At 36.8% G+C, this 72,089-nt stretch overlaps 2 protein-coding genes and 1 non-coding gene across 5 annotated transcripts; 2 read left to right on the top strand and 1 right to left on the bottom strand.

Annotated features, from left to right (window-relative positions):
* Positions 1-20,731: 20,731 nt before the first annotated feature.
* On the top strand, positions 20,732-36,437 carry LOC133834727 (uncharacterized). Of its 3 annotated transcripts, none has more exons than XM_062264432.1 (8): positions 20,732-20,920; positions 21,179-21,224; positions 23,185-23,333; positions 33,758-34,311; positions 34,414-34,606; positions 35,027-35,091; positions 35,206-35,416; positions 35,600-36,437. In XM_062264432.1, the coding sequence occupies exons 3-8, from the start codon at positions 23,229-23,231 to the stop codon at positions 35,960-35,962; spliced, it is 1,491 nt and encodes a 496-aa protein (XP_062120416.1). In that variant the 5' UTR covers positions 20,732-20,920; positions 21,179-21,224; positions 23,185-23,228; the 3' UTR covers positions 35,963-36,437. The 3 variants fall into 3 exon arrangements, with proteins under 3 accessions (XP_062120416.1, XP_062120415.1, XP_062120417.1); XM_062264431.1 differs by having other exon boundaries at positions 20,732-20,948; XM_062264433.1 differs by lacking the exons at positions 20,732-20,920; positions 21,179-21,224 and adding an exon at positions 21,699-21,838.
* Positions 36,438-36,658: 221 nt separating this feature from the next.
* Positions 36,659-39,772, bottom strand: LOC133779026 (uncharacterized). The gene is made up of 2 exons (XM_062219031.1): positions 39,347-39,772; positions 36,659-36,901 (listed from the first exon to the last, which is right to left on the bottom strand). The coding sequence occupies exons 1-2, from the start codon at positions 39,770-39,772 to the stop codon at positions 36,659-36,661; spliced, it is 669 nt and encodes a 222-aa protein (XP_062075015.1).
* Positions 39,773-63,270: 23,498 nt separating this feature from the next.
* LOC133780715 (small nucleolar RNA R71) lies at positions 63,271-63,377 on the top strand. The gene has a single exon (XR_009869534.1). It is a non-coding gene; the product is annotated as a small nucleolar RNA R71 (small nucleolar RNA).
* The last annotated feature ends 8,712 nt before the right edge of the window (positions 63,378-72,089 follow it).

Raw genomic sequence — 72,089 nt, 5'->3', positions numbered from 1 at the left:
CACCTAGGATCGGGATATTTTATTACTCATATTATATTTAAATTACACAAAATATTCAAAATACAACAGATTCCTCAGTTCGAGTGAGGAATGAGAGATTCCCGCGATGCCCAGACCGATTCTTGCTGAAGCCGTTTTTGGGAATTTGACGTAGTCTGGTCCATTTGTTTGATGAATATCTTCTTCTGGTTGAACACACACATGCTGGACACACACAAGTGCTGGTCGGACATATGCATGCTGGACACATGCATATGGACCATACTCCTTGGACTGCTCCTCGGACCAAGGTCCGACCAGTCACTTCTTGGGCTCACCTCGGACTACAGCCTTGGGGTCTCCTCGGACCAAGGTCCGAGCACACCTCTAGTCTCTCCTCAGACCAAGGTCCGAACACCTCTCTTGGCTCTCCTCGGACTAAGGTCCGAGCCACACTTCATGGGGCTTCTCCTCGGACCATGGTCCGAACCATCCTCCTTGGCTCTCCTCGGATCAAGGTCCGAACACATGCATGGGGCTTCTCCTCGGACATGGTCCAACCGGACCTCTTGGAGTGCCTTCCTCAGACCAAGGTCCGAGCACATCACTTGTGGCCCTCCTCAGATCAAGGTTCGACCGGACCTCTTAGAGCCTCTCATCGGACTAGGGTCCGAGCCCATCTCTTAGGGCATTCCTCATACTAGGGACCGAGCCCATCACTTGGACTCCTCGGACTAAGGTCCGACCGGACCTCTTGGAATGCTATCCTTGGACCAAGGTCCGACCGGGCACACCTTAGCCCAAGTATTCTCCTCGAGTGCACTTGGCTTGGTTATGACATCTCAAAGCAGTCCAAACTCTTCACTGATGTAATGGGCTTCTGCTAAGCCAGATCACCCAACTATTCTATGCCACTTGTCAATTCTATTGCCACATCATCATTTCCAATTTTTGGGGATAACACTCCCCATGATATCTCCCACCATCGCTAGCAACCTTGCTGCTAGGGGGGAAACCTTATCCCCAAGGTCCCAGAGGTACTATTTAAAATCGGCAAAGGCTGACGCTTTCGAGTCGTCTTGTCTTTGCTCGGCAATGATTCTGCTCACAGTCCTCATCGGAGGAGGGTGGCATGACTTAGCTCTGCCGCATTGCGCAACCCGATTGAAGTCATCTTGGGCTGCAGGAAGCTTCCCCACATCCGCCAGACATAGTGGGGGAGGATTGACCGTGTCCTTGTGGGAGTCCATCGTCGAGACCGAGCTTATTGTTGAGGGCAGGACCTTGCTGATGGAGAAAGCTAGTACAGTCGCTTGAGCAGCTGCGGGGGCATCAAAGGTGCTGACTCTTGTTTTCTTCTTCACCCCCGAGGACTCGCCAGCCTATTTTCTTTTCTGAGTCTCCAGAGCTGCCTTTTTCTTGTCGACAATCAATCGCACGGAGTCCATTTTACTTGAAATTCCATAAAATACGAGTTAATCATCAAAGGATAAGGAAAAAGGAAGAAAAAATACAATAACAATCCAACTTTACAAGCATCATCACACCATCGAGGATCTCCTCGGCAACAGGGAACCTCTCATGGGGGGGGGGGTGGATCTTCTTGTATTTCTCCCAACTTCTCTTCACTTCCCGAAATACCCAAGTCTAAGCCTGAGTTGGTGTTATATTCTTCGAATCCCCGAGTCATAATTTCCATAAGTTGATCCACCACTGTTGTCCCTGCCTGATCCCCATGATGGTGGTGATGAACCACCTCGTCGACACAGTTGAGGTAGTCGGCATACTGCCACCTCGACCAACGTCGATTGGCATGCCCGCACCAATGTAAAAAAGGTGTAAAAGATGAGTGTCGTGGATAGTGACCCTCATCAACAGTCTGAGGAACAAAGAAATAAATCTCCTCACCTTGGTTCTCAGCTTCAAGTTGCCTCAAGGTACGAAGATGACGGGTGGTGCATTGGAAGCGTACGACTTTGAAGGCTTCATCGACCTCGTCCTCCAACTCGATTTGGAGCTTGGGAGCATTCCCCTTGGGTTCTTGAGTGACAAGAATGGCCATCCCCAAATTGAATGCCTCTTCCTTGGCGTTCATCAAAGGAAACTGCCAAGAGATCTCAGCTGCCTCATGAATTTCCTCTTCTAGAGCTCAAGGCCTAGTGCATCTAGGTCAGTGAGCACATTGACTACCACCACTGAGAAGATACGCCTCTCCCTTCGAGGCGATCGAATCTTTGTCCAAGCCCAACGAGCCCTACCTCTTTGTAGTCAAGTAGTCATGTTCAAAAGTACAATGTCCTTCTCCTAATGGGAGACGGCGTGAATGGTTTGGGCCCTAGCTAGGTACTCGTCGATTTCTTTGGGCCTCGAATATTGACCTATGAAAGACAAGTCGGGGGGGGGGGGAGTAAGACAAAGGAATTGAGTAGTCAACTATAGAAAAGAAACCTATATCAATACAACCACTTACTGAATTGGTTGAAGGCCAAGCAGAGTTAGTGATAGTTGCGAGTGTCGAAGCTCGTTGAGAAGAAGAGCTTATATTTGGATTCTCGGGGTTTGTTCTCATTGTGATGGAAGTTTTGGTAGGGCGACGCTCACTTCATCCGCTGGTAGAAGTCATCCTCTTCCTGACTACCTTTTTTAGGGGCTACCTTTAGTTGAAAATGATAATGCAGTTCCTCGGGGCTCGGGAGGACCCCAATCCTTCTCCTTGCATAAGACATAGAATGCCGCCAGTAGTCAGTAGGCATTTGGAATGAACTGAAAGAGGGAGATCCTCATCCACATCATGAAGTCAATAAAATATTGGTGGAGTGGATGGGTCTCCCTCACTTCTAGGTGGGTTTGGCTCCACGTCAAGAACCCATTGTAGGCATCATGCCCTCTCTGTCCTATCAAGGCCCCTATTAATGAAGTGAGTGAAGGAGATTCCGTAATGCTCCTCGATAGCTCCAAGTACGTCCACTGACATTGTAACGACCCAAAATAACTTTTAAGGCTTAAGGGCCTTGATTAGTGTGCCGGGAGGGCATAATTGGAAGTTATGTGAATTAATGGTGAGAATGCATGTTTATGAGTATTGGATAAGCATGTGGGCCCTGTTTGGTTGGTAAGGGCATAAACATGATTATTTGTGATAAACTGTTGAGACCACATTATTATGTGGATATATGTGTTTGCAGCTTTCGGCACGAGGCGATCCTAGGGAGCAAGTAGCGGGAAAGTCACAACGGGACCCGATACTCGACTCGGGGGTGAGTCAAGGGGTATTTGGGGTATTAGATAGTAATTTGGGTTATTGAGTTATGGAAATAAATAATTGGAGATATATTTGAGGTTAGGAAGCTTAGGTGGGAATACTGAGGAATTTTACCATTTTTCCCTCGGGGACGTTTTTGGCACCCCGAGCTTTGAGATTAACTTAAGTGAAATAAATAAGGCAAAACAAAACAAAGGAAGGAAGCAGAAACACCTAGAACCAACCCTCATCTCTCTTCTCTTACTCTCTCAAGGGAAACTACAGAAAAGCTAAGGGAACTTGGCTGGAACTCAGTGAATTGAGTAGAGGTTTTGGAAGATTAACTCAGTAGAAGCTAGGGAACCAAACCAGGAACTGAGGTAAGAATTGAATTATACTTTTGATCATTTGATTATGTAGTTTTGGGGTTGAGTTCTAAGAGTTCTTAGGTTCTTAACTTCAAGGTTGAATTAAGGCAGAAAGCTTGGGTATTAGCTCGGTAATTGCTTGGAGGATTGAGTCTTCAGTGAAGGTAAGATTCAATTAATGATATAGTGTTTGAATTATGGGTTTTTCGTATTGGTTTTTGTGTTCTTGAGCTTGTGGGTTTCAAAGATTGAAATGTTGTTTTGATGAGTTTCTAGACTAGGTTTCTGTGGGTTATGCTGTTGAAGTCATGTTAGAATGTTGGGATAATTGGATTATGTTATTGGGATGGTTATGGGTGGTTTTGAGTGAGGTTTAAGTGTAAAAAATGGTGGTTTTTCTAGGTTCAAAGGGGTCGGGCCGTGACATAATTCTTGGTGCACTGCGGCCCTCTGAGGCAATTGGGTGCTGGAAAAGGAGGGCGGGCCGTGGCATGGGGAAGGCTGAGCCGCGACCCGTGTCTATTTCTGGGCAAGGTTGAGCCTTTGTTTGGGGCCATGCCACGGCATGGGGAGGCTTGAGCCGCCACCCTTAAGGATAATTGTGTTTTTGGGTTTTTAAGCATGGGAGCTAACCTAGGGTGCTCGGGATCGATCCCACTTTCGTGTTTAGTGGAATTCGATGTCCTGGAGACTAGAACTCTATCTGGAAACCCTTATACAATTATTGATGGAATCATTTATCATGGTTGTGAATAGGAATACACTTAGGCTCGGGGCAAGGTTGTGCTCGGGGGGGGGGGGGGGGGTCGTCCTTCTTCATCAAAGCACTTGGAATTAAAGGTAAGAAAACTGCACCTGTATATGTGGATAGGATGGGACTAAGTGTCCCTTATGTTTGTATGCTCTATTATATGATTGTGATAAAAAATGTGAACATGTTGGGACTAAGAGTTCCCTATAATTGTATGAATGTCATGAGGTGGTATTATGCCACGGGGACATGTGATAAACGGCCTAAGAGTGCCAAAATCAATACTTGTGCACAGGGCGCGGCTCAGCCACTGGTAGCTAAGGACAACTTAATAATCACTAAGCTCGGCTTAAGCGGGCCAGAGTTAGTGAGGTGAGCACTGGGCTTGGCCTAAGCGAGCCAAAGATAGTGGGTTAAATAGAAGGTGCGGCCTGCGGGCGTTGACCCTAGTTGTTGCTTGACATGCATACTTTTATTAATTGTTGTGTATGATATGTTGAATATCTGGTACTAGAACATTGGTTATTAACTGATGTCTTGGATTGAATGAATGCTATGGCTTAATGGGTAATTGATTAATGTCTTATGAATCATTTGGTTATGCTCTGTGAACTACTTAGTTGTTGATATTGATTGTACTATGTTGTTATGTTTTCTTGCTGGGCCTCAGCTCACGGGTGCTACGTGGTGCAGGTAAAGGCAAGGGTAAGATGGGTTGACCATGAGTTAGAGAGCTCTGGGAGCGAGGTGTACATTATCGACTGCTCGGCCGCCACGGTCAAAGGTTTGTATAGGGACGAAAACCTAAAACGTGTATTTTGCCATTAGAGTGGCTTGATTATTTATAAGATTTGGAAATTATGTAATTACATTATTTAAACCTTGATTTGGGATCCCATGTACCAAACATTTATTTTCATGAAAATTATTCGTTTATAACCAAAATCTTCTAAACCTAACCTGTTCGTGTCGTTAGATTGACATTTTTGTCTAAATGACTTGATTAGCAAGTCTCGCACTATTTCAAACACACAGTGTAACGGTCTTGGCTATCCAGGGCGTTACAACTTGGTATCAGAGCGTCCTAGGTTTAAGGGTTCCTAAAGATAGGCTGGACGTGTACACTCGCCGCTAAAGACAAGCTCGACTCAGGGTTCTGTAATTGAATATATGAGACTTTATGCTTAAGTTCTTGATTAAGATATGAATGTATTATGTTGTATGACTGTAGGCAGCATGAGAAACTGATAGGGCATGGCCCTTACTATTGTGTGATGAGATTGAGGCATGCTGATTAGCATGGCCATTGCATGTGAATAAACATTTGGATAATGGTTTTCATACTGAGTGTATGTGGTTAATTGCTTGAATTGAATTTATATGTTATACTTGTTTATTGGCTTGTAGGAAGCATGATAGAGTGTGCATATACATGGTAGCAATAAATTTGGTAGCTAAATGCATAGAATAGTGGATTATGCTTTATGTGTGCATGAATATTGTGGTTATTTGGACCTGGATGTGGTTTGGTTTGGAGTTTGAACCTCATGGCTGAGGATTTTAGTCACCAGTGGCGGATGAATTCAAATTGTTTGCGTCCAGAATGGTTAAGAAGACTTGGCATTGTATTACAGGGGGTTGGAGATGATAGTCGGGGTTGGAAACCTCCATCTGCCCCTGAACGTCGCAGCAGATGTTCGCTAATATGTGAGTAAGCTGTGGGGTTTAATGGTTGAGACTAGATGGGAGAGCAGCAGACTTTTCTGGAGAAGGGGCTGCTTTGTATATTTTGACAATAAGGTTATCGGTGTTGGATTAATATAAGGACATAGATAGATAAAGAGTACTAAATGGAAGGCTTAAAAGGCGTTATCCTCTGGTTTCGAGGAAAGTTCGGGTTTGCCTAAGAATTGTTCAGTGGATGGGCAAAGCTAATTCCATCCTTGGTTATATGAAGATGAGAGGTCATAAATAAGGAGTTGCGCTAAGTATTTGTGGCAGAAGGATGCCAGAAAATGGTATTCAGGCTGAGATATTGGCATGATGGGTTGGAAAGAACTCAGATGGTGATTTGATAAAAGAGGTTATAAATACATAGTTTGAGCTGCGGAGACTAATAGGTTTACGAGCTTGATTTGAAATGATATAGGAACGACAGTGTATGTCAATGAGTTTTGTGAGTTGGGTAATTCATTTTGGGAAATTGGTACTAGAGGGTGTGGTTGGAAGAACGACCCACTTAGGGATCAAACCCTGGGATGGGCCAGAGCGTCAGGGTCGCTCCAATGTATAGGATCTTCATCTGCGTTTAGGCAGCAGTGAGGGCCATGTTATATGAGATCTGTGGAATGAGGTATAGAGCATGAATGTCGTGGGGCAAGAGAGGGAAATGATAGTATTCTTATTGGTAGAATTTAGTAAGGACAGATTCTCGGTAATCGAGGTGGAAGAAGCTCGGATGGTCCTATGGCTCCTGGTTTTGACATGAAGGGGTCTGATTTACAAGATAGTAGTCGAGACAGTGATGGGAACCAGTAAGGTTATTTAGTGTGCACCAGAGGCAGGGGACGCCACCTGGGAAGATGTTAGGTGGGGGCACGACTTCTACATGGAATGATTTGCTATGTTAGAATGGATTTCCCATGGTTAGGGAATAGAAAGCTAGAATGCCTTATTACATTTGAGCCCGAGGCTAGTTCCTCGAAGATGACTAGTTGACTGGATAGTTCATGTTTTTTGTTATATAACGAACTGGAAGAGTTCGAAGTTGAGAATGTTCCAAGAGAGGTTCAGACATAGAGAATGTGCCTCAGGGGTACTGTGTGAGAGGCTGAGGATGTTAGTATTTGCTGAGGAGGAGTTAGAAACTTCTGGAAGAGGAATTGGAATACAAGTAATAGAGAGGTTTATGGAGAGAACAATAGAGCTCGTCATATGGAAGCCTTGACATGAATCAGAATGAGAGTTAATCCGTTAAGAGACAACCATGGATTATAGGGGATATCATTGGGAGGACTTTAATTGGACTGAATGAAAACTAAGCTGACTTATAGGGATTCAGATGGATATACAGGAAAGATTGGGTATGCTTCAGGGTCGGGCTACAGGTGGGTTCGGTATCACGGACATTGTGGAAGATGGTAACGGTTTGATAGAAAGAATTATTGAAGTAGTCGAAGAGGTTTGACCTCGGGGTGAATCAGACAAAGCATCGTATTGTGGGAATTTTTGGCATCGTCGGTTAAGGATGAAGAGTTTAATGCCCGGTTACAAGGTGGGACAATGTCTTCAGGAATTGATCTACGATCTGGTTATTACCAGCTGGAGATCAAGGAAATAGACATTTCAGGAGTTACTACTTGTGTCAAGCAGGGTGTGATAAATTGGTAACAGAGGTTCTTAACTGGTTCAAGCTTCAGCAACACAGGAAGGTTCTTCAATTAGAAGATATAAGAACAGTATGGACAAGTCTCCTTCAGGTTTATTAGCGGTATGTTGGACTACTCTTCAGTTAGAAGTGGAAAGCGAACGACTACTACGATGATGATGTTAGTACTAAGGAAGCAGGGTCACTGGTAAGGCTCCATGAAGTGTCAGTTTGGTCTCGTGAGGGGTATTTAGAATAGTGCTACAAGAAGAAAAGGGGATAGGTATGAAGAGATTTGATCTGAAGCCACAGAGAAGCTACTGAAGAACGTCTGAAGGATAGGGAGCACAACAAGACTGGCAAACGCGTCATCTACTACATAGGTATCTTCGCTGACAGCTACACCATAGATTAAAGGGGCAGTAAAACTTGAAGTTAGACTGAATGGATAGTGTCAGATCAGAAGTTCAGAAGGCATAATAAGAATTGATTAGCGCTTGGTGATGTGGGAATATGCGTGTTATGGTTGGATGGAGAACGGACCTAACTTTTGATAAATATATGAAATTGTGAGGGGTGCATCACAGGTTGGGGCACGCCCAGTGCAGATTGGTGAGAGGATGGATCGAGCCTTGCAAGAGGTAAAGAATGGGAACCTGGCTGATATACACATGGAACGATAAGTAGGCAGTATATGCATAGCGTAAGGTATTGAGCGTTTGGTTATTTGTAAGAAAGATAACCTTGAGATCGAGATTTGGTAAAATGTAATGGATGGATGGTTGATGTTAGAAATCCTCGACTGTACGAGGGAAAGATTTAATTGGAAGCGGATCTCTTACTTAGGAGATGTGTGTTAGTTAAAAAGAACGTCACAAATTACAACGGACTGGACAAGGTAACGATTGAGATTGGTATAGCCATAGTGTGTGGTGATGAACAGGTACGTATTCCTTTGGACAATGGAATCCAAAGTGATGGTTTTGGGGGAAACAAGGAAGAACCCAGTCAAAGTATTACGAGTTAGGGCACAAGGATCGGATGAGAGGTCTGATGGGAATTTAGCGTGGAGATGGGGATTCTAAATGAATATCGTTCCACCCGTAGGGTATGTTGTACAGGGAAGTTTAAGCGGGTGATAGAATCAAGTATACTTGGATATTGGAAGGTAAAGTGATATGGTGGTGGATTATAGGAATGGACCATGCTAGACTATAAGTAAGATGATTGGACAGGGAAAGTTTCAACTCGGCCGAATGAGTTAATGTAATTTGATTCATATGAACTGGTAAAGGGACAAAGCATTGATAATGCTAAGTTGAGACCCTGTAATTTTTCCAAGCTTTGGAAAGAAACTAGAGAACGAAGAGAATAGAGTGGGAACTTGTAATTATTGATTGATGGCAGATGGAATACCAATCTGAGGGCTTAACAGTTATGTTAAAGGATTAAACGTTAAATTTGCGAATACTTGAGATATTAAGGAAGGTGTAATCCTTGATGAGGTAGTCACAGTAGTGAATGCTGAGGTACAATTAAGGTGACATGGCATAAGACTTGGTAAAATAAAGAGCCAGGAGTACTATACAAAGTAAAAAAGTGAAAGATAATGGATACTACGGTTCAGTACTGGTTCAGGAGGAAAACCAAAGAGGTTGTTGGAATTCTTAAGGCAGGAGTGACTGCCTATCTGAAAAGACATAGGAACTGGTAAATTGTTAACTTTGGAATACAAAGTTCCAGGATGAGAGATTTGTATCTCTCCGAGTAAGTGCAGACAAGAAAAAGTATGTTATCCAGGGAAAGAAATGGGAGTTCTGACTCCCGATTCAACAGGAATTCTGAGGTTGTACCAAGGGTTAGGTCAAGGGCCCATAAGTTGATCTCACCCTGCTAGGGGAGATGACTCATAAGTATTTTTTATATCAGATAATGAAACGATCGTTGTGAGCTAAACAAACTCTGGAATTTCTGCAGATCTGATGTGCAAGCAAAAGTTGAAGAAAGTATAGCTATCAAACAAGATCTTGTGGAACAAGATTGTTACTCACATTTGGGTGTTATCGAAGATTAAGAGTAAAGGCGTTAGACCTTGGGAATTATAGTCAGAGGTATGAGATATACTATCTGATGTGTTCGAGTAAATTTCGAGGACGAAATTATTATAAGGAGGGGATAGTTGTAACGGCCCAAAATTACTATTAAGGCTTAAGGGCCTTGATTAGTATGCCGGGAGGGCATAACTGGAAGTTATGTGAATTAATGGTGAGAATGCATGTGTTATGAGTATTGAATAAGCATGCGGGCCCTGTTTGATTGGTAAGGGCATAAACGTGATTATTTGTGATAAACTATTGAGACCACATTATTATGTGGATATATGTGTTTGCAGCTTTCAGCACGAGGCGATCCTTGGGAGCAAGTAGCAGGAAAGTCACAACGGGACCCGATACTCGACTCAGGGTGAGTAAAGGGGTATTTGGGGTATTAGATAGTTACGTTTTTGGCACCTCGAGCTTTGAGACTAACTTAAGTGAAGTAAATAAGGTAAAACAAAACAAAGGAAGGCAGCAGAAACACCAAGAACTGACCCTCATCTCTCTTCTCTTACTCTCTCAAGGGAAACTATAGAAAAGCTAAGGGAACTTGGCTGGAACTCAGTGAATTGAGTAGGGGTTTTGGAAGATTAACTCAGTAGAAGCTAGGGAATCAAACCAGGAACTGAGGTAAGCATTGAATTATACTTTTGATCATTTGATTATGTAGTTTTGGGGTTGAATTCTAAGAGTTCTTAGGTTCTTAACTTCAAGGTTGAATTAAGGCAGAAAGCTTGGGTATTTGCTCAATAATTGCTTGGAGGATTGAGTCTTTAGTGAAGGTAAGCTTCAATTAATGATATTGTGTTTGAATTATGGGTTTTTTGTACTGGTTTTGGTGTTCTTTAGCTTGTGGGTTTCAAAGATTGAAATGTTGTTTTGATGAGTTTCTAGACTAGGTTTCTATTGGGTTATGCTGTTGAAATCATGTTAGAATGTTGGGATAATTGGATTATGTTATTGGGATGGTTATGGGTGGTTTTGAGTGTAAAAAATGGTGGCTTTTCTGGGTTCGAAGGGGTCGGGCCGCGACATAATTCTTGGTGCGCAGCGGCCCTCTGAGGCAGTTGGGTGCTGGAGAAGGAGAGCAGGCCGCGGCATGGGGAAGGCTGAGCCGCGGCCCGTGTCTATTTCTGGGCGAGGTTGAGCCTCTGTTTGGGGCCATGCTGCGGCATGGGGAGGCTTGAGCTGCGACCCTTAAGGATATTTGTGTTTTTGGGTTTTTAAGCATGGGAAGTTAACTTAGGGTGCTCAGGATCGATCCCACTACCGTGTTTAGTGGAATTCGATGTCCCGAAGACTATAACTCTATTCAGAAACCCTTATACAATTATTGATGAAATCCTTTATCATGGTTGTGACTAGGTATACGCTTGGGCTTGGGGGGGGGGGGGGGTCGTCTTTCTTCATCAAAGCACTTGGAATTAAAGGTAAGAAAACTGCACCTGTATATGTGGATAGGATGGGACCAAGTGTTCCTTATGTTTGTATGCACTGTTATATGATTGTGATAAACCATGCGAACATGTTGGGACTAAGAGTTCCCTATAATTTTATGAATGTCATGAGGTGGTTTTATGCCACGGGGACATGTGATAAATGGCCTAAGAGTTCCAAAATCAATACTTGCGCACAGGGCGCGGCTCAGCCACTGGTAGCTGAGGAGAACTTAATAATCACTAGGCTCGGCTTAAGGGGCCAGAGTAAGTGGGGGTGAGCACTGGGCTTGGCCTATGTGGGCCAAAGACAGTGGGTTAAATAGAGGGTGCGGCCTACGGGCGTTGACCCTAGTTGTTGCTTGGCATGCATACTTTTGTTAATTGTTGTGTATGATAGGTTGAATTTCTGGTACTAGATCATTAGTTATTAACTGATGTCCTAGATTGAATGAATGATATGGCTTGCTGGGTAATTGATTAATGTCTTATGAATCATTTGGTTATTCTCTATGAACTACTTAGTTGTTGATATTGATTGTACTATGTTGTTATGTTTTCTTGCTGGGCCTCGGCTCATGGGTGCTACGTGGTGCAGGTAAAGGCAAGGGTAAGATGGGTTGACCATGAGTTGGAGAGCTTTGTGGGCGAGGTGTACATTGTCAGCTGCTCGGCCGCCACGGTCGAAGGCTTGTACAGGGACGGAAACCTAAAACGTGTATTTTTCCATTAGAGTGGCTTGATTATTTATAAGATTTGGAAATTATGTTATTACGTTATTTAAACTTTGATTTGGGATCCCATGTACCAAACATTTATTTTAATGAAAATTATTCATTTATAACCAAAATCTTCTAAACCTAACCTGTTTGTGTCGTTAGATTCACATTTTTGTCTAAATGACTTGATTAGCAAGTCTCACACTATTTGAAACACACAGTGTAACAGTCTTGGCTATCCAGGGAGTTACAGACATTACTTTGGAAACGATGCTCTATAAGTCAAAGTGCGTGGCCCTGGGAGAAGGTGTCTGAAGGTCTAATACGGGGCCAAAACGTCGTGGGGCAAGTGAGGGTCCTGCTTGAGCTGGTGGAGGTTGAGCCATCAGACCAGGTAGCGCCACAGTAATTCTGGCTAAAGAAGTTGGTGCACCAGGGGTAACGATAGTGCAAGTTCGTTTGATGAACCCTCGATGTCTTCCTTCATGAAGTTCTCTAAACGCACGAGCTGTGGTTGCTCTAGATACAACTAAGTCCTCACATTCTCGACTCTCCCTCTATAAGCGTAGATTCCTTGACAAAGGAGACTCCTTGACAACTTGTTCTTCTGGCTCGTCGCGAAGTAGGGAGAAGAACCCAATATCGAAAGAATGATATACGTGCACATGTGACTCTTCGAGTTTGGAGTCACGAGACATCTGGAAAAAAATGAGGAGTTAAACACTTGGTCAAATAAGAACATCAAGGTACTCTAGTTAACATGCAAAAACGAAGGATACTACTTGTGGAAGATCAAGAAAGAATGAAGGAAAGACCTAGAAGGAATAAGTGAACCCTAGAAATCCCTAACCTCAGAAATAACAAACAAATATCGTGCGTAGACTAAAACTAAGGTAAATCAATAAGTTGTAGACCATATACAGAACCTTGAAAGAGGTAACTCAAGGAAAAGAGACTTAAGTGATTTGAAGCGTCGGTAGGTCTGATATGTAGTCCTCACGTGAATAAATCGACGCCCTTCGGCATTGAATATCCCTGCTGAACTATTGGGATGGTTAATTGGCTCCAGGTCCAAGCTAAGGGTGAGAGTTGGGAAATTTTCTAGTAAAACAGAGCAAGTCTGCAACTCGAAGAAACGCAAGAATGGTAGAAGGAGTTCTAGTGAAGAGGGAAAGAAAACGATTCTCAGGTTTAAATAGACCCCTCCAAAATTTGAATCAACGGAAAAATCGTTATCACAGGTACTCGAGTCCCATCAGATGACTCACCATGGAAAGTGCCATCTTAAGACACCCGTTGTGTTGACAACCTACTCCTTGAGACAGGCTAGAAGAGGAATTCACAGAGTCTTGACCAGTCGGCATGCGACATGTGTCATTTGCATTTAATGCACTCGCATAGGTTCGACCACTCGACTCATGCCATGTGTCTTGGCAATTAAGGTGATCGCAAAGGTCCCACCATTAGAAAATCAACATGTGTCCTACTATCAGGCCTCGACCCATTCTGAAGCATCCTTCGTGTTCGACACGTGTCCAACGAAACAAAGAGTTGCCAACCATGAGCCCGAATATTTTTTGCCACGTGTTGATTGACGAGAAGTCTCCACTGCACAAAGTACGCTAGAGACTCGGGGGCAAATGTTTCAGGCCTTTTTTGCCCCACCATCCACATCAGCAATAAGCGACATGTGGGGACATATATGGCATATCTCTCGAGAAGCCCTCGGAGGTGGACTACTATGCTGAAGAGTTATCAGTATGCGAGCTACTTGACTCTCGAGGAACGGTCTCGGGACCCTTTGTGATTTCCTAAATCGTAACTCCTCGAGAGAACGCTTTCATGTCGAGTTCTCAGAGAGCCCGAGAAACCCCAATAACAGCTTCGTGAAATTTTCAGAGATTTGGGGACCACAAAGCATGAACCCTGCACAGACTTGATTGAAGGAGTGGTCCAAAGCTCCATTTCGTTAGGGTTTAGGGGACCACACCCTTTTTAGGCTAGGGACCCACCCAATTAGGTCTATATCCAGGTGACATGTGTTGGATGCCAAATATGTAATGAATAATTCCCACAGAATGTGGGGAGGAATAAAATCGTATTTTTCATTAAAGGCTAAGGGCCCTTTGAGCTGCCCTCTTGCCACCTATAAATAGAGCATGAGGGGATCATTTGTAAGGATAAGAAACCTTATATTTTGGCTCCCATTTTATCTTGGAGCAAGGCTATCATCTGCCCATGTTGTGAACCCTAAAAGGCTTGTAATTCCAAGAAGCCTACTCAATACAAATGACTCATGGACTAGACCCTGTTAACAATCGAACAACGTAAAAAAATGTGTCCTTTTAATTTTTTCCTTTCTTAGTAGCTCTCTTCTTATTTTATTAGTTGACGGAAAATCAGGCCAACACAAGGGATATGAATAAAGTTCTTCTTTCAGGCTGGAGTTGGCAATTAGTGGTGAACAATAACTCTCTCTATTGAAGGGTTCTTAGAGCCAAGTATCTTAGAGCCAAGTATCTGAAAAGGAACAATTTCTTATCAACCACTTTCAAAGCTTCAAATTCTTGGTTTTGGGAATCAATAGTTAAGACCATCCCTATTCTTAAGTTGGAGGTTGTTAAAATTCATGGGTATTGAGAATTTATGGCTTACACACTATAATCAACAATGAATAATAGGAATTAACTCAATAACACAAACCCTAAAGACTAATAATTATATGCATAGTATGAAGGAAAATCTTAAAAATTCAAAGATTAAAGCAAGATCTAGAAAATGATGCAAAATGGAGAGTAAAATTACACCTCCTAGATAAATTGAATCCTCACATAAAATATAATAGAACTAGGGGTGTTCGTGGTGCGGTTGGTGCGGTTTTTCTCTAATTTTTTGGACCGCACCACATATGTGGTTTGAACAATTTTCTAAACCGCAACCCGCACCGCATAGACCTCAAACTGCATAAACTGCACCGCAAAAATGCGGTGTGGTGCGGTGCGGTTTTGATGGTTTATACCTATCGCCAAATAATTTAACAATTAAATATTATAATTAAGAAAGATTCATAATAAATCTCATAACCATAGAGTGTTTAACAAAATAATTAAATGTACAACAAGCTAATAAACTTTAAGCAATACAATAAAAATATAACAAACTAATAACAAATAAAAAATGTAATATAAAAATAAATATTATTTTAATTAAGGAGGAATATCTTTAGATTAAAGTATAACATGTGTTAGCATCCTATGAAACATTATATTTATTTCTAGATATTGTGTATATTATATTATACTATATAAATATTTATGCATTAACTTTAAATGTAGTAAAATTGAAAAAAATAATATAAAAAAGTTAATATATATAATGATGCGGTACGGTGTAGTTCGAACAACATTTATAAAATTTAAAACAGCAAACCGCACCGCACCGCATGGTTTGGCAAAAATACAAACCACAACCGCACCGCGAAGGGTTCTAAACCGCAAATTGCGGTGCGGTGTGGGCGGTTTGTGCGGTGTGGACGATTTTATGAACACCCCTAAATAGAACTATCAAAGTTAAAATTATAAAATATAATGGGAAACTAAAAAACGAAATCAAAATAGTCTATCTCAGATAGTTAGGGTTTTGGAGAAATAAAACATTTGAATTGAATAACTAAGTCTTCAAATTTGGGGAACATCAAAAAGCTTATACACGAGGAGTATTGTTGTTCAAAATCTCTATTCTAAGCCTTTCCAATGTTTCTTGAAGCTTCGCCGAAATGGAATGAGAGGTGAGATTAAACAAGCAAAAAACTCACACAAGTCAAGTAGTGTGATCAAGACTATACAACTAAAGAACCTCTTTTATAGGGTAGGCACTATCATTACGCTTGACCAATAGGATTAGAGCCTTTAAACATGTCATTTAGAGCTAAAATGAAACTTTCAGTACTTTGAAAAAGTTGTAGTGTTTTAGCCTAGGCAACATGTCACCACATAGGTTGCGACACGTTGCCTTTCTATTGCCTAGATTGCCTAAAATCACCTTAAGACACCTTCAAATGACTCAAAAATTTTGGGGTAAGCTTATATACCTCATTGTTTTACTTTAGACCCATAAAAATCAATTATAGATGCCTACAACAACAACTTATATTTTCACTTCAACTTAAGTGAAACCATGAAGTGTTTTGCACCACATTGTGTAAACAACTTAACTATTATATTTAACCAATCTCAACACTGGGCATGGTAATTATGTTAATGTTTGGGAAGACCCTTGGGTGGCTTATGTTACATATTTTCGACCGATTCTAAAAGGTACTCCAAGAGTTGGGTTCTATTTTGTATCAGAGTTCATTACTACACTAGGATTTTGGAACAAAGATAAACTTTTGGAGGCTTTTAATCCAAATGATGTGGATGCTATTTGTAAAATACCGTTGGGGAATGGAGTGACTGAGGACAAATAGACTTGGATACTCATGGTAATGTTAGGTTTTCAACAAAATCTGCCTACTTAAGCCAAGTTCTAAGTAGGATTCCAACTCCTTTTACCATGGAGTCTAAAGATTGGAAGATATTGTGGAATGAAAAGCTTCATGAAAGTCATAAGATGTTGTGGTGGTGCATTGTTTCAGATGCTCTTCCTGGGAGAAAGCGGCTAAGTAGAGTGATTTGCATTGAAGATACCTCTTGTCCCCTCTACGGGAGAGAAGAGACAATTGAGCATTTGTTCTTATTCTATGATTTGGCTAGAAGCCTTTGGTTTACCTCTCCATGGAGTTTAGTCCCAAACTCCTCAACCCTTACTTGCAAAGACTGGCTCCAGTTTATTTGGGATACAAAAAGGTTTGAGCTAAACTCTAACAAATTCCCTCTTTATGCCTCTCTAATTCTTGATAAAATTTGGATGTGCAGGAATGACATGGTTCATAATAGAATAATACCAGTTGCTTGGAAATGTGTTTATGAAATCAGATGGAACTTTGAAGAGTATTGAGAGGTCCTCCTTCCTAACACATATAGTTCTACTAATATGGACTTTGTGTGTTGGATGCCTCCATTCCAAGTGTGGATCAAGGTTAACTTTGATGTGGATTGTGGGGACAACTTAATGATGCAAAGTGTTGTAGCTCGGGATCACAGGGGGGATTCTTTGGGCTGCCACAATTCAATCTTTGATGTCAACTGTGATTGTTGGTGAAGCAAGAGCAGTTCTTCTAGCTGTCTCCACTACTACCAAGGAATTTTTTGAGTATGTTTGCATAGAAGGTGATGCTTCGGAAGTGATAAATGCCTTCAATGGTTCCACCCACAGATGGGAAGTTAACTCTATTACAAATGATGTTTCTCTGTTATTGCCTAAGCTTTTTGGTTGCCTTTTTTCTTATGTATCTAGACAATTTCATTTTATTGCTCAGAATGTGGCTAAGTGGGTTCTTTTCCACAATGTTAGAGGTGAACTTGATGTAAGTTATATTCCTGAACCTGTTTTTTGTAACGACCAAAAATGGTATTTTGGTTGAATCAATGAAGTTCTCTTGATGTTTTAAAAAAAGTATTTTTTATTTTAAAAAGATTAAACAAATGTTGTCCTAACGTTAGTCATTTCTTTTCTTTTGCGATGAGATGAATTAAAGTTCGTTTAGATAAAACAGTTTTATTTTTAAAATAAATTTATTTTAATATTTATTATAACTAATAACTAATAAAATGACATTTTAAATGATTTCAATAAGGGCATTTAAGTCTTTTTCAAAAAATTGGCCAAAAATTATGTGAAGGGTCTTTTCTATACATTTTTGTAAAATAATGTGTATTATAGTATTTTTTAAAACATAAAGGTGTAAGTGAGTATTTAGACAAAATACAAACGGTAAATTGGTATATACCCTATTAAAAATAATAGAGATAGATGTCTTGGTCATATGTATAGTTTAGTAATATTATAATTCTTCTTACAAAGATGAGGAGGTGCTAAGTTCGAATTCTTTTTTTTTTTAATATTAAATATATTATGTAACCATGGTGGTTATATATTTAGTGACCTTCTTCTATATTTTAACAGGTTAGCATTGGAAAACTTTCTATTTTAAAAATTAAATTAATTATTTCTTAATATACTAGTTGTGTAATTAATAAATTATATAATTAATTAATTTAATTATTTTACAAGTAAGATCCATCAACTATTTTATATTTTATTCTTAATTAATTTTTTAATATTTAAATTTAAATAATTAATTTTTTTTATGAAAAACTTTAAATAATTAACTCTTACACCATAAGATATATACTAATTTTATCAAAAAAATTATATTCTTGGCCGAAATCGAGTTTATTAGTTCTGAATATATAAATATTAGCTCTAAGAATGTATATACAAATTCATGGACTTTGTTATTAGACTATTATCTATGCATGTACTTTTGCCTGAACTCTTGATTTGCGCTAGATTAATGTCATATCAGTGTTTCATGAGCAAATTGTTTTAAAAAAAAATTAACGAAATGCAACTAAATATACACAATTGCAATGATTACTATATAGTTCAGAGGTTACTTTAAACTAGGGGTGAGCATCTAAACCAGCAAACCGCGGCGACCGACCACACCACACCACACTACACCGCAAACTGCAGTGTCAAAAGTGTAATGGTTCGGTATGGTTTGTATCTTAGCTAAATCGCGCGGTTTGGTGCGGTGCGCGGTTTGACGGTGTGAAATTTTGGTTTGTACCATACCGCACCGCATACTTATAAATATGTTAAAAAAATTTAAACTTTACACATATATCATTTTTTAGTAACCCAATAATCTGAATCTAGGAGCCCACTTAAATTAGGAGCATACTTAAATTATGGTATAACTTTATTCTTTAACACATCATACACGACAACAATTCATTTCTCTCTCATCTCATTTGCGCCTTCTTCCTATCACCATCTCTATCTCACACATATTTTTTAACACACTTATACCGTGGAAAACCACCCAAACCACACCGCAAAAAATGGTCTGGTTTGGTGCAACCAAATCATACCGCACGGTGTGTTCTAGTTATTACACCGCACTTGTGGCGTGGTGTCTTAAAAAGTGTTCAAATTGCCCAAACCACACCATGCACACCCCCACTTTAAATCATAACTCAAGGAAAAAAAAAACTATTTGTGAAAAAAAAGGTAGATTTTGGTGAAATATATTCTAAAGAATAGGATAAAAAAAACCATTGGGAGTATTCTAAAATGCACTTTACATTTTGTATTTTATAAATTTTTTACATTTAATATAGTACAATCTATACATTTAGGGGTGATAATTTGGGTCACGACACGATGACACGACACGATACAAAAATAAATAAATTAGGGTAACACGTTTAATAATCGTGGTCATATTTGAGAATATACGTATAATAATGCATAATACGTTTATAAAATGCTATTCATCACTTTAAACTATTTAATATTAATTTTTCACTCATCATTTTTTTTTCTCTTTCACACTTGTATTTGAAATAAATAAAAAAATATATATATAACAGGTAAAATACTGTACATATCTTGTATTAGAAATGAATAAAATGAAATAGATACATAATGTTTAAAAGATAAGATTCTAAAATTTATCAAGAGTGGAATTCATTAGTTTTATTTAGTTATTTTTGTTCAGTCTCATTTTTGTTTTTTTTTATTTGCTCACATGCTGTGCTTATTTTTTATAAATTAATTTTTTCACCATTACTAGAGCGGCAGGGCATGGTGATCATGGTCCATGGCCATGGACGATCAGGTGTGGACGCGTTAGTAGTCGAAATCTTGAGAAAATAAAAAAAAATTGTTTTTTTTTTGTTTTTTGTGAAGATAGCATTTGTAGACTTTTTCATTGGATGACATGACAGATGTATTAATTAATTAATTTTAAATTAAAAAAATAAAAATTATTATAAAAAATTAATAACAACTTATTTTTAAATATATTAAATTATATAAAATAAAAATCAATAAATATAAAGAATTTTTAATTCAAATATAATTTTTTTTAAAAATAAACTCAATATTTTTAAATTAAATTATACTTTGAACTAAACTAAATTAAAATGTTTAATTTTTTACTTAATTGTTTGTTTAATTATCTATATTTAAAATATAGATTGGTTGAATTTTTAATTTTACTTAGTTTAGAAATATAGATTTGATTGAGTTTTTAATTTAATTTAGTTTAGAGATATAGATTTTAGTTTTTTTTTTATTATATTTGGATTAAAAAAATTATGTTTATTAATTTTTTATTAATTTTATTTTATATAATATAATAAATTTAAAAATAAGTTGTTATTAATTTTTTATTATTTAAAATGATTTTTATAATTTAAAATCAATTAACTAATAAAAATAATTTTTTAATATCTTTTTAACTACCACAACATGAAACCCGAAAAGTACAAAAGTTTACAAGTAATTTGGTGTGGAAAAAATTATTTTGTCCTAAAAAAAGCCAATCTAATTAGTAATAAAATAAACAAAGTTGTGTTTAATAAATTGAATCAAGACTAGTAAGAGTCAGGCCAGGCCTCAGGTGTACCCATTTTTATTTTCTAAGTATAATTAAACAAGCAATAAACAAATATTAAAAAATTCCAAGTTGAACAAGCAACTAGCTACCCTCGACTTTTATTAAATTATTTATTTAATTAATTATGTTTCTCCCTTACGAGGGTCAAGATCGACATATATCTAAAGCAAACAATTGTTATATCATTATTTAATCCTTAAATATCATGATCTGCAGTTCTACACAGATAAACTCACTGAGCACAAATTAATAAGAAGAAAAAAAAATTAAAAGAATAAAAGCCCATGTTCTCCTTCAAAAATAAAAAGAAAAGAAATAAATAAAAAAAAACGCGACCCACTTCCCAGCCCCAGATTTGAGTACTTCTGTAAAAGTACTTCTCTCTCCCAGAGTACGTTCTAGTACCCTTTTGCGTATAGGTTGGAAACCCAGCTATTCTTCGATCTGTTTCTTCTTTTTTATTTACATTTTTTTAGATATCCAAACCAGAGCCATAGTTCTGTTAAAATAGTTTCTATTTTCAAAACAGGTCATTATAGATAGGCTTCTGCTCAGGTCTTACAAATAGTAGTATAATATTGTTTGAATGGTATAGGTGACTTTTTTCTTACTCAACCAAAACCATAATATTTCTTTCTCCACTCTGCAGAGCTTCAATAATCGGCCAAACGAACCATACCCAGCTGAGGAAAACGGTATGTATCATTTCACATCATCATATATATATATATACATATATATACTACTTCTTGATAACTCAAAAGATTTCTTTTTTGTTATGTATATATTTTCCAATCTATGTCGACACTTGACAACGAATCTCAAGTGATTTGGATTAGGAATAAGCTCTTTAAAAATCAAACTAAAAATTTGTATTATTGGTTCGGTTGAAATCCAAATTAGTTTAGAATATGTATATGCTTGAGCTGTATATATTTTTCTTGTTATTTTATTTTATAAAATTTGGTTTAACTAAGTTTGTGATATACGGGCTAATTGTCCTGTAAACTTGTTCTGGTCGTTTTTGACCGGCCAAATTTGGTGTACTTGTTTTGTCTCTTTCTACTGTGCATTACGCGAAAAAAAAGATTGAATATTACAAATTTATGCGGTGCGACAAATTTTTTAACTGTTGAAGAGATGGTTTTTGTCCATAATAATGTATGGTAGGAGGGAGGAAGATGAATGGCTTTTAGGCATAATCGATTAGCAGGGACGTTTGGACACCACACATTTGATATAACCAATTGAATTGAGATGAACAGAGCATAACATGATCAGTTTGATCATGAAAATAGCAGCATTTGATGTAAGCATGATCTCATAATTGCTTGCTTAGGTAGTAATGTGTTATTTGTTAACATTGGGTTGATATAATTGAGCCATAACACGGCGTTTGAATAGGTAGATAATGTATAAATTGTTGTTGATTCCAACTCCAAACCGCTCATGTCCTGGGATGAATTAGTGTCTATAACAGTAGAACTAGCTATATATATTGCACTGGTGTATGAGAGCGAAGCTATTAATTGGTCTAGACAGTATTGTTGATACTGTTTCTGTTGGTCTAACATATCCTTTAGTGATTTATGCTTGGAAAGGTCTAGTAAATGACTTGAAGGAATGAGTCTTAATTTTTTTCTATAGAATAAACAGCCACTGGCTTTAGTTATACCACTACTAAAAACTTATGAGGGGTTATTTCAGAATCAAACTGGACTTTTTTCCCCTTTCGTGATGTAAAGTGTGTATATATGTGATTAGAGGATTAGCACAATTTCTTAATGTAGTTCAATTGTTTATTAATTCATTTTATGTCCTTGATGTAGCAAGAGACAATTGTGAATTTCACCTACGGTCCTACATGAACATAAGGAATTGTGTAATTTCTAACAAGCGTTATAGAGTTTACTCTTGAAATGTTCATGAGAGGAAGGTGAGGGCAATGACCATAATACCGCTTAAATATGTTATGAACATTTTATATTAGATAGCTCTTATATATGTGATGTACGGTATTGACCCAGGGAAACTTGGTTCATTGAATGTTTGAACACATTCTAGTATGTAATGGTCTATCTTTCGTGTAGATTTTAAAAAAGAATATACATATATCAAAATGTTCTATGAAATGATATAAGCTTATGGTAGCTGGAAGAAGAGTACAAATTTAGAAAAACTCTAAAGAGCATCTTAATGTCTCCAATATTCTATAGTGTTATTGGCGCATATAAATATCTAGTTCACTCGTTGCTAAAATTAAAATACATGGATGAGCGCCCTAGAGTGCAATGTTCAAAAGCAACTGGTTACTTGTGAAAATGAACACACCTATTGAATTTGAAAAAAATGCAACTGGTGGTTGTTCCTTTACGAAGAAGGGACGGCAATAAAGAAATGTGTACTTTGATCGATAGAAATGAGTGGCTATAAATTAACTTTTCCGAGAATGTTCTTGGAATTACCAAAAAGAAAATTAATAACAATGCTTTAGATATTCTTAAGGAATTCAAAAAGATTTGTTATTATCTTAGAATAAATTTTCAGCTCGTTATTTACTATGAGTTCAGCAACTTCCATTAATAATGTGGGTCCTACTATGATTTGAATGTTTTAATAAAGTTCTCATTGTGATAATTGGTCAAATTTTGTCAGAAAACAGAAGGGGAAAGGGCAGCAAAAAAGAAAGGATTGAGACAATGAGAAGGCTATGGCAGCCCTTTACTAGATCATGGCTCTTCGTTTTCATGTTCTTCCTTTTCACTGGCGCGTTAATTTTTTCCACGCGCTTCTTCGACACCACTGTAAGTAATTTAGTATTATATATTGTTATTGCTTCTTCCTTTTTCATAATTAGCTTTATAAAATAAATTACTGGCTTGGAATGGATCTCAATCATGTTGCCTTGATACATTGCAACATTGCACAACCAATTGGGAGCTAGGAACATGTATATATTTATACGGGAATTCTTTTATAGGATTTCACTTTAAGCCCTATCGGTGGGGTTCTTAGTATTCTTAATTTGTGAATAGTTTTTTGCATAATTTTTTTTATTACTGTGTATATTGTAGCTATTTAGGACATCCTGCAAATTTTCAGAAAATTCTGAATAGTTTACAGTACTGAAAACTAGGTTCAAACATGTTGTTGCAGGCGTGATTAATTTTTTTTATGCGCATGGAAAGCAACATGTTTGAACCTAGTTTTCGGTACTGTAAACTATTCGGAATTTTTTGAAAATTTACAGAATGCTCTAAATAGCTACAATATACATGGTCATAAAAAAAAACCGCACAAAAAACTGTTCAAGGATCTAGAAATAGTGAAAGCCCTACCAATAGAACTTAGAGTGAAACCTGTAAAAAAAAATTATCTTATATTTATATAATGTTTATGTGATGCTTTTATTCTCTTTCCAGATCTGTTAGATTTCAAATTTAATATTTTTTAAAGTCACATGACGAAGCCATAACAAATAAATATAACCACATTTTTGAAGATATTTTGCATCATATCATCTAGTTTTAATAATTTTTTTTAAAAGTAGTTTCGGTTTAAAATTTTAACTGATTATCTAAATATTTTGATGACTTATTTGAATTTTTTGACCAGCTGTCTGGAGTGTCAGATGTCATTTTACAAAAAATTATTAAAATTAGGCCAGGCTATAAAATGACTTTAAAAAAATAAGTCGTTTTGCAAAAAAAAAAAAAACCCTCATTTATTATTGATTTTTCCATATTATTATATTTTCTTTTTTTAAAAAATCTTATATTTGTTAATTTTGAACCTTAAAATTGTAACCGTATTTATTTTACTAATAATATTTAAGACTTTTGCTTTATTTTAACTCAATTAGATAATTATTTTAAATTTGTTCAAATTACTAAAAATGCCTTAAATTTCAGTTCATAAACAAATGAGAGGTGGTTAAATTTAAACCATCAGTAAATGAGTTATTTATATATAGGTATCAATGATTATTTTTAATAATTACCTTTACAAATATTTAGTATTTATGGTACATAAATAAGTTGTAATTCTATTTTTTTATATGACGGTTACAGTGAACTTCTAACAAATTGTCAAGAAATTTCAAATAATTTAGGATGTCAAAATCAATATTCAAACAACTTATTTTCACGCGTGTTTGTTTCAATATTTATATATGTGTGCAATATACTATTTAAGTCTTTATTTTGACATCCTAAATTATCTGAAATTTTCTAAAAATTTGTGAGAGGTCTCTTGTAACTACATCATACATCGTCATAAAAAAAAAAAAAGAGTTATAATTTATCCATACACTGAAAATACTAAAAATACCTATTAGTAGTGATTAAAAACAATCACTACCAAAATAATTTCCAAATAAGATAAAACTAACATTTGGGGTTAGCTTAAGTGATTAGGCCTGTGAGTATGTGTGGAATAGATAAAAAGTTCAAATTTCATTGTATAAATTAAAATTTGTGTCGAAATCTTCCCAAAACAATAACTTTCTTAATTTGGAAAGATATTCATTTTTATCTTATCTCATGATGCAGTACCATAGATCTTTACACATTTTATTACCTAAACTAATAGCATAAATGTGCTCTTTTGCTTAATGGAAAAAGTGAACCGAATGGGGAGTGATACTCTGATGCTTAAATCAATCAATGATTCTCTCTCCTCAACAATCAAGCAAATAACAATCAATCTAAGGTCTCCAAAATGAGTCTCTTCTCTACTATTTATTGTAAAATTTAATGAGATAAGAGAATTAGAAAGATTTCCTCTTCACGTGTCAATCAATATAATTCATTTTCCACACATCCTTTTCCTTCATTCAGATCAATCTTTAAAAATATGGGTGCAATTGTTCTGCCTTCGCACTTTTTTCGTTTTCGATCATCTCGTGGAACTCAGAGTTCCTTTAATTATGCAAAGATTTAAGCTCTCCATTCTTCAAGAGTGTGATGCTCTTCATTCAATCATAGCTCAGAGCTCTTTATTCATTCGTTCATTTAGGGCTGTGAGCTCTTCGTTCATTCTTACAAAGCTTTGAGCTCTTCATTCATTTGTATAAAGCTTTGAGCTCTTTGTTCATTCATACAGATTTATGAGCTCTTCGTTCATTCATTCAAACATATGAGCTCTGTTTTTAATTATGTATTAATAACCAATACAGTTAGGTTGGCTAGTTGTTGTAGCTCATGTTAGTTTCTAACTGAATTTTGTAATTCTGTTACCAACATTCTTGTTAGTTTTCTTGCTGTAACAACTTCATTTCTTTGTAATTTCTCCTCTATAAATAAATCACTTAATCTCATCTTGAGGTTAAGCTTTTCCGTTCTAATACTCTGTTCAAGATTTGTTATACAATCTAGTTCAAAGTACAAAGCTCTTTATGGTATCACAGCCTTCTGACTAACGTCCATGGATTCTTCTTCATCCGATCCTCCATCAGTTCCTACTGTCAATACGCCTCTGGCCAACTCTGATCCTCCGGCTGTTGCTCAAGCTCTTGCTTCTCCGGCCAGCACCTCTTCCATGACTTCTTTGCCATGGAATCCCTTCTCTAATTCTCTTACTTCTTCTTTAACTCTTAAACTTGATAGAGTTAACTTTCTTGCTTGGAAATCTCAGGTGGTACCCACTGTTATAGGACATGATCTTGATGCACTCCTCTTCAGCAATGTTTCTCCTCCAGAGAAGCTGGTCAATGGTGATGCAAATCCTGAATACCGCCAGTGGAAGAGACGTGACCAGTTACTTCTTTCTTGGCTCAGGTCTTCTATGTCTGAAGGCATTCTTGGAACCGTCGCAGCTTACTCCACCTCCTATGATGTTTGGCGTGCTCTGGAGCAAAAGTTTTCAGGCCAATCTAAAGCTCGCTTACTCCAATTGAAGGGTCAATTGTCCAATATTCAGAAAGGTAGTTTGTCCATCTCTGACTATGTTGACAAAATCAAATCACTCTGTGATAGTCTTGCCATTGCTGGGTGTACCATTAGTGATCAAGATCTTGAGCTCCAATTGCTCAATGGTCTTGGACCCGAATATGACCCTGTGGTTTCTGGAATTACTTCCAGTAGTGAGACAAAGACTCTTGAAGAAATCCAGGCTCTTCTCATGGCTCATGAATGTCGTCTTGAGCGTCATCACTCTGTTGCTGATCTCTCCTCCAAGATGGCTGCCAATCTTACATTTGGTACTTCCAGAAACATGTCTTCTCATGGTTACAGGCCTCCTTCTACCTTCACAAGGCCATCTGCTCGACCATTTCACCGGCCTCCTCTGCAATCTACACGGCCTGTTTGTCAACTTTGTCTCAAGATTGGCCACACTGCACCCGTCTGTCACTACAGATTTGATCGTGGATTCATCACTCCGAAAAACACTACTTCTCAGGCCAAAGCTTATCTCACTGAATGTGATGATGAAGGAGTTGAAATAACTGATCCTGAAGCCTATGTCTCTACATCAGTACCTGATTTTGGAGTTGATCAAATGTGGTATGCTGACACAGGGGCCACAAATCATGTTGCTTTTGGTATGGACACTCTTGAATCGGCTACCCCTTACAATGGTTCTGAAACACTTGCTGTAGGTAATGGTAAGAAATTGTTAATTTCTCACATAGGCAAGGCTACTATTCCATCTACTTCTGCTTCATCTTTACACTTAAATTCCATTTTACATGTTCCATCTATTACAAAGAATCTTGTGAATGTTTCTAAGCTTACCAAAGACAATAATGTCTTCCTTGAATTTCACAAAAACTGTTGTTTTGTTAAGGACAAGGACTCGGGGACTGTCTTACTCAAGGGAAGAGTTAGAAATGGTCTGTACATGCTTGGGGATGATGCCACCAGCTCCTCTCTACCAGCACTTCAGTGTCATTTAGCTACTGTTTCTAATATTTGTCCCTCTCAGTTTTCTACAAATTTACACTCTACTCACTCATCTTCTAGTTCTTCTTGTGATTATGATTGTAAAAATTCTGCTTGTACTTCAACTGATATCAATAAAACTTTTACTGCTTATGTTCCTGATACTCAACCAACTGCCTTTATTTCTAATGCTTCTACTGATGTTAATTCTTGGCATATAAAATTAGGACATCCCTCTCCAAAAGTTTTGAGCAAGATTCTGTCCCAAATTTCTCACTCCGGTTCATTAAAGACTTTAAAATTCTGTGATTATTGTCAAATGGGTAAAAGCCATAAGCATCCTTTTTCCCTCTCTTCTAGTCGAGCTACTCAACCCTTAGAATTGATTCACACTGATGTTTGGGGTCCTTCTCACACCACATCTAAAGATGGTTTTAGATACTACATTCATTTTATTGATGATTATAGCAGGTTCACATGGATTTTTCCTTTAACTCTCAAATCTCAAGCACTCAATATATTTGTTCAGTTTAAAAGCCTTGTTGAGAAATAATTTTCTTTACCAATTAAAAGTGTTTAGGCTGACTGGGGTGGTGAGTACCGAGTGTTTAAAAGTTTTTTGCAGGATCAGGGAATTAAGTTTCAACATCCATGCCCTTACACGCATGAACAACATGGCAGAGCAGAGCGAAAACATCGCCATATCACGGAAACTGGACTCACTCTTTTGGCTCATTCTGGACTTAATTTTTCCTACTGGTGGCATGCATTTCAGTGTGGTGTTTATTCCCTCAATCGGCTTCCTACCCCTGTTCTTGAAAATCAGAGTCCATATGAGTGTTTATTCAACAAGCAACCGGATTATCATTTCATGAAACCTTTTGGTTGTACATGCTTTCCTCACCTCAGGCCCTATAACAATAACAAGCTTAGTTTTCGGTCTGAACCATGCTTGTTCTTAGGATACTCTCCACAGCATAAAGGCTACATTTGTGAGAATTCTGCTGGAAGGATCTTCATTGCTAGAAATGTAGTCTTTAATGAGACTCATTTCTCAGCCTTAACACCTACTGCATCTACTCAGGTACCACCTTCCATAACTCACTCTTTTCCCACTGCTCAATTTTCAACTACACCAGTTCTTGATACTTCTAATTTGTGCTCTTCTACTGTGCCACCTTCGCCTGTGATGTCTCCAACACTCTCTGACTCTACATCACCATCTACAACTGCGACAAGTGTCCCACCTGAAGTTCCTCCTCCTCCTCACACTGGCGTTCCAACATCACTCTCCACTGGTGTACAACCTCCTCCTACTCGGGTTCAACATATAGCTGCTGCTTCATCTTCTCCTTCTGAAAGTGTCGAATTACCTCCTCCAACTGATGTCACTCGCACTCACTCCATGACAACCCGTTCTCAGCGAGGCATCTACAAGCCTAAATCTTTTTTGGCAACCAAATACCAGCTGCCTGAATCTCTCCTCCCTACAGAACCCTCATCAGTTAAAAGTGCTCTTAAGGATCCCCGATGGTATGCTTCTATGAAGGAAGAGTTTGATGCCCTACAAAAGCAAGGTACATGGACCTTAGTTCCTCCTACACCTGATATGAATGTCCTCACCAACAAATGGGCCTTTAGAGTCAAATTAAAGGCTGATGGGACACTTGACCGATTCAAATCCAGATTGGTAGCTAAGGGATATTTACAAACGCCTGGAATAGACTATGAAGAGACATTTAGTCCTGTTATTAAACCTGCCACTGTTCGGATGGTGCTTACACTTGCGGTTTCATTTAACTAGGATGTCAAACAGTTAGATGTAAGTAATGCATTTCTCAATGGCTCTCTTAATGAGTTGGTGTATATGCGACAACCTACTAGATTTGAAGATGCAGCTACTCCTCACTATGTGTGTAGATTAAACAAAGCCTTATATGGTCTGAAGCAAGCTCCACGTGCATGGAATGAAAAGCTTAAGCAGACATTGTTTCAATGGGGATTTTCTCAGTCCAAATCTGATACTTCCCTTTTCATATATGGTTCAGGAGCTCATCTAGTTCTTTTACTAGTCTATGTTGATGACCTTTTGATTACTGGTCCAAACAAGCTCCTGGTTCAGCAGCTCATTTCTGACTTGAACTCTCAGTTTTCACTCAAATATTTAGGCTCTGTGCATTACTTTCTAGGAGTGGAGATCTATCGAAATTCTGTTGGTATGTATCTCTCACAATCCAAGTACATTACTGATCTATTATTGAAATTACATTTGGAAGGGGCTAAACCCAGCTCTAGTCCTACAAGCTCAGCTCAAAAACTTTCACTGACTGAAGGGACACCCTTTGAAGATGTTTCTCTGTACAGAAGTACGCTTGGAGCTCTCCAGTACTTAACTCTCACTAGACCAGATGTTGCATTTATTATCAATAAACTGAGTCAGTTTATACATGCTCCAACAGTTGTACATTGGGAAGCTACCAAACGTCTCCTTCGATATCTCAAAGGCACTATATCAGAGGGCCTTCTCCTTAAGCCTGCGCTCACTATGTCCTTATATGGCTATTCAGACGCTGACTGGGCAAGTTGCCCTGATGACCGTAGGTCGACTGGAGGATATGCCATGTTTTTGGGTGGTAATCTCATATCATGGTCTGCCAAGAAACAGCAAGTCGTCGCACGCTCAAGTACTGAGAGTGAGTTTCGGGCACTGGCAAATGCTGCTTCAGAAACCAAATGGCTTACCTCACTTCTGTCTGAGCTACAAATCAAGCTTGCTGATGTCCCTATTCTATGGGTTGATAACCAAGGCGCAGCTGCTCTTGCAGCTAATCCGGTTTTCCATGCACGTTGCAAGCACATTGAGATAGATATGCATTTTGTTCGTGATCAGATCTTAGCACAGCAGCTCTCTGTTCGATATGTCCCTTCCATTGATCAAGTGGCGGATGTTCTCACCAAGTCCTTGCCGATTGATCGGTTTCACTATCTCAAAACCAAACTGAAAGTGGTGTCTACACCCTTTCGTTTGAGGGAGGATAATAACCAATACAGTTAGGTTGGTTAGTTGTTGTAGCTCATGTTAGTTTCTAACTGAATTTTGTAATTCTGTTACCAACATTCTTGTTAGTTTTCTTGCTGCAACAACTTCATTTCTTTGTAATTACTCCTCTATAAATAAATCACTTAATCTCATCTTGAGGTTAAGCTTTTCCGTTCTAATACTCTTTCAAGATTTGTTATACAATCTAGTTCAAAGTACAAAGCTCTTTATGTATCAAAACATTGCGTTTCATTTTTTCCAATTTTGCCGCATCATCAAGGAAAATCATTCCCCTACAATTGCCCCTCATCTTTAGACATTTTGTTCAGCACATTTTTTCTGAAGATGAATGTGTTTTATTGTTTCTGCTCACCTTAATCCGTGCCTCGATTTTTGTTTCGCCAAGCATTCTACATTTATTAACCATCATTTCAATCATGTCAAAATAAAACAAGCAGGAAATCAGTCCCTTTATTCAACTGTTTGTTCATCAATTTCCCCATTTCTTCCAAACTTCACAAACCCTAATCTTCTCCTTTCTTAAAAAAATTTCCATCATGGGTGTTTAGCGATCCGCTAAACCAGCAAAGGCTAAAACACTAAAACCGCTCAAAACTAGATACATGGATGCTTTTGAAGAAATTCAAAGTAAACATCCTGTTCCTTCAGACGTTTCGATTCGCCCTCCCAGTTCTGACAAACCGCCCTGTTCCTCCAGATTATATGACTCGTCTTTGCTTTCTTCATTCAGTTAATAGGTTTGCAACACATTTCTTAGCTATTGAAGATGCAGTTGAAGATCATGAGTACTTTGAAATTCACAAAAGCTATATCGACAAGTATTGCGAAAATCTTACTGCCACTCATCATACGCCACTTGCTGTAGATGACTTGCAAATGCTCGTTGGTGGTGTAAATAGCATTTCAATGGCTAAAGAAAGGAAAACCCTACCACGTTATTCTTCTTCAAAGCAAAGTCCCGAAGATTCAAGTGAAGTTGAAGAAGACTCTTTTTCAATTCCCATCGACTCTGCTGAGAATGCTGATGTGGTTGATCTGAGTATTGTTCCTTATTCTTCTGAAGCCACATATATTACCCTTATCCCCGTTGCAGAGGTCTACTCCCCTACTTGCAGTGATCAAGGTTCGAGAGAGTTCGGTATGGCTCCTTCCCCGAACTTAGCACGAAAAATAAAAAAGTGTGGCAATACTTCTACCGCAGCTTCTAAAACTGCAAAAAGCGCTGATGCAATAGACTTTGTTTGACCAACAAAACAAGTTAAATTGGGTGTTGTTGCTGAGCTCTCTCATCTAACCGAAACAAGTGATCCTGCAGAGTTCGTTCTGATAGTTAAAACAGATGTAGTTGCAGAGCTTGTTTCGATAGCTAAAATAGATGTAGCTACATAGCTCGTTTCGATAGCTAAAACTGACGTAGCTGCAGAGCTCATTTCGATAGCTAAAACTGATGTAGATGTAGAGCTCATTCCCCTGTTAAAAACGGACGCCACTAGAGAGCTTGCTATGCTCCCAATTTCTCTTCTAGCATTACTGTACCTTTTAATCACTTTCCCCAGCTAAACCCTTCATTATCAAAATTCTACAGTTCAGTTAAAAGAAATGAAGAGAAGAGCCGCTGCTTTTCCTGAGCTCTTAGCTCGTATCAAGAGTGTCACCAAATCGTGTTCGAGCAATCCTGCCACAACTTGCTCAAGTGCTCCTACCTTGCCATCCCATTCCTGCTCTGTCTCAAGGAACACATAAAACATTGGTTTAAGAAAAATGAATTGCAAGAAGAAGAATAGAAAAAGCAGTATGAGTTATCTTACCACCTTTACCATCACTAAGAAAAATGTCATCCGGATGAAGACAATTTAAATGATTGGGATTACGATTGGATTACGATTAACATATTGCAACAGAGTCTGAAAGCCAAGTTAGGTTAATGGAGGGTAGTTGAGTGGTTAGGTTGGCACAAGCCCGGCCCTGGGCACAGGTGAGCTAGGTCTGTGCCTAGGGCCCCACCTCTTTTTTTGAAAAATATAATTTTTGTATTTGTACAAAGGACCTAAAAAATTTAAAAAATATTATTTTATATATAAATTTTGTATAGTACCCAGGCCCGACCTTGGTTCTGTCGGCACAAGGATTGTTATTTAGTTTAAGGCTATATGGAAATGTTTGATGGTATTAGCTTGAGAACTATAAGTCATTAAAAAGAGGCATCTCTTAGTGGATTGCCTTTGTTAACTAAAAGTTGGCAGTACCCCAGGTAAAGTCTGGGAGAATAATTTTTGGAAAGTGTGTAAATATATTTATATTGTTGATTGAACTTGGATTTGCCAGAATCAGATGGAATATGTAGGATTTAGTTTAATGCCATTAATGGTGGGGATAGTGGGATAAGGGTGTGAATATAAACCATCAACAAGTCATAGGAGTTCATAGCCAATGAGAAGACTTGTGAATTAAATTGCCCAAATGGCGTAGGTGGTCATAGTCAATGAATGGTGGTGCTTTACTGCTTTTGATATCACCATAAATAAAAAAAATCTTAGTAAAGTATAATGGCTCTTATACCATAATGAAGAATAAACCATTACTATATAAAATATATATTCTCATTTATTTGGAAAATGGATGTACAAAAATTAAATAGATCTAAATTATGTGAGTTGTAAAAAAATATTGAAAACTAATTGATACAAAATATAATTTTATATTATAAAGTACAAAAAACTACACCTGGGAGATAAGAATCAATCTTATGATGTTATGATTAAGATTCTGTTTCATTATATGTGATTATTAAAAATCAAAAGTATTTGCCATAAGATTTTTCTTATTGTGCAATTGGTATAGAATAATATTTTTTTTCTTCAAATTTAAGTCCTTGAATTGTAAATGTAGTAGTAATTAAGTGAATACTATTAACAAAATGTTGAAAGACAATGATATTTTATAATATATATTATATCTTAAAATATTTATGAAAATATTATATAAATAAATTCTAAATATTATATTAAAAATTTGAGCATTTAAAATAAATTATTATACTTTTGTTTACACATAAAAAATGATTTTGTTAAAATAAAATTGAACATATTGCGTTAAAAATAAATTTTTCATTACGACTATTTGAAAAAGTTTAAGTACTTGATTGTAAACGAAAAAAAAATCACTAAAAAAACCAAATAAATTATTTAAGTTTAATTATTTTTATTTTGTCTGTTATGTGTTTATCATATACAGTGCATCTGTAACCTTTCTGTTAACTTTATTTTTATGTTACATTTGGCGGCAGGAAATTTTAAGTACCCTATCATTCCACAATTCTCCTCCACCACAAAATCACACCAAAATCAATATCCCAGTTGACTGTGTTGCTTATGGTAACATTGGCACTTGCCCCTCAAATCATTCCACTGCTTACAATCCCGATCTAGGTCGGGATCATCCATTGTCTCCCACATGTCCAGAATACTTTCGTTGGATCTATGAAGACTTAAAGCCATGGGCCCAAACAGGTGTCACAAGAGACATGGTAGAGCGGGCTGAAAGTATGGGCCTGGCCAACTTTAGACTTGTAATACTGAAAGGGAAGGCCTATGTCGAGTTTTATAGACATTCCTTTCAATCTAGAGATATTTTTACTCTGTGGGGGATCCTACAGCTGTTAAGAAGATACCCAGGTAGAGTCCCTGATTTGGACCTCATGTTCAATTGCGGCGATCTACCAATCGTTCAGTCAATAGTATTTAGTGGGCCAAATGCCCCAGTACCACCTCCGGTATTTAATTATTGTAAAGATAATACCACACTTGATATTGTCTTCCCAGATTGGTCATTTTGGGGTTGGTATGAGCTTTGAAACTTTTTCTTTCTTTGAAAAAGAAAATATATTTTTACAAAATTACTCTATATACAAAGTTTATTTTTGCAATGTTATCCTTGTAATAGGCCTGAGATAGACATAAAGCCATGGACACCATTGTTGAAGGAACTAAAGGAAGGCAACGAGATGAAAAAATGGGTGGAGAGAGAACCTTATGCTTATTGGAAAGGGAACTCACATGTTACTCTCAATAGACGAGACCTTTTCAAATGTAAGGCTTCTTTCTTCTATGATTGGAAGGCTCGTCTTTATGCTCAAGTAAGTATGTTTCTATTTCACTTTAAAGTTTTGGGTGAAATTATATGATTATATTAATTTAAAATATTAAGAGATAATTAATGCATATTCTGTATAGAGGAAATAATCATTTAGTATTTTGTTTCTTGTCGAAATATATATTTAGTATCTTATATTTTCAATAATACTAATTTCATATATTATAATTTAAAATCGTATATATTTGATACACTGAACTCAAATTTAATCGATATTACTAAACTATTATAATTTATATGTAATTAAGTAATTAAATTTAAGTATAGTTACTAAATATTTGTATGAATTTAAAATACACTGTACATAGGGTTCCAAATCAGAATACCAAATGAGTACTTGCTCTTTTATATATAAAAACAACTAAAATTGAATGAATGTTATACATACGTGTTGGCATTATAGGATTGGAATCGAGCAGCAAGGCGTGGATACAAGAGATCAAATTTGGCAGACCAATGCACTCATAGGTTAATATTATATTGATTTTAATTTTATTGTTTAGCCTCTAATTTTAATTATTTTTATTTTAATATCAAAATGTGTTGTGATCTTCAAAATAATTAGCTGTATTCTTATTTCAGGTTTAAGATTTATATTGAAGGGAATGCTTGGTCTGTTAGTCATAAATATATTCTTTCATGTAATTCAGTTACATTAACAGTAAAACCACGCTACTATGATTTTTTTGCTCGAGCTTTGATTCCAAGGCACCATTACTGGCCGATCAAAGTTAACGACAAGTGTAGATCGATCAAGTATGCTGTTGATTGGGGCAACTTTCACCAAAAAAAGGTAATTACTTTATTTTCTAACCATATAAACTCAACTCAGTAAGCTAGCATAATTATTGTTTTTTTGTATATATAAATTCAATGTTAAACAGAATGATTGTTTCGTGCATATGATATCCTTCCACAAGCTTTTGTAGGCAGTCTCTTATTCTGGTTGTTTTGGTATTTGATGTCATACATATAGGCACAAGAAATTGGAGAACAAGGGAGTAAATTTATTCAAGAGGAGCTGAAAATGGAGTATGTGTATGATTTCATGCTTAATAGTTTAACTGAATATGCCAAGCTCTTAAAATATAAGCCCACCATACCCCCACGAGCTGCTGAACTTTGTTACGAGACAATGGCTTGCCAAGCAGATGGCTTAGCACAAGAGTTTATGATGGAATCAATGGAGAAGGCTCCCACAGAAACTATCCCTTGTACCATGCCGCCTCCTTATAATGTTTCATATTTAGCTTCTTTTCTTGAGAGAAAGGCTACTTTAATTAAAGAAGTAGAGTTGTGGGAAAAGAAGTACGAGAATAATCAAAATTGGAAGCCATAGAGAGATTATTTTAGTAGATATATAATTTTTTTTGTTATTCAAATAAAGCAGATAGATTTTTTTTTTTCATGCCCAAGTGTATATTATTTCTTTTTATAAAATAGGTTTATTAATGGAATAAACTATACCGAATATCTTTAATTAGTAGACTTAAGAAAGGCAAAACCTTCGTCGTTTGGGGTTGTGTTAGTTATTAGTCCTTGGCCATCGTTTTACATTAGCACTCAAGTCATCTCCAGTTTGCTGCTAAGATGGAGGAAAATGACAAAGTTGGCACAAAAATGACCTCCAAAACCAGATGCCTATATATATATATTCTAGAAATTTAGTTTGTTATATTTTGCTTTTTTTTTATTATTTTGTCATTTTATTAGTTTTATTGTAATGGCTATATAAGATTAGTGGAAAGAATGTAAGAAAACTTTAAAATTAATATTTTGAAATAGAATTTTGAGAGCCTCTCATTTTTGGAGTATTCCCATGTTTGCCATGGATTTGGTATGAGATTTGCTCAACAATCCAATCCGCTACATTATTTGGTATTTAGAGCCTCGGTTCTTCTCGGTTCTTCCCCAAGAGGTACGATAGCCATGGATGGTGTTTGGAGTCGTTTCGATGAAGCGGAAGCCTTTTGGGCGGATCAAAAACTTGAACGGATGCGAAGAAGAGATTTAGCTCAATGTCGATCCGAGAGAGTTAGAGATTCAAGCGGAGAATGGCGATTTCGACGGTGGAGTGCCCACCAACAATCGGCTTCCCCACCTTTATCTTACAGGTACTGTTCATCATCACTTTCACCTCCCTTTTCATCTTCATATTCATCTTATTCTCGGTACCACCACAACCCACCACCATTGCAATACAGTAACCAAACACCACCACAACACCGTAACACCGTGACCCTTCTCTACCACAATCTTCTTCTTCATCATACACCCACTACATAAAACCCATAAAACTATCACCCAATTCCAAATTTCCCCACACCCGTAGCCATTAAATTTCCTATACCCATAACCCTCCATCAAACCACCATCCCCGCAAACAAATCCATACAAACTTTGAGTCTCATGATTCATCTCCCTTGCCATATAATGTTCATGAATCTAAGCTCCCCAAGGTGCACACCGTTCCAAATAATCCATCCATTGAGTACATATTTCCTCCCTCATCAAATCAAATACTAGATTAAAAAAATAATCTACTCACAAACCATTATCATCATACACGATTGCATACCCACATTCCAAATATTCAAGGATCCTATGAGAACTCAGTGGACCAAAGCTTCTACTTGGGAAAAGAAAGCGACCCAATCATCCACCCACCACATCGACGATCCAGCAACGAGACTCGCACGACCTCCACCAACCTCGACAGAACGTTGTCGCCGGAAGACAGCAGAGATAGGCGATGCGTCGAAACAGAACTACAAGCCGAAAAATTCAGGACAATGCCTCAGCTGATAGGCCACGATTCCTTCGTCACATTTTTCTCATGTTCCGGATACATCGTCCCTGAAAAGCATGGAGGCATGGATGATCGTGGAAGTACAGGAGGAGGCGGCATAGCTGGTCATACTTTCCAACGGGCAGAAGCAATAGAAGCTTCACGAACCTTTGCATCTCTTCGTGCAAATGACATTGACGAACTGGGTTCAAAAATTGAACTGGGCCAAAATTGTGTTGATCTAAGTCAAGCCCATCTCTTTATTGTCCCAAAACAAGAGAATTTTACATAAATATTGGAAAAATATATATAGTTTATAAATTTATGGGAAAAAAAATAATTGTACAAATATGATAAGTTTTGGAAAAAAAAGTTTAAAATATAGTAAATAAATTACCATAGACTTAATTCTCTTATTTTCTCTTCTCTCCTCACGATCTCTCTCTCTTTCTCATTTCTTTCTTTCTCTTCTCTAATTCAATGGCCATCTCAGATTTCTTCCGGCGATCCTACCTCCGCTGCTGCCTCCGACGACGACGACGAAGAACTGATTTTCTTCTTCTTCTTCTTCTTTCTTTCTTTCTTCTTTTTCTTCGTCTTCTTTCTTTCTTCTTCTTCGTCTTCTTCTTATTTGGTCTTTCTTATTCTTTTTTTTCTTTCTTCAAATCTAGTTTTCTTCTTTTTCACATCTGATTTTGAACTTCATATTTGATTTTTCTGGGTTTTTTTTTTCTAAATCTGTTTAAGTAACCAGGTACTTGACTTCATATTTGATTTTTCTTGTTTTTTTTTTCTTCTAAATCTGTTTAAGTAACCAGGTACTTGACTTCATATTTGATTTGATTTAAGAAATGTACTTAAGAAAAGTTGACTGCTATTATTTAGTGTAGACTAGGGTAGTTTAAGAAGCTATTTAGTTGAATATTTTAGGGTACTTTTAACATATGAAAGCTTAGGTTAGCTGATTAGTTTTTTTGGTTGAAAATGGCAAAAGTTGTCAAAAGGTTCTTCTCTGTGATGTTTAGATCAATAGGTTTAGCAGCCAAACATTCATCAAATAAGGTTCTAACATAAATATTTATGTGTTTATTAATTATTTAAAGAAATAGAACTAGAACGTTTGCTCAAAAAATGTATCAATATGTTTACAAAATTTATTCAGAATACAAGTACAAGAAATAAAAAAACAAGCAAACAAAACTTTTGATTTTTCTGGGTTTTTTTTTTTCCAAATCTGTTTAAGTAACCAGGTACCATGACGCCTGAATCATTTTATTCATATCAGATTTTTTTTAGACCTAGGTGTAACCAGTTACAGTAGCGATTAATTTAGATTTGATTTTGCTTTCACACCTTACTAAGTAACCAGGTACCATAGCAATTAGTTATTTTTTTTAGATTTGATTTTTTTTTCAAACCTCGTTGTAACCAGTTACAATTATCAATTTAGATTTTTTAGTAATGTGGCAGTAACCGGTTACTACTATCAATTTTAACTGTCATGGCAAGTACTCGAGTGAATTGTAACTGGTTACTAACAGATTTGGAAGAAAAAAAACAGATCAGAATACATCCAGTAAAGAAGAAAAAGAAGAAGAAGAAAGTAACCGGTTACCCCTATTAAAATAACTGATTGATAACTAGTTACTGAGCCAAACCTAAAAAAAAAAAACTCAGAAAATAAAAAATAATCTGAGAAGTAGTAGTAGTAGAAGAAGGTGGTAACTGGTTACCCCTGTCAAAAAAATGTAACATGTATATCTCATTGCCCTTATTTTGTTCCCTTATTTTAATTAAAAAAAAATCCTTTTTTCAAATATGTCCTCATTTTTTATTCAATATGTAATAGTTTGTTTCAATATTGTGCTGGTAACCGTGTATTCAAATTTTTTGTTGTAATTTTCACTCAGGTGACGTTTAGAAGTTAGAACCCACCTGAATTCCAAGTATTTCAGCATCTTCGGCAAGGAAGAGAGTCATATGACTAGTTAGATTAAACGGCGCTGTAAGCCACCGACCTGGAGGCACATTGAGCTGGCCTCCTCCTTTCTTGCCCAACTTAGAAATAGCCAATATGACCCTCTCAAAGGCATTCGTGTTCACAGTAACCCCATCACCCACAGCCCCAAAATCCGTCAAATTGAAGGCCACAGGTCGAAGCTTAGGCATGGGTTTCGTCACGGGTCGGCCGAAGATCGAAAACCCATCTATTAAATTCCTCTGCCAAACGAAAAGAGACAAAAAAACCAAGACCCAGAGTGCCGTGAAGATGGTCCTATGGGACGACACGAATCCCGGAATCCATCGCCGGAAGTCCAACCTCTGGTGGTGGAATCGCCCTGCAGCTAAGGTCTCCACCATGATAATTAGACGAAGGTTTTGAAAATGGATTCCGTCCTGAGAAAATTAGTGGGTCAGTCGAAGTTTTTGGTTTAAATGGTGATTTTCGATCTGGGTATGACAGATATTGGGAATATGGGATCTGGGGATCTCAATATTTTTTTTTGCAAATAGAAAAGATTGACAGGAACTGGAATCAAACTCGCAACTATTTGCTTTTCGAACAAGTGGCCAAACGAAAAGTTTTTTTTTAAAAAAAATATGGTCTACAAATAAAGTTTTCCAAATATATGGGAAAAAAACTCCCATAAAAATGTAAATAAAAAAAATATGCCATAAAAAACTTTTCAAAAAAAAACTGCCATATTATTCAAATTTTATAAAAAATTTCCATATTCTGTGTAATTTCCTCCCCAAACAAGACCACGTAGCAACCAGGCCAATTCCTATTGCCCTGCCATATTTCAGAGCCAATTCCATAAATCAAATGCCACCACTACCTCATTCAAAGTCCAGGCCCACTTTGCCAAAAGATAGACCCACCACTTTAGCTAATATGATGGTATTTTTAGAAGAATGGTTTCATTTTGAGGAAGTTAATAATTCTTTTGGTGTTGATTTGGAAGAAAAGAATGGTGATGAAAGCAAGACTGCTCAAGATGATCTTATGGCAGATGTTGATATCATCAAAATTGAAGATCCAACAGAGAAATTAATTTTTGACAAATTAGTGGTGAAGCCAAAGTTTGTGATTGACCAATTGGTTGATAATCTTGGTATTGATTTTAGGGGCTTCAAGACTAGAATGGCAAGGCGACCACAATGGTGGATAGCTTGGAATTCTTTATCATTTAGTTTGGCTATCTCTTTGATACCATTGTGGCTTTGGAATGAGATTTGAAGAGACTTTTCAGTTGGGGTTTACCACTCTCACAAGTTCAACAATGATGTTGTTTGCTTCAATAGAATCCTTATGCAACCTTTTGTGTGTTTCAATTTGAACTCGAGGTCGAGTTCTTTCATAGAGGGTGAATGATGTAGTATATATGTATTTAGAATATTCTAGAAGTTTAGTTTGTTATATTTTGCCTTTTTATTATTTTGTCATTTTATTAGTTTTATTGTAATGGCTATATAAGCCTAGTGGAAAGAATGTAAGAAGACTTTAGAATTAATATTTTGAAATAGAATTTTGAGAGTCTCTCATATTTGGGGTATTCCCCATGTTTGCCATGGATTTGGCATGAGCTTTGCTCAACAATCCAATCCGCTGCAAGTCAATAGTGATACACCGCGACAACAATATTCTTAGTCATGTTTACTATTGTACTTTTTTGTTTTTTTTTGTATACTAGTTGGTAGCACGTGCATCATAATATATATAGTATAATTTAGAGAGATATATATTATTTAGGGATAGGTATTATGATTTTAACAAGCTAATAATACTAAGTATATATAATTTATAAGTAATATAAGTTAAATTATATATAATAATAGATTATAAAATACAATACTTCATTCTTAACAAAAACATAACATGAGAAATAATGTCTTCTATATAAAAAAAATGTGTTAGATAACGAAAATTCTTGGTTTTTGTTGTAAGAATTTTTAACTACGCAAGTATATGTAATTGTAATTAGTAATAAAATAGTAAGTAGAGTATCGTTCCCACAAAGGCTGTTACTAACTACCAAGAATTAATCTTTATTTCTAATTGATTTGACAAATAATTAATAGAGAATTTACTAAACTAAAAGAAACAAACAATTGATTAGAACAATAGATAACTAAACAATAAATATATTAATTCAATGGAATAAGAATTAGGGTTATTAATTTTATCAACTATCCATCTATGCCTGTCTAATGTGAATTTAAAAATTCCTATTTTTATTGTGATAGCAGATTACAATTGTAAATTATATTTTTACTAGGACTTATAATTCTTTACAATAAGCAATTTCCTATATCTCTGTGGTAAACTAACATAATGCAGGCATTAAAAACATAATCCCTAAGCTACACAAATTATACGGGTACTCTCGTCCAATATAAATCTATGATTATTTGATTATAGCATATTTATCATTCACTTCTCAAATCTCAGGTTAAAATCATATAAATGGTGATCAAGCATTAAACACAAGTCAAACAATTCACAATATTGATAGGAAATTCATAAAAACTGCATTAGATAATCACAAGGTTTCAAGAGAATCCATTAACACCCTAAATAAGAAAATTAGTTCATGCCAAACATAATCAAATCCATCAAACTAAATATAAACATCACTACAAGAGAAAGTAAAAGAAGAAGAAGAAAAAGAATAATAGAACTAGTTGATCTCCACGCTTTTGCCTCTACAGAGTGTTCCTTGAGTCTCTCCTTAGCGTCCCCCTTTATGAAATTTTCATAATGTTGCTTAAATAGTAGTTTGTGCTTTGAACGTGAAATTTCACTTTTTCCCCTGCTTAAAATGCCCTAATCTACACATTGACTACCTCAGGCGCTGCGACCCTCTAATGAAGCGCCGCGGCCTGTGTCTAGGAACCGAAGTCCGTCTCGTTTCTAACTCAACAAGCGTTGTGGCTCTAATTCTGGTGTGCCACAGCTCAAAGTCTCTAATCAATGAGCCGTGGCTCTCAAAGGTAGCAAGGCGACCCTCGTTTGCCCAGAATCTTCAACTTTCTGTTTCATCATAGCGCCGCGGTTCAAATGTCCGATTTTCGCCAATTTGCTTCTTTTCAGGGCCAAACACGGTCTTTTCATGAATTCTTCCATAAATCCCGAAATATTAATAAACAAAGGCAACAAAAGCGTTATACTTCACAAATATAACTAAATAAGCTCAAAAATTCCCTAAAACAATTATCTAAAACACTATAAAAACTACTCTATCAATCTCCCCCAAACTTATCTTTTACTTATCCTCGAGTAAAACTATTGACACTTTCTAAAACAACTAACAAAAAACATGAATCAAATTATAACCTAGCAAACCTCCACCTCATGAAACCATGCAATACAAGCTCAGAATTTTCAACTACTTTTCATCCAGAATTTCAGTAAAATCAATTCAATAATCAACTTCAATCTTTCCTACACCAATTAACCTTAACCAATAAATAACACACAATCACAATACCATATACATGTCAAATCTTCCAAATCATTCCATCAAAACCAAGTATTTCATATGCTTTCATAATTCATTGTTCCAAAGAATTACTTAAATCCTCTTCCTAAACATGCATCATTCCAATTTCAGCTCAATCAACAAACTATGCAAGTTCTATAACATTCTTCAAATCTCGATCTACAACTATACAAACCCACTTAACATGCATATATTAAAGGATTGTAAGAAATTTATTAATCAAGGCTTTCATGGTAATTAAAACTCAGATAAAAGATATTCACTAAATTAATTTCACCAAGCACACAGATCCACATAGTTCTAGAAACATCACTCACATCACATGGTTATAAGTATCATTGGCTTCAAAACAACTTGCTTCATAATTATAAACAACTAAAACAAAACAAAACCAAGTAATCCCTCCCCCAAACTTAAATAACAAATTTCCTCCAATATGTTAAACATATAAAAAGAAAAGAAAACTTACCAAACCACGACATCAATATGGTGGAGGAGGCGGCTGCTGTTGATAAGGATGAAACTCCGAAGGATACTAAAAGTAAGGTTGTGGAGATTCATTTATATTCCAATGAGTAATCAACGCATTATGTTGATCAACATGAGTATGCTCATATACATTCCTTGTACTCCAATACTGATGCATGTGATTGTTCTGCTGAATAATATAGTTCAGCAGATCATGTGTGTATAGGGAATAAGGATTAATCGGTCCACCAATTGCCAATGATGGATCCTCATCCATAGAAACATCTGCATTTTCCTCTGCAGTGCAAGCATCCTCTGGTTGAGCAGTCTCCACATGTCGACGATGCGTGTTCTTTGTTGCTCTTGGTCAGAAGATGCTATGGGTTCAAAATAACCATAAATAACACCCCTAGTAATAATACCTTGCACCTGTCCCTTAACATCAGTCTGATGCACCGAAACCCCATAAGTTTCACACAGGTCCGTGATAAAAGAACCATGCCCCAATCCACCAGTTTTTGTGAGCCAATAAATAAACCCAATACTATTTCTAATATGTTTACCAAATCAATTTTCATCCCTTCCATGATTGCATAAACCATAAGCAATCGGTCCGTGGAAATATCAGAAAAATGTGAAGAAAGGATCAACCAAGCACTCACAAAATATAGGAACGCACGAGCTAATCGGTTAAGCTGATATCTATACATGTGTTTGGGCTCATCATGAGTATAAGTAACCCTAGCCTCAGGACAACCAATGAACTTTTCCATCTCCTCATAATTAATTTAAGTGCGTAAGAATGCATTACAAATATCTTGCTCATCCGGGTAAGACTGAAGCTCGTAAAAATTGTTAAATGTCCCAACACTAACCGGTACCCTCTTCCCCCTCACAAAACATGTATTTTTTTCTTGCTCAGGTCAATTTGCATAAAACTCATACACCAAAGAGACATTTTGTAGCACCCATATTATTTTAATATAATATAGTCAATAATCACATGATTGCATTGCATTACATATCATTCAGTATGTATAATTTGAGCATATGCATATTCTTATAAGTGTTTTCATGTATAAGTATCAAAGTTGTGTATATGATGCCTATGTGTATGTTCAACATTATTAACCTTGTGGCGTTTGGGTTGTATTTTATGGGTGTTTGATGTGCTCAGGATATAGGAAGGATGAAAAATATGGAGAAGGCATGAAATAAAGTGAGAAAAGTGAGACATAGAAGGCAAAATATGTTAAGCGGTGAAAAATAGTACAATGTCGATTACTAGTATTTCAGTGTAAAATTGAGTATTAGTAGATTTACCAAATATAATTGAGGTATGATTAAGGTCTCATTGATGAGGTAAAAATGGTTTAGAACCATTAGATCAAGTCTTGATGGGAGGTATACGTAATCAGTAGTGTTGACACAAAGTCAAAACGAGCTTAACATAAGTGCGTTACGCTCAATCGGGTAAGCATAACTATTGGGTATGAACTCATATGGACCTAAGGTTTGGTGTGAGTGTTTCACACATAAGGATAATGGGACTAGCAGATGATTAAGTTGAAATTATTGAAGTGATAAGATTTTCATAAGTAAAAAGGTGAAATGATAAGGTGAAAGATGTCAAATTTTGATACAATAAGGCCAAATCATTGAAAATAAAGGATTTTCATCAACCTTATTTATTTCCACGACCAAGACTCTGAAAAACAGAAAGAAAAGAAATCAAAAAAACATTTCTTGGCTGCTTTAAGAGATTCTAAGGAGATCCAAGTGAAATCAAAGCCAAAGAAGTGGATTAAGCATAGTTCTGGCCTTTTTATGGTAAGTTCTTGTACTTAGAAGTTAAACCACAATTTTTAATTTTTCTGAGAGCTTATCTATGGTGTTTTATCCTTTTTAAGATATTTCTTGGTGGTTTCCAAGTTGTTTGAGGTTTAGAAAAGCTAGAAGAGATTGTTTTCACCAAAAAGTTGTTCGGTAAGTGAAATTTTGTGTTTTATGAGGTTTTTGTGGTTCTTGGAGTACAAACTGATTTTTGGTTACTTGATTGAGTTTATAAGAGGGTAGATATGTTTATAAATGTTTGAATAGACGTGGAGACTAATTTAATTTGGGTGATGATCTTGGAAATTAGAATTTTATCAAAATCGGTATATGATAACTTTGTGATGAATTATGTTGGTATTTGGGATTTGTGGTTATGGTAGGTTAATTGATATTGATTACTGATTAATTTTGACATTTGGGGATAGCTAAAATTAAGGGGAAGCTCTGTAACGCCCTGGATAGCCAAGACCGTTACACTGTGTGTTTATAAAGTGCCAGACTTGCTAATCAAGTCATTAAAGTAAAAGCGTGTTACTGAAATAGTAGAGGAACTAGGGTTAAAAGTGTTTTGGTCTCAAAAGTACGTTTTCATTACTAAACATTGTTTACGTACATGGGATCCCAAAATTGACAGTTTAAAAGCCATTTACAAAAGTTACAACGTTTAGATACATCAACTGGCCATACTAAGGCAAAAGCGAGCTGTTAGGTAATCTCTGTCCTGACACACTTCTCGACCGTGGTGATCGAACGGCTGGCTATGTACATTTCACCTCGGAGCTCTCCACCTCAGGCCTGGTCCAGCTTGCCCTTGCCCTTACCTGCACCACGAAGCACCCGTGAGCCAAGGCCCAGCAAGAAAACATAGAAACAACAGAGCATGAACAACTAGCAACAAATGAATTACACTTATAGCATCTCATCAAATACATAATGCACAGACGATAACCAGGGCTAGCGCTCACAGGCAGCTCCCTCTGTTATCCTTTTATTTCCGGCACTCAATGGCCAATTCGCGCTCCGTGCGCTAAACTCATGAGCGGTACTCTTAGACCGCTTATACGTGTCCCTTGGCATAATACCAACGATGACACAATACAACTTTCGGGAGCACTTAGTCCCATTCACAACCATACATTCGGGTGCAGTTTTCTTACCTTTCAATTCAATAGCTTTAATCCTTCGACACCTTGAGCACGATCCCACTCGAGCCCTAGCGCTCACCTAAACACAATCATGGCCAAAGTCAACATCAACCCTCAAGTTCAAAACCTAGCCCCGGGGCCAATCCCGAGCCCCCGGGATGACCTAGTTCCACCAAACAAGGTGGTGGAACCAAACCCCAAACCTTAGGTCAAAAACCCTTGCAAAGTACCCTAAAATCCCCTTCAGAAGGCAGGGTAGCGCTACAGCGCTCTTGGGAGGGCGCTATAGCGCTACAGACAGAAGCCAAAACCCTTCCAGCAAAATGGCCTAGCGCTACAGCGCCCAAAGGCTAGCGCTAGTCACAGACAGCCCAACACCCAAAATTTCCCTTATGCGATTTTCTCGAGCCAACCTCAACCAAACCTCTTCCAACTCTTACCCAAACTTAAAAACAACCTCATGACCACACTCCACTCATCCCAAACACCCTAACCATCTAAAATCCAAGCACATGCAATCACAAACTCAAAATTCACCATAGCCACCTCCAAACTCTAAAACCCAACATAAACCAGCTGAACATCAGAACTAAAGCTTAGAATTCATACCTTTGATAGAATTTCGCCCACAAGCTATCCCTAGGCTCCCTTGGCTTGCTACTCCTCAGCCCTAAGCCTGAATTCCCCAAAGTTCCATTCAATTCAATTCAAGCACCACAACTTAAAAACCAGAAACAGAAATGGATGAACTCTAGAACCTTACCTCAAGTGTTGGTGAAACCCTGCTAAACCTCTGTCAATTCCTTAGTCTTAGGTCAAGATCCTTGATGTTTAGTTATCCCAGCTCTCCTCTAAGCTTTACTCCAGAAATTCTCAAGAAACAGATGAAGGAAAGTGTAAACCGACTTTAGAGAAACTCTCTCTGTTTTCCCTCTTCCTTTTCCCTTCTTTTTCAGACTTCCTTGACATTCTATAAATTCCACTAACTTAAAACCTCAGTAATACCCATCCTTAAGAGTCCAATGACCTTTATGCCCTCCCAATTAACTCTAATCCTTTAGTCCACTTAAGGGCATTTTAGTCATTTTACCTAATTCCCGCTACTTCCTCGAATGTCTCTATTATTTCCCGCTTAATTCCCGATACCTAATTAATCACCAATAGCATTCCTCAATGTTACAATAATCTCCAGCTCATCCACTAAATTCCCATTTACACCCGTGAGCTCACCCCGAGCCGGGTATAAATCCCCGCTATGACTTTTCCGCTACTTAGCTCACTAGGATCGTCTCGAGTCATAGATCGCAGATATATCCACATAATAATGTGGTCTCAACAATTATCACATATATCAAAGCAGTTATGCCCTTAATGGCCAAAATTACGATTATGCCCTTCTACCCTAATCTGGGCCTACATGCATACAAACACGCATAGTCATGCATCTCAAGTACTCAAGTAATCATATAACATGCTTTAAATCATAATTATACATCTTAATCACTAAAATCACACGTAATCTCCATTATGCCCTCCAGGCATGCTAATCAAGGTCCTTAAGCCTTATTAGCGAATTTGGGTCGTTACAAGCTCTGTCAAAATTTCTCCAAGTGTCTAAGATAAATCTAACGCTCGATCTAAGTTGTTTAAGACATTTTAGGCATGATTTGGATATGAAATTTGATATAATGTTTTATGGATATTTTAAATGATAGTTCAATGCCTTACTGGCATCATTATGATGTGATATTCATGCCATTGTCAGGATAAGCACATCAACACCTAAGACACCACTTGTTACACGGTGAAATATATTTTGGACAGAAGATAAGTAAAGTACTCAACTGCAAAACAAGAATTACATGTTATGTGAAATTATGCATTATATGAATATGTTGTGAGTAAGTGGTATTAGCATACATTGACACTTCATCATAAATTTGTATGCATGGCATAATAGTGATATGGTGAATTATTGTATGATATAAGACTATGCGTGATATTATGATGGTATATTATGTGACGCCTTGGCAAGTTTTATGCAACCTAAAAGTAAATTGTAATAAGAAGTTTAAGTTCAATGCCACTATTTTGAAAAGGAAAATGAGAATGTAAATAAGTGTAAATGGAGGCCTATAGTTAGGCTCATAGTGGCAGCCCAATAATTTGGGCTAGGATTTAGTGAACTAATTATATTGTTTGCCATGTTCCCGTTTTTATTTCTCCTCCATATGAGTTATTGTTATATGTATTGACACCACAATGTTTGGCCGCCTTAACTCTTGAGCTCGACGGGGCAACGATGGAATAAGGATTTTAATGCGCCCTACTGTGGTGATGGCTAGCTGGAGGAGAATCCATGGGATTTTATATTATATGTGTAACAAGCCCTGAAGGTATTGGACTAATCAAACAGTGTGCACAATATTAAGGGGCCCAAAATTTAAAAATAAGTTGTGTATGTCCATTGACATTGAGTAATCATTAGCATTGCATGCATTACTTTACTTACTGAGCTTTAGGCTCACAGTTGTCTTGTGTTGCAGGTAGAGAAAGAAATGAGGGAATGACAAAGGAAAGCTGAAGCATGATCTTGACCCTGATTTGTACATATGAACATATTGACCTTTTGTGGGTTATTTCAATTTATCAGTGTGTATGTTTGTAATAAAGTGTGAAGTTATGTTTTGAAAACAAATTGAGTTATTTAATACTTATCTATAATATTTTTGAGACACTTGATTTATAATGTAAATAATGTAAAATAAGTTTTCTTTAAAAAAAAATCCAGATTTCCGTTGAAAGTAATTATGATTGATCTGTGAAATCTGGACACAAGTATACGTAGTCGTGTCAAGTAATAAAGTCTGTAAGAACAGAGATCGTCCCACAAAGACTATTAACCAATTACCAATAATTGTTTTTCGCTTTCTATTTGGTGATTAAAATAAAGATGAATAATTCTAAACTCTGAAATCAATTTAAATAACTGTAAACATAATAATAAATTAACGAATTAAAAATCAATAATAAAAAGCCTAGGAATTAATTTCATCAACTTTTCATTCTATTAATTTTACTAATCAATTCTAAATCTCTTCTTCCTATTCTAATAGCAGGTTAACATAATCGATTCCTATTCTTTTTCAAGATATAAGATCTCAGCCTATATGCAGGTTTTCTACATCTCTGTGATAAACTTAAACATATAGAAGGCATTAAGCATGGAAACCTAATTACTACACAAGTCATACATGTACTTTCGTCCAATATGCAACCTATGTCTATATAATGATAGCACATTCAATTCTCATCTTTCGAATTTTGAATCAAAATCATTAAATCAAGCAAATAGTGATCAAGTATTTACTAGCATTAAACACACATTATATAGATTAGAATAGAAAAGAAGTATCAATATAACATCATAATAAGATTAAATTGAAATTCAAGTGACTACATTAATCCCTAGATAAAAGATTTAGCTCATAGATAATATAATGAAAATAAAATTAAAATAATTGTTCATAGAAAATAACCTAAAGAATTCAGATGAAGAAGAAATATAGAAAGTCATAAACCAGAAAAAAAATCTAATTACAGTGGTCTTTTCTAGATCTAGGGTTTATAAAACTAAAACTGCTTCAAAAATTCGCAGAATAATGTCCCTTAAATAGTTTTCCAATGCTCCCAAGTGAAAATACCGTTTTGTCCTTCTAAAAGTGGCTTAAGATCTCAAAACCGCGTCGATATCGCTGTAGCGCTAGGTTTTGAGCATTGTAATGCTACATACAGAGCCAAATTCCATCAAAATTTGATGTACTAGCGTTGTAGCGCTAGTATTGTAGCGCTACTCTTCAGAACATTCAAGCGCTATAGCGCTAGTTTTGTAGCGATGTAGCACTATTGACAGAAACAACAGCTCTAAGGTCGCCTTTCTAGCACTGTAGCGCCACTGTGATAGTGTTGTAGCGCTATCCACAAAAACATTACTTGGACTTTTTGCTCCCGAATGACTGGATTTTCTCCAAAATAACTCCATTTTCTTCCACTTTCACTTCATTATACTCTTTTCACCATCTTAGCATCAAAAACCTGAAACACGAACAAACAAGCATAATTCTGCAATAAAATAGCCCTAAACTAATGAAAACCTTCCTAAAATCTAGACCGTAAACGAACCTAAAACTCGTTTAAAACGTAACACCTCAGGTATGGTTTTAACTAAAATAAGTGAGGGTGTTAAACATTTGGTTTAGGAATGCTCTGAACATTTACCAATGAATGCCAACCTCTGTCTTGAAGTATAACTCGAATAGGCTCATAGGTCGGGTCATCATAAGCCAAATTCTGGTAGTCCATTCCTCGCTCTGGAACCAAACTCCTCTTCCTTAATTTCTCATGTATCTCTTGAGCTTTTTTGCTAACAATTCTTGACCTATCCAAAGAAACCGCCCCCTTGAAGATGACACACCACTACTAGATCTCTTAGGTCCCATTATATTGCTCAACACTCAAATTCGACAAAAATTTGGGCAACACCTCCCCTTGATATCTATTTCCCAAAAACAGTAAACACACCACATACTTCTCAAAATCCCTAAGGTAACACACATCAATCTTTCTTCCAACTCAAAATCAACAATCAATATCCAAAAATTCAAAATATCCCCTTTTCTCTCACAATAAACAACATCAATCACTACAAACAAAAATAAAATAAAGAGGAAGATTATTTACCCAAATAAAAAGTTGATGAATGAAACTTGAATCTCTTCAATCCTTCCAATGAGTGTTATGATTCCTCCAAATTTTAAAACTAGGGCATGAAGATGAAGAAAATGGGTTTTAAAGGTAATGTAGGATAAATTGATGGTGAAGAAGTGTTGAAATAAGATTTATAGGAAGAATAATGAGGATTTCATGGAAGATTTGAAGATTTCTCTTGAAAAAATGGAGTTTGGAGGTGAAAAGTTTCAGAGATGGTGAGAACTTTAGAAAGAATAGGAAAAAAAATCTGAGAGAAAAGCTTTTTAGGGTAAAATTCGAAGTAGCGCTGCGGCACAAGGGGTTAAGTGCCTTGACCCTTGTCAATTTCTGGGTTCAATCTTGGGGATGCGCGCCGCAGCTAAATTTTAGGGCGTCGCAACGCCTAGGCACTAGCGAAATGCCTTAACTCTCTATTTGTGCATGCATATTTACAATCTAAATTCTAAAAGTAAAAAATTATAAAGAAAAACTAAAACAACATAAAAATTTAACACCAAACATAAAAATAATTGTCCAATTAAAATAAAAGAACAAAATACTAAAAAGAACTTGGGATGTCTCCCAAATAGCGTCGGCGTTAATGTCATTTAGCTGGACGTTGAATTCCTCTTCAATTTCAACTTGGATCAAGTCCACCCCTCACATCCTTGAGAGCCATAGTGTCATGAGTGGACGCTCATTTCTTGTTATTGTAAATTAGTGGAACTTTACCTTGCTCATGTAACATTCGAATCTTCTCACTAAAAATCCTTTTTAAACGATGACACACTTTTCACATACCACTTTTAACCACAGACCTTTGCTTAGAGACTTCCAACTTGTTCCATCCTCTTTTTACCACATCAACTGTAAGGCCCCAAATTTCCTAATAAGGTTTAGGACCTTGATTAGGAGGCCGGGAGGGCCATAATTGATTTATTATGCTATTTAATGATTATATGCATGTTTATGTGAATTATATTATTATATGATGGTAAATGCAAGCATATGGGTTCATTTTTAAATATAAGGGCATTTTGGTAATTTGGCCCGTTGAGGGCATAATTGTGTATTTTGGTGCATGTTTGAGATTATAAATAATACCACATTATATGTGGATTGGTTCGAGCCATTTGGCATGAGACGATCATGGAATGAAAGTTTTCGGTCTAGTCATAACGAGATTAAGTTCGGGGCTCGGAGTGAGTCTCGGGGTAATTTGATGATTAGAACGTTGTCGGGAATTAAAGGGTAGTGAGATATGAATTATTGGCATTTGAGAATATCAAGAATATCGGGAATTGGAGGGTGTTAATTATAATTAACAAGATAGGCGGGAAATGACGATTTTACCCTTGGGAGTCTTTAGAAACCTTTATTTGACCTAGGGGTATTTTAGTCTTTTCACCCCTAGGATTGATATAAGCCATTACAAGGCTGTGGAAGTGTAAAAACAGAGCACCATTATCATCCTCATCTCTCCCTCCCGTACATATTCTTCTCTCCTTCTTCCTTTCAATTTTTGAGAGCCAATTTGAGGATCCAAGCTAGGAGAGCAAGACTTATGGGCTTAGGACCTTGGTTCAACCATTGAAGGGGGTCTAAATAAAGCTTGAGGTAAGATTACATCCATGAATTTAAGCTATACTCTATTTTTCTAGTAAGTTTTTAGTTGAGAATTTGAGGTGTTAGTGGTGAGAATTCATGGAAGTTTTTGTGTAAGTTTGTGTGGGTTTTGATGAGGGTGTAATGTAGATGAAGTTTAGGGGTTCGATTTGATGTTTGGGAGAAGTTTGGGATTGGTTTGGATGCTTGGTTTTCAAGGGGGATCGTAGAGGAGAAGACCAGAAAATTTTCTGGTATGCTGATGGCACCCCAGCGCTAGGCAGGGCAGGTTCTGGGCTTCTCTGACTTTGGGACAGTGCCCCAGCGCTAGTGCATTTTTCCAGCAACCTATTTTTAGGGCTCAGGATTACTTTTAAGGCTCGGGGATGGGTTCCTTTACCCCGTTTTGGTAGTTTGAGATTCCCGAGAGTGTGGGATGGATCCCGGGAGTGAGGTTTTAGATTAGAAACCTTTTTATGATTTATTTTATTGATGGGATTCCATATTTGGTTATGACTAGGTGACCGCTAAAGGATCAAAGGATTGATCGTTCTCAAGGGTCATTCTTTTACTAATTCTTGCTCGAACCCGAGGTAAGAAAACTGCACCCTATGTATATGATATGAATGGTTATTATTGAGGCATGTTGGATGTTTAAATGTGATGCATGTGATGCACAAGATACATGTGATTAGGGCATGCCATGAATATTGAATATGAGACTGTTCAGAGCTTGAGTCTCTGTGTTTATGCGTGATTCTAATTATGCTAGAAATTGTTAAGTAAGCATGTTGAATGCCCTATATTTGGATATTTGACATATGATATATGTTTGGTAGCATTGCTTACTTGTGCATGGCCCTGATCATTCAGATTTGGCATTGGTCGTGTGTTACCGACCTGGGAGCCAGAAACGCATAAGCGTCATGAACGCAGAGCCGATAAAAGATTAGATCTAATCAACATTCTGCATTAGATGACTCAACAAGAGCATTAATGCCAGACCGGCCTCAAGTTCGATGAAAACTAAAAGCAATTGTGTGACTTACCCATCAGTCACTCATCTGTTTAAGCTAGTGACTACCCATCAGTCACTCATCTGATTGGAGCCATTGCAGGAAAGCCCAGGTAACAGTTTCGTTACAAAACTATGGGCACTGAGCCCTGAAGTGACTTGCTTGACGGTCACTCAGTATGGTTTAACAGAACCTCAAAGTGATATTCACTCATCTGTTTAGGGCTATAAGCTCTATATGATCATTCTGATAATCATTTGCATGGCTTTGGGTGCTGAGCCCCGTAATGACTTTCTTGTCGGTCACTCAGTATGGTTTACCGGAACCTCTAGTGTTAAATCACTCATCTGATTAGGATTGACTTGATAGTCATCCAATCAGGAGGGAAGGATTTTTTATCCTCGATTCCCCAACATTGTTTGAATTTATTTGCATGCTTGAATAGAGCTATGTTTGCTAGGCATGCCAGATATGATTTGATATCATGATATGACTATTCATGAACATATTGAGTTTTCTTGCTGGGCTTCAGCTCACGGGTGCTATGTGGAGAAGGTAAAGGCAAAAGAAAGTTGGACCATCATTGAGTTGGAGAGCTTAGGTGACGATGTGTACATATGCAACTGATCGACCGCCACGACCGAGGTTTGAGGGAGAAGAACTAGGGTTAAACCCTGTTTTGCCGCTTAGATCGGCTGGTTGCAAATATTTTGTTGTAATAAACCTTTAAATTATATTTTTGGGATCCCAATGTATACAATAAATGTTCTAATGAAACGTTACATCTTAACCAAATTTTTTAAATCCCTAAACTGCTAATCATACTTAGTTACATGATTTTGGCCAAATGACTCGATTAGCGAGTTTAACACTGTTTACAAGGCACACCATAACATCTGCTGCCAGTTTTCAGGGACAAGCGGAGGGTTTTAATCCTCGTTATCATCTATAGCCTTGATCTCAGTGCCAACTATTTGAATTGATCACCTTGGAGGCATAACTCTTCATATATATCTGCAATCAACAACTCGGCTGATCAGGCAATGATAACATGTTTTTTTTAAAAGTCACCCCATGGTCCAACATCAACAATTTAACAATTATATGAAACCACAATGCTAACACTCATTCCAATAGTAGTAACATACGATATTAATACTAACAAGCATGTCTTTTCATGTACATATAGTATTCAAGGGCCAGGCCTTATTAGAATATCTCATGCTCCCTAATAAACATGCATATAAGGCATTTATATCTTATTTAAGTAGTTAAACGCACATAACAACATATATAGTTACCAAACCCTGAGTCGAACTTCTCTTTAGCGACGAGTGTACATGCCCAGCCAGTCTTCAGGAACCCTTAAACCTAGACCGCTCTGATACCAAGTTGTAACGCTCTAGATAGCCAATACCATTACACTGTGCATTTTAAATTATGCTGGACTTGCTAACCAAGTCATTTAGATATAAACTTGTAACTAAGGATAATTAAAGGATTAGGGTTTAAAAAATTTGATCATAGGAATAATGATTTTCATTTAAAAGTTTGAATTTGTACATGGGATCCTAAAATAAATATTTACAAAGCATTTACAACTACCAAAAGTTATTACAACATAAGTCGACCTAAGAGGAAAAATTAAGGTTTGACTCTAGTTCCTCATGAACCCTCGGCCGTGGCGGTCGAGCAGCTGCAAATGTAAACGGCGCCCCTAAAGCTCTCCAACTCATGGTTGGTCCAGCTTCCCCTTTCCCTTACTTGCACCACATAACACCCGTGAGCCAAGGCTCAGAAGAAAACTTAAATCAACAGATTCAAATAAGCAACATAATATAAACAACAAGCTTAAAAATAACAACCTTTCTCAAACAAACACATAGTTCAACTTAAACAATCCACGAGTTAGACAAGTGCAGACATCACTTCTAATTATTTAGGTGGTGTTCGGGCTAACTAAGTGCATATTGCACTCCCAGGTTTCCCTAGCCAAAAGGCCTGCATTCCACGCGCTTATTGCCATCCCAGGGCCTTTAGGCCAAGCTTTTAAATCATATATAATCTAACATATAGATTGCACAACACACAATCAGTTGCAACATATACAAGCATGCCTAACCAGATAATCATAAGTACAGTCATAGTCATACTCATTAACAGGGGCCGAGCCCCAATTACAACCATGGTGCAGATAGTGTATGGTGATCCCGAGCGCGATCCCTACTCTCGAACCATAGCCGTATAACCTAGTCACAACGCAATAAAAATAATCATCAAGATCTAAACTAATTAAAAGCTTCAAAATTGCTCATTAGCTTCCAAGACCTCGAATTCTACTAAGTCAGGTAGTAGAATCCTTCCTGAGCCTTTAGGTTTGAGTTCCCGAGCTTAAAAGCCCCATTTGGCCAAAATCCTCTATTTGAGCCCCCCACTCCCATCCCCTCAAGCGTCGCGACCCTCTACAAAGTCAGAGAGAGAAATCCCTATGTTCCATAAGCAAGCACCGCAGCACAACCCACCCGACGCCGCGACGCTAAGGTAGTTCAAAGAACCACCTTTAGCCTTTCAATTCATGCGGGTTGTGGTGCTCCAAGAATAGTGTCGCGGCGCGACACCGCGAACCCAGAAATTCTGGGTTTTCTTCATTTTCCACGAGTCAAAACCTCTCCAAACCCAACCCAAAATTGAACCTAAGTCCCAATTGAGTCCAAGACTCTCAACAACAATATCATCAGGACCACAATTACCCCAAACACTAAACCACAATCTTACCAAAACTCAAAATACAAAGCTAGAGTTAAAACTTAGTCAAAATTTGAACTAATTAAAGAGTTTACAACATAATCAGGTTACAAATCTACCTCACCAGTGATTTCGACCCCAAACTATCTCTTAATCCTAATCCTAGCTTCAACTTCTTAGATTCCCATGCTAGTTCTCCAAAAATTTCAAATGCTTCCCAAGGGCTGAAGAGAGAGAGATGGACGAGAGAGAGAGAGGAGAGAGAGAGAGAGAGAGAGAGAGAGAGAGTGAGAGAGAATGGGTGGAGTTTAGAGTATTGTTCTGTTTCCCTTAGTTTCTAAGGGCTTCTAGTCTAACTAAGTCCAACCAAAGCTAGAAAAAGACCATAATGCCCCTCATCCAAGAGTTTCCCTTCAATGCCCTAAAGAGCAAAACAATCATTAGCCACATTTCCCGCTAATCATCAAATTACACTTAAGAATCCCAGTTAGTCTTGACATACTCAAATAATTACCCATCACCCGATAAATCTCAACTACGCACTAAGTTCCCCAAATACTCCTAGGCTCACTGTAGAGTCCAAGAACTTTACTTAGCTAAGATAGATAATAGTATGATAGTATTTATAGCATTATCTTTGTAACTGTGGATTTTTGGTTCAGACCGGGAATTATTTGGACACTCATAGTAGTACTTATAGATTTTCTAAGTTTAATCTATAGTTTAAGAATATTAAGTATAACCTAAGGTTTGATTAATGTGACTGATATTAAGGATTATATTTATTATATTATAAGGTTTATACATCAACCAATAGGATTTTAAGCACATGTTATGAATGGTGATTAAGGATTAAGTATTTTTTAGGATTAAATTTAATAAGGAGTAAAGTTTGAATGTTATAGGGTCAGTCAGCAGCTTTGAATACGTTGAGGGCTTAGTCAAGGCTGTTTACTTCATTCAAACTTAGCTAAGATTGTGTAATTTCGTGTTTAAATATTCAGCGTATGCCGATATATCGCAGCTATGGGGGGCGATATATCGCGACACGTAGATACGGAAAACACGAATCGATGCACGGTCGCCTCGGGAACAGTGGTCCAAGCGATATATCGCCTATAGGGGGCGATATATCGCCTCCACCAGCATGTTTTCAAACACTTTTGAATTCTTTTCCTTTCAGCCATTCAAACTTCTTCAACAGTCCAGCATCTTTTGAACGAGTCTTCAGCCTCTGCTGAACGATTATTCAAATGATTTTCACCTAAAAAGCCATTATTTTTATTCAAGTAAAATCAAGATCTTTTCATCTCCAAACTCTATAAATAGGACCTAGTACCCAGCCATTATTCACCTTTTGCTCTAAGTTCAGAAGCTGCTAGTGTTAAGTGAGTGTGAGAGTGTAAACACCTGGTTTGGGAAAATCATAAGCTTAAACATCATAAGCTTATCAAACACTTTGGGAAGTGAGGATCTATAGTATTTCGGTTGAGGTGTAGATTGGTCTTTCAAGTCTTTGAGGTAAACCCAAAACTCTAGTTCATTTCTATATTATGTTATTTTCTTTCTCATAGTCTTCTACTCAATCTCTAACCTTAATCTTCATTTTGGTTAGGGAATCTAAGTTCTTGAGCACTTAAGTTTGGTAAGTTTGACTTTTAATGGTTTAGCCTTCCTATTCATTTTCATTTCTTCTTCTTCATAAGACTCACTCTTTCTCATATGGTTTTAGGAGTGTTCCGAAAGTCCCAACTCAGTCCATTATATCCCGGTAACTTTGGTAAGGAAAATAGGCTAGAATCTATACGTTTATGTTTATGTTATCTTATGTGTTATGTTATGATATGTTATGAATATGTTATGTATGTATGTTTGTAGGCTTGGGCATATGACCCATATGACTAACAAGACCCCAAATGGGTTATGGGCATATGACCTACTTAGCTAGTAGGACCCCACTAATCCCATGGGCATATGCTTGTTTAGTCTATGGGACCCCAAGTAATAATGGCCATTATAATAAGTGTATTATGTGTTATGATATGTCTTTACGTTCATTATGAAATTTATGTGTATGATTATGTGTTAGATTTTCCTTGCTGGGCATTAGGCTCATTCCTTTCTGTTTTATGTGCAGGAAAATAAGCTTTAGAGGTGGTAAGATTCGTGACGCTTAGAGGATGTGTATCGATGGTGAATGGAGTCAAGGAGCCGAGCGTTATTCGATTCGAGGATGTAGTCTTGTTTATGTTTTTTTATGGTTTTAAATGTATTTTCCGCATTTTCTATGTAACTCTTTTTACTTTAAGTTATTTTTGTTTTAAAGACAATGGGTACCCATATCCTACTTATTTTTATGAAAGTAACCTTTGTTTCTACAAGTTTATAATAAATTATGGTATTTTCGCAAATGTATGTTTTAGTAAGAATTTGTATGTATAGTTCGATAATGGTCCAAGAGTCTAGATTAGTGGGCCATTACACTCACCCCGAGCCAAGTATTTGACCTCGTTGTGACTATTCTGCTAACTCGCTCACTAGGATCGCCTCAATTTGAATATTGCAAATATATCCATATACTAGTGTAATCTTAATCACATAACACATATAATTACAATTATACATTCAACGGGTCAGAATTATGAATATGTCCTTATTAACAAAACGAGCCCACATGCATATTTAATACACATACATGATTTAATATTCATATAACCATATAAACCATATATGCCACATAATCACACATATTGTCAATTAATTTCACATATAAATCTAGTTATGCCCTCCCGTCACACTAATCAAGGCACTAAGACTTATTAGCAAATTTGAGATGTTACAAATACATTGAACACCACTTCAATCCTTAAAATCTCAACCGAAGCTCTCCAATTTGAACATCAATTTGTGCTTGCCACATAGCTAAGAAAGACCTTCCCAAGATAATAGGCACATTTTCATCCTCTTCTAGTCTAATACAATAAAGTCGGCTGGAAAAATGAACTTATCTACCTTTACCAACACATCTTCAATGATACCCCGTGGATGCTTAATAGAACAATCTGCGAACTGAAGTGTAACTGTAGTAGGCCTTGCCTCGCCTAACCCATGTCTTCATAAAACTAATAGTGGCATCAAGTTAATACTTGCCCCCAGATCACTCAAGCCATGCTTACAATCAATGTTCCCAATATTAAAATGTATGGTAAAGCACCCTGGATCTCTCAACTTCTGTGGAAGCTTTCTCTGCAAGATAGCACTACACTCATATGTTAATGGCACTATCTCATAATCACCCATCTTACGTTTCTTAGATAATGTCTCCTTTATGAACTTGACATAGCAAGCCATTTGGTCCAAAGCCTCTAGAAAAGGGATATTGATATGTAGTTTCTTAAATACTTAGAGGAACTTTGCAAATGCTTATCAAGATTGTTCTTACGGAGCCTCTGTGGGAAGGAACCTTGACGTGATGCTATATACTCACTAGAGGTAGCACTACTCTTTTTTATTTGTCTTTAGTACCCCTCTCATCACTGGTTTTCTTTTCGACTGTGCTCGATGCTTGTTGATCTTGAGTCTTCTCAATTGACTGCTCTGCTGTTGGCCCCGAATATTGTGTCCCACTTCTCAAGGTAATAGCTTGACACCATTATTTAGGATTTACAATAGTAGAACTAAGTAGTTCCCCTTAAGCTCTGTTTGTGATTAAACTATCAAGCTGACTAATCTGAGTCTGCAAATTTTTGGTAGATGCCCTTGTTTCAGTCATGAGTTGTAATGACCCAAATTTACTAATAAGGATTAAGGGCCTTGATTAGTGTGCCGGGAGGGCATACTTGGAAAATACGTGATTTAATGATTTAAAGCATGTTATATGACTATTTGAATATTTGAGATGCATGACTATGTGTATTAGTATGCATGTAGGCCCTGAATAGGTTAGAAGGGCATAATCGTAATTTTGGCCCGTTGCGGGCATAACTGTGTATATATGTGATAATTGTTGAGACCACATTATTATGTGGATATATTTATAACCGGTGAATCAAGATGATCCTTGTGAGCAAGTTAGCGAAAAGTCACGGCGGGGATTTATACCCGGCTCGGGGTGAGCCTGGGGGTATAAATGGGAATTTAGAGAATGTATTGAGGTTAATTTTGATAATGAGGAATATAATTGGTGATTAATTAAGTAGTGGGAAGTAAGCGGTAAATATTAGAGACACTCGAGGAAATTAGCGGGAATTGGGTAAAATGACCAAAATGCCCCTAAGTCGATTAAAAGACTTGGGATTAAAAGGTAGGGCATTATGGTCATTTGGCTTTTAAGGGATAGGTATTGCTGAGGCTTTATGTTAGTTGAAGTGGTAGAATAATATAGAAGTCTGGGGAAAGAAAGAAAAGAAGGAAAAGAAAGGGAAGAAAACATAGCTATTTTTCTAAGGGTCGGTTGGTGATCTCCTTCACCATTTTCTTGAGGTATTTTGGAGCAGAAACCCAGGGGAAACCAGGGTAAGCTTGAGGCAGGAGCTCTTGGTCTGACTTGAAGATTTGGCAAGGGTTTAACAAGGATAAGCCATTTGGTTGAGGTAAGACTTTGAAGTTTCTTCAGTTCTGGTTTTGATTTTTGACTAAGGTGTCTAAGCTGAATTGGTGGGGAATTCTAGGGAAGTTGGAGCTAAGGATTGAGGAAGAGCAAGATAAGGAGGTCTAGATGCAACTTAAGGTCAAATTTCCATCAAAGGCACAAAATTCTAAGCTTTAAACTTTGAAGGTTTGATTGTCTTTGCTGAGTTTCTGAAGTCTATGAGCAACTATGGTGAATTTTGAGATTAGGGATGGATGTGATTGGGGTTTGAGTATTTGGGATGCTTGGGATGAGTGGACTGTGTTAATAAGCTTGTTTTTAAGTTTGGTGAAGGTTTGGAGAAGTTTTGTTTGAGTTTGGCTCGGGGAAATCGCAGGAAGGGAAAATGTGGTGTTGGCTGTCTGTGACTAGCGCTATAGCGCTAGCCTTTGGGCGTTGTAGTGCTAGGCCATGCTTTCTGGGGGATTTTGGTTCTTCTTGTAGCGCTGTAGCGTCCTCCTTAGAGCGCTGTAGCACTGCCCTATTTCCAGAAAGGGGTTTTAGGGTTATTTTCAAGGGTTTTTGACCAAGGGTTCGGGGTTCGATTCCACCACCCTGTTTGGTGGAATTAGGACTTCCCGGGGGCTCGGGATTGGTCCCGAGGCTAGGTTTTGGACTTGAGGTTTGGTGATGAATTTGATCTATGGTTGTGATTAGGTGATCGCTAGGGCTCGAGAGGGATCGTGCTCAAGGAATCAAGTGAACAAAGCTAGTGAATCTAAGGTAAGAAAACTACACCCGGTTATATGTTTGTGATGGGACTAAGAGCTCCCGATATCTGTATAATGTCAATGATGGTATTATGCCATGGGACATGTCATAGCAGCCTAAGGGTGCTGTACACAATATTTGCACACAGGGCGCGGCTTGGCCACTGGTAGCCGAGGACAGCTTAATATTCACTGAGCTCGGTTTAAGCGGGCCTGAGTCAGTGGGATAACGAAGGGTGCGGCCTGAGGGCGCTAACCCTAGTTATCATTTGTAAATTGATATATGATATGAGTTGATATGTTTAGTATGCTAAATACATGATTATTCTGAATGTTTACATGGTTGAGAATATGATATGCGATATGAGATATTGGATTGTTTGTTGATTGCTTATGCTCTGTTATTGTGTTTTCTTGCTGGGCCTTGACTCACGGGTGCTGCGTGGTGCAGGTAAAGGTAAAGGCGAAGGCAAGTTAGACCAGTCCTGAGATGGAGAGCTGCAGGGCTGAATGTACATAGCCAGCTGTTCGGTCTCCATGGCCGAGGAGTGGATCAGGACAGAGATTGCTTAATTGTCTGTTTTGCCTTAATATGGCTAATACTATATTTAATTCCTGAATCTTTTACAAATGGTTCTAGTCTTATTATTTTTTTTGGGATCTCGTGTAAACAGGAAATGTTATTTATAAGAAATGTGACTTTTATGACCAAAATCTTTTAACCCTAGTTCCATTATAGTTTCAGAAACACGTTCTTAATTAAATGACTTGATTAGCAAGTCTAGCACTTTTATAAACACACAGTGTAATGGTCTTGGCTATCCAGGGCGTTACATGAGTTGATTCAAAATGTCAATCTGAGCTTCAGGTTACTTCATTTGAGGTTGTTATGACGGTCTAGCTTATGACTAGTAAAATCTAGGAGGGGGCTGCTGGAATGGTTGCTAATTCTGCTGGAATGGTTGTCGAACACCTTGATTATTTTTCTAAGAGAAGTTAGGGTGATTTCGCCACCCTTGGTTGAAGGACATTGAGTAAGGGTTGTTGGGTGGTCTTGGAAAATTACCTATGACTTGAACTTGTTCCATAGGCATGTTATTCATATCCATTGTAGTGCACATATTAAGTGGATGAGCACTCCCACACATTTCGCATCCATTCACCAGTTGCATAGCCTGAGTTGAAATATTATTTTGTTGTAACTGCTTTGTAAGGACACCACTTGAGTTGCAAGCATAGAGATGACATCCAATTCAAGTACCCCAGCTACCATCTTTGTGTTCTCTCGCTCATTAGGCCATTGACAATTGTTCATGTCCATTTCCTCCAGTAGTTCATTAGCTTCATTAGCACTGTTGCTCATGAAAGCACCCCTTGCTGTTGCATCTATGATTGTGCGAGTAGTACTACATAAACCATTATAAAAGTTGTAGACCAGCATCCACTTCTTAATTCCATGGTTGGGACACTTCCATAATAACTCCTTAAAGTGCTCCTAAGCATCATACAAAGACTCCCCATCATTTTGATGGAAATTATTAATTTCACCTCTCAACTTTGCAGCCTTTGTTGGAGGGAAAAACTTGACAAGGAACTTTTGAGCTAGCACCTCCCATGTAGTGATTGAGTTGGCTTGAAGAAAAATTAACCAACTCTTCGTTCGGTCTCTTAGAGAAAATGGAAACAAGCGAAGTCTGACTGCATCATCTGTCACCCCATTCATCTTGAAGGTATCACAAAATTCCAGAAAATTAGTGATAGGCATATTAGGATCTTCTGTGGGCAAGCCCCCAAACTAAATAGAGTTTCATAACATCGTCAGAATTGCCGACTTAATTTCAAAGTTTTTAGAAGCAATAGTTGGAGTATTGATGCAAGATTGCACTCCTAAGATAGTAGGGAGAACATAGTCCCTCAAACTTCTTTCCCCAATAGCTTCATTCCCCTGAGTTCCTAGATTTAAAGCCATAATATTCTTATCTTCCAACATTTTCTTCTTACGATTCTCCTTACAAGTCTTCTCAATCTCAGGATCAACGAGCACTAGTAATGCAACACCTTGACGTCACATAAACTGAACATGTTCCTGAAATAAAAAAATTGAGCAACGAACCAAGTTAAAAAAAAATTTGAAGAAAAAAAAACCATTTTAGATTAACCATTAACTATATTGATATTAATAATACAACCCCCAACAACGGTGCCAAAAACTTGTTGTTAGAAATCCAATACGCAAGTATGCACAATCGTTAACCAAGTAATATAATGAAAATAGAGTGTCAAACCCACAATGCAAGTACCAAAAATTAACTATTATTTCTAATTGGTCTAATGAAAAACAAGTTGTAGAAAGTAATTAACTAACTAAAATGCAATTAACTTCAAGAAACTAGAAAAACTAAAAATAGGTTTAAAGAATAACTCAATGGATTAAATATAGGGGAATAAATTTCATAAACTTTCCACTCTATGCTTCTCTAACACAAATTCCATAATTCCTTTCTTTATTGTGATAACGGATTTACAATTGTAAAGTATATTATTATTAGGACATATAACTCTCTTCTATATGTAAATTTCCTACATCTTTGTGGTAAATTAAACATATCACAAGCATTAAGCATACAATCCCTAAGCTACACAAACCATACAAGTGCTCTCTTCCTATATCGAATTTGTGATTATTCAACTAAAGCATAATTAACCCTCACTTTTTAGATTTTTGGTTAAAATCATATAAATCATGTAATTAGAGGCCAATCAATCACAAGCATTAAACAAGAATTGAATAAATCACAATATCGAAAGGGAATTCATAGAAATTACATTAGATAATCATAGAGTTCAAAGAAGAATGCATTAAAACCCTAATAGAAAAATTAGTTCATGCTACACATAAATAAATCCATAGAATTAAGTTTAAACATCACTATTGCAAAAATTAAGAAGAAGTACAGAAAACGATGGATGAATCATGATTCTTTAATCTTTACCCTCCACAAAGTGTTACTTTCAGTCTTTTAAGGTTCAAGAGTGCCTAAAGGTTACATCTCTTTTTATTAAATGTAACTAATTGCGGAAGTCATTAAAACTATGGCGTTCTAGGATTTTTTCTTTGGTAGAATGACCCCTCATAGTAGTACACACTTTCACAATAGATTGGCCCCGCCACATCGTGCTCCACATCAATAATCAAAACGATCTAAGTATAAATCTACAAGGGGAAAAGTAAGGGGGTGAGCTAAAATCACAGTAAAGAAGTACAAACAAAGTACAAACATAACATAATCAATACGTATCATCTTCTAAATACTTCTAGAAATCATTCAAGAATACTTAACATAGTCTTAACACTATCTAAATCAATCTTGACATACAAGTCAATTGTTTCATCAAGCTGTACATGCCAAACAGAAAAGCCCAGAGCAAGTACATAAACATATCTCATCATAAATTCTCATTAAACAAGCATTCAACTTTAAAACTTGTGGGAATCATCCCCTCGAATAAACAATCAATAAATTTTAAAACTGGTGGGCCTTGTCTCATTGATAACAAAATAAATACTAAAACTTTTGGGATTTGTTCCATTTCGACCCTTGGGTATAAGCTTATAGGACTTGTCCCTTTTTGACTCCTTTAGGTCTAACCTTGTGAAACTTGTGGAACTTGTCCCCTTGTATGTTATCTATACCTAAGTACAAACAAATCAATACAACTGTGACATGTTTTCAAATGAAATATAACACAATAATTTCATCAATTCTTACAATAATTTATTTGGAAACAAACACACAACAATAAAGAATAATTCTGTGAGGAATCAAGAACCATGGAACTCGATCCTCCTGTCCCAACTTGGGGGTCTATGGCACGTCTGCCCTGTGGGTTACATCATACCATAGTAGCACCTTTGTTGTGTCACATACATAATGCTAACAAATACGTCCCAATGTTGTGAACTTTACGCTAATCAACACTGTTTCACTTATCAACATTCAAACTGGATAAGCATTAACAATTTTCCTTAACTTACCACAAGCGGTACTTGTTCGCTGATCAAGCACAAATAAAATTTTAAACTGTAGAATCTAGCAAACTTCGTTACCTCAAATTCAAGAAAATTCAAATAGAGTAGGAACACTTCACAAAGAGCCTAGAATTCATACAAAACACTTGTCTTAATAATACGTTCAATACCATGCAAACTTTTACATAGAAACACTTTTACATATGCCATGAATTCATGCGCATAAATTCACCTAGGCTGAACACCCTAGTAATTATACAACATACATTTTCTCACATAAAATGACACTAAAAACTCACTACATATTCTCCATAGTAATTAATTAACAAACAACCATCAATTAACACCAAATATATCTTTCAAACCTTAAATACAAGGGTAGGACAAACCTACAAATAAGCAAAATAATTTGATACCTTTATTTTGAAACCTTTTATCAACTTAGAATCAAACAACAAGAACATATATCTCATTAAAATAATTCAAACAATTCTTAAAGCTTGAAACATATTGTGGCCGAACCCAAAGGGTCAAGAGAAACACTTATTTATTTTTTTCAACATAAAAATGATGATCAAGAAAATACCACTTGTTCATGAAATAATAATTAAAACACACTAAATCATTCTTAGGTATTGTTGCTGAAATTCATATCAAAGAAAGACTTTAAAGAAATAGTGCAAATAGAAATTGCTAGCATGCTTTCCTATGAAATAATAAATCACACAATATTCACCATCCTCGTGCACTTCTAAATCATGCAACACACCTAATGACCACCTAATGACGATAAAGAAAATACCACATGTTCATGAAATAATAATTAAAACAAATTAAAGCATTCTTAGGTATTGCTATATTACGCCAAGCGGCGTGTGCGGTGCTACCGTGCAGGCGAGGCATCGAGTGGAGCATGAGGTGCGGTTATGTGAGTAAGGCGTGATGGCCTCGTGAGGCGCCTATTGTGTGGGTGAGGCATGACAAGGCTTCATGATGCACCAGGGGTGCGCGAGGCACTGTCAGGTGTGTGAGGCGCGTTCGCCAATCCATGAGAGACGCTGCGGGGATGAGCACACTTGAAGTGCACTTGGAATAAGCCGATCTGCGCAAGGCGCACCCAAAGTGAGCCTGTGCGAGGCGGATTGTGATGACTATGCTTCATTTTATATTTCTACTCTTATAGTGCCTGAGCACCGCTTCGAAAGACCAACGGGGCTTTAGACATGATTACTTTGGACCTTCAAGGGACCTTAGACACGAGATGCTGGTCTTTCATCGGTGTGGAATTTTTAGCATCTACACTTGGCCCCCAGTCTATGAGAGGGCCTTTAGACACTCTGGTTGACTTTTCAGTGTGGTGTCTTCAAAGCATAGGTGTTGTTAGTGTGTTTCTTGGCTTTGGTGGTATGTAGAAACACACTTTGGAGGTGGTGATCCTCATGATTCCTTGAGATTGAATGTGAGCCTATTATTTGGCATCGCGGATCCCCATGCGAGTGTTAGGCTTCATTCTTGACCATGGATCAAATATTGGATTCAATGGCTAGGATGAGTTTGAGCCTTCTATAAATAGGCCTTATTCTTGAAGAAAATTTTTACACTCATTTATCTTAGATTGGTGGTGCCTTAGTCTTCAAAATTTCAAGAGGTGGGTGGTTCTATCCCTCACAAGAGCAATTTGTTTTTCTTTCCTTTTGTTTTGTTTTTTTTTTTTGTATATAGATATTCGTATGTCTACTTGGGTACCAAAAATTGTCTCTTCCTACCCTCTTTCTTCTTGTAGGCGTGTGCTGCGAGGCATAAAGGTATCAGTGGTGCTTGATGTTGTTTAGTGTGAGGAGTTGAGGTAGAGGTGAAGGTTGGCATCCTTTGTGATTACGAGCCTACAATAATTGTCCCTTACCTATTCAAGGTATTCCCTTGGGCATTCCTTTAATGTTTTCATGCGTGAGGGGTTTAAGTTACCATTTGGGAGTGGTATTGTTTTAACCCCAATACCCATTCACTCGTAGCCAATACCCGTGTCCCCCTCCCTCAGGGACTTCTAAACTATGGATGGAGGGTTCCAAACCTTGTTGACTTCTAGCGTTGACATACCAACGCTTGACTTTTCTTTCTTAGGGCTCGTTCGGAGTGCATGCTCCTCTATAACTTCTTCTACATAGGCTCCTCCACTTCTGGAATTGAGAAAGGAAACCTTTCCAAGCCCGAACAAGATCACTTTCTACAATAACAAAATAGTTATCTACTATCCATGTTTTCTTTCTGTGAGAAGTAGGACTCTAGGAATTTTTTAAGCTGAACATGCTCAAAAGATGCCTAAAGCTTTTAGCATTGATCATTCGATTGTCCGCCGAGTGAAATGGTTCCTTGCTAAAGAAAACCAAAGTTTCACTACAACCAAGGAAAAAGATAGATCACATCTTGGCCAAATGCCAATCCTCCTAGTTTGAAAGAGAAAAAGAGTTTCGTTTCGTTTCATTTCGAGAATCATATATTATCTCATTGATTTTTTGTAGTAAGAAGACACTAAGATGCACCCACTACACACCACACACTCAAAAGACTAGCGTGGTCCTTCCCCCATCGAAGAGCCACGTATCCAGATCACATCATCACTATTTTATCAAGGTGTGGCCACGGTCTCAATTTGGTCAGTGTTAAGTTAAGTATGTCCAAGCTTGACAATAGCAGTGGAAACATCTGATTGGGGAACGGGGCAACACCCAAGAAGCTCCGGTGGAAAGGGAAGGCCTGCCAGGGCGTATGCCCATGGGTACAGGACTTTGAATACTAGATATGACTACAAAATAACAGGGGTCAAGGTCGGGCAGTGAGACAGATCTTTGAATAGATAGAGAAAGATGCTCTTCCTGCGGCCCAAGAGCGTATTCGTTCAAAGAGCTAGAAAATGACTTTCTTCCCACTCGAAAATCATAGTAAGTCGGGAGAAAGACATTCATATTCACCCAGGCAAGGGATAAAGGGCTTTAGTAGAGAGCCGGGAAGGAAAGCAAGTTAGTTACTTTTAGGATTAATGCCCTAAAAGCATGTAAAGATATTTTATTGTTTTTAAATAAAAGTACAATTTTATTATGTTTGAGTGTTATAATTATTGTTTGAATTAGTTATATAATAATATCAAGAAAATAACCTATTTATTAATGAAAATATGATCTTGTATTAGTACGAGAGAATTAAGATCATATATAATGAATAAAATAGTCAGTAACATATTAAAGTAAGGAATCTTTAATGAATGGTTACTAGTACTGTTTGCTAAGCATGCGAGATGCAAGTAATCTAGATTCTGATTACTAATGTGGATAGACATCTTAATAAAGGTGTTGTATATAATAGATATTATATATGACAAGACCGATGAGAATTAATTATCTTTATAAACTTTTCATTTGACATAAAGATTTAATTCTTATCATAATAGATGATCATTTGTAGATCAATCTAAATCCTGAGTATTCATGGACTCATTTTTATGTTTATTGGATCTTTTGATTCACTCATTAAAGTCTCTTAGAATAATGATGCTAATGACTTTTGTTTTGGAGATTCAATATCATGGATGGCTGGGAACATGAATTACAATAATAGAATCCATGCTTTCCCAACGGATCGAATATTGGTTCCCTTAAGGGTTGATTCTGGATCTGAATAGTTATTGAGCTCAAATCTATAATTAGATTATAGATTAATTAATCGCTAGTGAATAAATGGTACTTAAGGATCAAAAGGTAATTAGAAGGATAATTTGGTAATTTTGACAAGCTCTAATTAACGAACCAATAATGGAGGACAGAACTACATATATTGATTATATCAATGGACTACTAGAGAAAACTCTATAAATATAATTCTATAAATACTTAGAGTGAAAGTCCATATTTATAGTGGAATACTCATAGAATTAATAAATAATATTATTAGATTAAAGTGTTTAATTAATAATTTGGTTTATTGGAGCTTCGTATTATAGGTCCATCGTCCCCAGATCACATCTGTCCTACACTTTCAAGAGTAAGGATGTAAAAAGAAAGATTTTTTAAGAGAAAGGACTAAATTACAAAAGAATTAATTTTCCAGGGCAATAAAATACTTATTTGATAATTATGGGTAATTAATTATGTGTGAATTAATTAATTCTTTAACTATATAATTTTTATTTTGAAAAACTATAGGTTAAAATTAATATTAATCTTGTTTGGATTAATATAAAGAGAGAAAATAATAAATATCTTATTTATAATATGATATTTATTTATTTAATTTAAAAATCATTTTTAAGATAAAGTTAATTTTGAATTAACTGATGTTATCCCAAAAATCAGAAGTGAATGACATGGCAGGCATTAATTACATGTGGCTGACACCTGGCAGAATCTGTGTTCGGCTATCGACCAGGAAGACATTCAGTATCATGCGATCGGTTTCTTGATACGACCAGCCTGGTCGTACACACATTATACACGGAGGAAATCTTAGGCAGTTATGATGGAATCCGAAATTATCTCCCATGATTTTCTGAGTATCCGATTATTAAGGAAAGAATATCTGTAACAAATCAATGTAAATCTTCCCTGAGCTTATAAATAGAAGAAGAGGGCTCAGGGAAGAGGATCCTTTTTTCTTTTCTGACTTTCAGATCACTTAAGATTAGAGTTGCCAAACTAGTTATATTGTTTTCTTCTTCAGAGGTTGGTGAAACTCATTGAACCCTAGTTCTTTGTGTTGGGGTTTTATGCCCTAATTAAAACCCAAATTCTTTGTAATCTCATTTTATTATCAATAAAAGAATAGAAATCATTTTTTTTACTTGGTCAATCACTTTGCTCACATGTTTTATTTTCATGATTATTTGTTTATTATAAACTTCTATTAAATCCTGAGCATATAGCTAATCTTATTTATAGTGACGTAATCACAGTGGAATATAAATATGATTATATGTTCAAAATAAGTTAGTCCTAAGATTAGTCAGTGCACCGGATTTACACTGACTTGCCAATCCACGATATGATCTACTTACACATTACAGTGTTATGTTCTTTCTAGAACATTAGCAAAGTAGATAAGATCGGATGTATTTGTTACATCGGACAGGACCGATATTGACAGTTGATAAGATAAGTAAACATACCGTTATTATCTATTCTAGTCATATCATATAGTTGACCATAGGTCAATTCAATCTCAATTCTGAGCGGTTAGTATTCTAACTGATTGTATTATTTGAGTTCTTTGACTTGTTCGTTACCAGCTTACCCTACGGACTAGCCCATACTTACATCTTGGGAACTCGGTAGTACAATTGAGTGGGAGTGTTAATCATAGATATGAACATCTATAGCTTCTGATGAAGAAGTTAAATGATGGTTTCCTTTTAGTTTGGTTCAAGGTATTAAATGATAGAGATCTCATTTCAGTAATTAAATTAGTTTACTGAAATATCATTTACAAGGAACTAAGTGTTTTAAGGATAAAATACAATGAGGGGTAAAACGGTATTTTAGTCCTATCTCATTGTAGACCGTCTATAGAGGATTGAGTGACAATTATGGTTGTAACAATGGATAATTAATAGCGTATCTATATTTGTTATAGAGCGTTCTATGAATTCAAGAGTGCAATTCCAAGTCTATAGTGGAGTCACGAGGAATTAATAAGTTAGTAAATTTATTTGTTAAATTTATGATAACTTATTGGAGCTTGATTTCATAGGCCCATGGTCCCCATTGTACCTTGGATAAAATCATCTAGATAGTCTCAATTAATTGATTTAATCATCAATTATAATTATCAAAGTTGACCAGGTCAATTTTGGATAGTTTCACAGAGTTGTGTAATTTTGAGAAGAAAAGAGAAATTATGGCAGATTTATTAATTAAGATAAATTGGTATCTAAATTAATAAATACATTTAAATCAAGGTTCAAATTATAAATAATTAATTTGATAAAGGATTTAAATAATTATTTAATTAATTAAATCAATAGAAAATAATATAGGCCTTGATTTTAAGTCCAATGGGCTTATAATCAAATGAGAAATTTCACGGGCCTATAGCCCATGATAATTTCGACCTAGGGCTTCAAAATGGCTGTTATTTTATTGATTTTTTAATTAAATTAAATGGCCTAATTGAGTCTATAAAAGGCGTGCTTAGAGAGAAGTCAAAACAGAAGTTTGAACAAGTCACAAGTCAGATTTTCTGATAGTTTTATAT

This window comes from Humulus lupulus, chromosome 5 (assembly GCF_963169125.1).
Source record: "Humulus lupulus chromosome 5, drHumLupu1.1, whole genome shotgun sequence".
NCBI lineage: Eukaryota > Viridiplantae > Streptophyta > Magnoliopsida > Rosales > Cannabaceae > Humulus > Humulus lupulus.
Note: the sequence above shows the minus strand (reverse complement) of the source record. Positions and strands in the feature narration are given on the sequence as shown.

What these genes read in the sequence shown, in the direction of transcription:
- LOC133834727 (XM_062264432.1), top strand. Translation starts at nt 23,229, where the DNA reads ATGAGAAGGCTATGGCAGCCCTTTACTAGATCATGGCTCTTCGTTTTC. An exon ending in GATTGGTCATTTTGGGGTTG is followed by an intron (nt 34,312 to 34,413) that starts GTATGAGCTTTG and finishes TCCTTGTAATAG; the next exon opens with GCCTGAGATAGACATAAAGC. An exon ending in GCAACTTTCACCAAAAAAAG is followed by an intron (nt 35,417 to 35,599) that starts GTAATTACTTTA and finishes TCATACATATAG; the next exon opens with GCACAAGAAATTGGAGAACA.
- LOC133779026 (XM_062219031.1), bottom strand. Translation starts at nt 39,772, where the DNA reads ATGGTGGAGACCTTAGCTGCAGGGCGATTCCACCACCAGAGGTTGGAC. An exon ending in CTGAAATACTTGGAATTCAG is followed by an intron (nt 36,902 to 39,346) that starts GTGGGTTCTAAC and finishes GGTTTTATGTAG; the next exon opens with TGGGTGTATGATGAAGAAGA.